We start from the raw sequence: 70,918 nt of genomic DNA on the forward strand, positions 1-70,918 counted from the left end.
GCATACTCCAATTTCATCTGGACTAGCAATAGGAAACTTTTGCTGTAGTCCTCTTTTGAACCTCCAACAAGTCCTTTCAGAACACACCGCTGGCAGAACACACACAGCTTGCATTAATCTGTGAAAGGACACGCATGCACACTGGTGTACAGCTCTGAGCCAAAGTTTCTTGAAAGCAGTTTACATTCCCTGGATTAGGCCCACTCTTAGTAATGCAGCCAAGATTATATCTGGCTGTTTACTTCCGATCATTTCAGTTTATTGAGTGAGTCCTAAGAGTAATGAAAACTTAGTGCTTCTGGATGCTACCCAAACTCTTGTACAAGACCTCTGTTGCTTAAATACGTAGGATAGAGCCAAGACAGCTTTAAGATGAAATGAAAAAGGTTGGGGCTTGATCTAAATTTATATGGGTGCAAGTTCTCATCTATTTTCATCTTTCCTGACATACCTGAAACCTGATGAACCTTAAGGAAATTAACCTACTTCTGAACAAAAGCATAAGAAAGACTTAACATATTAAGTATGAATACAAGAAGCTGGAAGTGGAAGTATAAAAATAAGTCCTCTATTTACTCTAAAGACCTCAACTTAGGCACCCTGCCTCTTTTACCTGAATAAGAAAGCACGTGCATTTCTGCAGAGCTTTCTTTCCCCTGCCAAGCACAGCTCAGCATGGATTATAACAGGATAAGGTAACAGCCACACAACACTCATAACAGCTGCACTCCAGGTTACAGTCCGTAGCACAGCAGCCTGCAGGAGCACACTGTGTAAGGAACAAGACATACAAGCAAAGCCAGCTAGGTTTCTTGGAGTGTTTTCCTTAACCAGTCATGGAGGGAAGAAGAGACCTGCTGAATGTGAGGGGAAAAGCATACGTAGAACAAACCCAGGCTCAGCTGTGCTCAAAACTAGTTGCAAATAATGAACCTGGTTCAGGAAACCTTGGAGGCTGAGGCAGATGTTCTATCCTAACCATGGCAAGGCAGATGGTATCAAAAGTGCCTGTGTGCAAGGTCTGCTTGTGCTGTTTGTCTCTCCCCTCTTGGCTATCGCTGCCTGAGGGGTTCTGGTAGGCCCAACAGGGCAAGGGTTGTTCAAGCTAGTTCTCCTCCTGCAGACTCTGCAAAGCGATAGCAGTAAAGAGCAGAGACACCAGACAATGGCCTCTTCCTCAGCAATGCAGCTGGTACAGTGTCTGAGGCAACTGTTCTACAGACAAGGAAGACCACTCGCAAAGTTAAGGATCTATTATTTCCATCTGACCAGAGAAGAGTAATTCAGGATAAAGAGGGAGGTGGAACAACAAACATTGGTCTTCCTTGTCGCTGGTCATTCACATTTCTGGGAGAATAAAGAACTGAGGAGTGCTGCTGGTTCTTAGCAGTTTGCTTATACATTCTCAAAGACAATTTCACCTGGATATTGTGAGAGACACGTACAGGACTCCATCTAAGAAAATGCACTACCATCTGCAGGCAAGTTTGAAAACAAAAATTCTTAGCATGGCAGACTACCTAATGCCAAGGAGTTTCTGCTGAACTGTTTGTTTGTCCAGGGAATGTTTAGAAGACAAATATACTAATGCAGGGATCCAGTAAACCTCCTATTTGGACCAGATTTTAGACCCCCAAAAAATCCAATTTTTGTACGGTGTTTGCAATAGCAGTCTGTTCATAAAGCTAGTGACTGCTACCATGTTACATTGGTGCTCGTCTTGATCGTCTCGAGTACAAATTCTGATAACTCCGAACATCACAACAGAATTCAAAAGCAGCAGGTGCCATCTCGAACCACTTAACTAAATGGTGCCTTTAAACTCTCCTTAGGACAGTTAAGAATCAGTTATTAAGATGTCACTACTGAAAAATAACTATTGCATTTCTTAAAATTTAACAGTAAACAACATTGCCAATATATTATTGCACACAATAAAGGTTTTTGGAACTACAAAGATAAGGAACGGGTAATCTAGAAAACCCAGAATAATGATCCCAGAGCCATTCCAGTCGCTGCTCCAGCAAGCATGCCCAGTGCAAGATCTCCATCGCTGTCACGGTAACGCTCTCGAATGATGACGTGGTTTGCAGGAGGTTGGCCGTAAGGTCCTAGGTAATAACAGATTGTTAGGAGGAGTGCAAAAGAAATGTCTATCTTAATGCTATGCATTGCGATTTCAAAACATGACCATTCTTTCATCCTCTTCCTTCCTTTGACCACTTACATGATGTCAGCTACAAAGGTAGAACACATCACAAATGTAAAACTGAACATTGCTCTGCGTTTATACTGGCAAAGAACCAATGAATTACATGTAGCATTCTGTCAAACACTTACTGGATTTAATGCAAGAAATGGGCCTAAAAATTCATTCAAAAATTGACAAAACAAGTGGTCCTAAGCAGCATTCACTCTCCACCCTTCCTGGGTGGTGAATGGCAGAGGCAGGGCCCTGGAGTTAAGGCAAATAGTGTAGCTCCCCCCAGAAAATCTTTGGCTCTTAAGCCAGTGTCAGAAACTGTGTATCAGTTATTTACTCTACAATTACTGCCTACTACTCAGTTCAGTCTTCACATCCTGGATGACCTGTTGCATGGTGACAGGTGCTACGTTTCTTTTCAGATGAAGATTGGCCCAGCAGTAAGGAATTAATCATAGAATCATAGAATGGTTAGGGTTGGAAGGGACCTTAAAGATCATCTAGTTCCAACCCCCCTGCCATGGGCAGAGAAATCCTCCACTACACCAGGTTGTCCAAAGCCTCAAGACTATTAACGTAAGACTCAAGAAACCATCAATTGACCTTGCTCTGCAACAGATCTGTACAAGCTCCACCTGTCATGTTTTGTGGCTGAGCACCTACCTGCAAAGCAAACATAATAGTATTGCTTTCCCTTCCAGACATTTCAGGAAGAGTAAGCATTCTTGAAGATATTGCAACGTTTTTTGTAATGGGTACTGAAGTAATCCAGCTAATACAACTGGAAAAGGCTCTCACTGACTCTGAATGATGCACGACTGGCAACCTCACGAGAGGGATTACGTCAATTCAGAGAATGAGCAATGAAGCCAAATGTACCAGGGGCTAAGTTAGTTGCTAGGGGTGAACTTGACCCCTAGGATTTAGTTGCAGTAGCCCTAGTGAAGGAAAACATCAAGGCTTGGTTACTATGCTCAACCTATAACTAGAATCTTAACACATGGGATTTGCAAACTGTTCAGGAGAGTTACTGTTTGATGCTGCGTTTTTATCATGCGGGTTTCTGAGGCTTGATTTCCAAGGCCTGCTGGTAGTTTTAAGAATAGCTCTTGGGCCTTTCAACAAGCTGCTGCTTTTCAGCTGCTCTGAACCAACCAAACCCACCTTCCTCTATGTTTGTATATGTGTGATCCGTATCTTAGGACTTCAACAAGCTGCTGCTTTTCAGCTGCTCTGAACCAACCAAACCCACCTTCCTCTATGTTTGTATATGTGTGATCCGTATCTTAGGACTTCACTAGCTTAGACAAGGAAAGCTTTAAAAGCTTTAGGCTGATGCACCTCCCTTGTAACAAAAAATGGAAAAGGCAAATGAAATAACTTGACAAATGTCAAATGAAAAAAAAAAATCTCCCTCAAAACTGAAAAAAAGTTCTGAATAGAGATTCTTGTTTGCAGGGCCAGATCATTAACAATTAGTAAGTTAAACCTTCTGTTTTATATTAGCCATACTACTCTAAATCCCCAATTCTGTAGGATTGGGGCTCTCTATGCAAAGCTAATCCTAAAGGTGACTAAGCTTAAAAGCACACCCTAAAAATTTTAGTCTCTTTTCTCTTTTATTGGGATTGAAAGCTATACAAACCTGAACAGAGCACTAGAAGACTTCACAAGGCTGAATGTACTGCCTTACAGCAATTCCAGCATACAGGGGAGGAACCAGTTACTACCATGCTTTGGGAGTGAATTTACCTTTGAAACTTGCATTTAATTCTGAGGTCATAGATGAAAATCAGTGTTGAAATAATTAAGCCAGATGTAAGAGCAACAGATAAACCAAAAGCTCCATCGATGCCCAATGCGGAGTACTGAATCAATGTTGTTCTGGCTCTTCTATCTTCCCTTAGAAAACATGCTGCCTACTGTAGTTAGTTCTGTGTGCTTCAGAAAGAGTTTATGAAGTAATTCAAATATGTTGGGATCACACTGGGAAGGTTAAATCGCTTAACACAAATTTCACTGCACTCGCTTTGTTGTGAAAGGGTAAGGAGACTTGTTTCCAGTTACAAGCCAGGTTTTTTCTGTCACTCTGTTGTGCAGGAGTGGTGGGTGGTAAAGGATGGTGATTAATAGAATTAAAGCCAGAAAGACTGACTCAAATAGCTTCTGTAGGTAGGTGAAGGATATGGCTGATACTGATTACCTTGGTATGGATATTGATAGGGAACAGCATAAGCTTGTCCGTTGGAGGCGTAGAAGACTTGAGGACGGGGAGGGGGATACGCACCGTTGTACTGATCGTAGCCATAGCCATAAACCTGGTGAAATTAAAAACGTCTGTGACAAGAGGATTCTTGCTACGTATCCGATGATGCGCTTTGTTCAACTCTCCCTCATTTCAAATGCAGTTAACGTTTCACTAAAATATCCAGTTTGTACTGATATGGTCTATCTACTCCCCGGAAAGGATTTAGAACAGCTGCTTGACAAAACAAGTGGTCCTAAGCAGCATTCACTCTCCACCCTTCCTGGATGGTGAATGGCAGAGGCAGGGCTTAGATCATCAGGCAGAGCCAGAGCAGCCTTACCAGCTTCTCCTCTCTGCCCTCATGCCAACAACAGCTCTCTGGAGAGCTCAGAAGTGCCAGGTAGGCAGCAGCTGATCCCAAGAAACTCCAACCAACTTTCCTCTAGCACGCAGCAAGTAAATGTCAGATTGAGGACAAATACTCTGTAGCCATGTGTTTTGAAAGCAATTTTGTTCTCCAAAAGAGGCGGCCCACTGCTAGCCCCAATATAGCTCCCAGTACCACCTCTAGTTCTTATCAGCTATTTCCAACAGCAAGGGGCTGACGCAGAGCACCTATAGTGCAACAAGTAATGCTACTCCAAACAATCCCTTTGTGTATCACTGCACAGGAGTCAGAACATCCAGAAATCCCCAGTGTATACTGGTTCAGCCCCAATGCTGATCCTTCACTGCAAAAGAACTGTGCATCCAGGAGCTAGAGTTATTGTGTTGCTATGACATCCTGGATACAATAAAATCCTTATGTGTGAAATGTGACAGCTCCAGTCATTAAATCCTATTTTTAAAACTCCAGATTTTATATCCTTCCAGTGCTTACACAATGTGAAAGCATAGTCACACCTCCTTATGTTAAAAGCTGCATGGCCAATATTTTTCAAGATCAGACAAATTAACTTCTGCCCTGTCTTTAAGAAGCTTTATTTTCCAAGTTAGCTGAGCAGCCATCCCTTTATAAACTTCCTAACCAAATCTGCCTCATCCCTTTCAAAGGAAATCCATCTCAAACAGGAGTTAAAATAGATTGACAGAATCACAGAATCACACAGAATCACAGAATGTTAGGGATTGGAAGGGACCTCAAAGGATTGCTAGTGCCTTAACTCTCACTCTCCTTTTGTACAAACCTTAAAGTTGCATCTGACTGTGAAGCACAGTGCTTTGGGAGTACAGTCTGGGTGCTTGGGTGGGAAGGATGGCTGCTGCTGCATCCTTTAATGCTTCCCGACTGCAACTCTTACCTCAGGCGATGGTGTGGCATAAGCTGTGTAGGGAGGAGGGGCTGAGGAAATGGCTGTCTCATCATACATCACGTCAGATCCCACGTAGCCCTAAACACCACGGAAGGTAGCAGTTATCACCTTTTCCTACAGACAGCCAGTTAGAGTAGCGCAGGGATTAAAACTTAATGACCTCAAAGAAAGAGTAACCTTTAGATGTGCTGCATGTTAAGAAAGCACTGAGTACCTTATAAAGTGCTGCAAAAAGAAATTACTTGGAAGGCAGACCTGGGAGAACACAAATGCCTGATCAACCTCTGGAAGGAGCCACAGAACTTCTTACCTGCATGTGTGTGCACACACACGCGCATACGTGTGCACGCAAGCACACTGACTCCTTCCCTCATTTCATAGCCTCAGTTTTAGAAACTACCCTTTTGTTCATCCTCCATTTTCAGATAAAAAAGTCTTCACGACTAAGCTAGCTGCTTCCTGGCAACCTAGAGTGGTATCACCAAGTTGTGCTAGAGCAGAAAGAGGAAACACAATAGCCAAAAGTGGCACCTGAGTATTTTAGCAGAACTGTCACAGTTCTTAGCTAACTCTCACTTTCTGGCTGTGAGGAGACTTAAAAAAAAAAAAAAAAATCCAGAAAGAGAGGTTTAAATGTAGAGATTTGAGGGGCTTGGCTGGTTTTAGGGAATTACTTTGCAAATGCCACCTAAAATTCTAGTCCTTTTTGAAGGCAGCCAGGAGGCAAAGGTGATAACTTACTTGAATCCATCTACAAGGAGCTCTGAAAGATAATTAGGATTTGTTACAGTAGCCTTGTATTCCTGCTCCGAATATCAGAAATCTACAGTGATGCTCTTAGGCAGTGCCCTATGCCCAGAAAAAACAAACAAACAAACAAAAAAAAACGCTCCCCTTTTTTAATTTACAAGTGAATGCTTTAATAGTTCAAAACAGAATGTTCCTATTGTCTCTTGTACCTGGACTGCAGAAAGACTTTTGAGGGCATACTATGGCCATATCCCAGGTCAAACTTGTGGTGGAGATTCTAAGGATTGCTTGAAACACACTGTTGAAAGTATTATATGAAGAGGCAGGTATTTCCACCACCTGAGAAAAAGTCAGGCAAATGCTCACATCTTAGCAGTAAAAGTACTCTGTCCTGCTCCAGGGAACTCTGTACAGGCACGTGACACAAGCCTGCAAATGTCTGTAAATGACATAGTCCTCAAAGCCAGGGTGATCATCCTGCTATTCCAGTAAAGTTATGAGGCACTGCTGGATGCTCAGTATTTTTGAAAGCTGTGTCAGACACCTACAGATGGACTCAAACCTAGTTACCCAGTTAGTTCAAGTCCTTGCTGGAGACCTTTAATAGCTTTGGGAAGCACTAATTTATGATACTACTTGTGCAGAGAGCTGCCTGTCCTGTTTTCAGTAGCAGGGTCTGCCTTGGCTGACAAAGGCGATGCACTGGCAAGTTCTGAAAGCCCTCTAGCAGGGCTGGCAGCTGAGTGTCAGACATGGAAAGCAGCAGCTCCTGACTCCTGAAACCAGGAGTCACCGTCTCACACATAAGCAAGATAAAGCCCCTAAAACTAGAGCAGACAAACCACAAGTGTTGTGTCCTCTGTGTGAGGACAATTCCTTCACTTCTCATTTAACACCATGAAGCAGCATAGCACGGCTGCGGTCAGACACGATCGTGTCCAGGGTAGTTTTGCTATGACAAGTGTTTGCTTTGGGTATGTACAGATCTGAGTTATACCATATGACAGATGCCTCAGTACAGTGGCAATGTTAATGTGACCTATCAAAGCTTCTACAAAACCCAGCTTTTCCCCATGAAACAGAAACATCTCAGGTTGGTTCAGTCTAGCCATCTAAGGAGAGCTAGCGCAGAAGAGTACTCTGGAAGGCGGTCTGGAGGAAAAAACAAATTAACTACAAGTGGATGAATGTGGTTCCCCAAAGATACAGTTCTCCAAGGCTCACAGGGAGGCTTTTTTGATTCCTGACCTCTTCTCTCTCCTCAGCTAGCATGACGATGCAGAGGTAATATACTCCTCGGCATGCCTGCACTCCACTCCAAGCACCTCTTGCTCCTCCCCTAGTCTCCACCAAGAAGCATCCCACAATGTAATGGATGTACATAAACCACTTCTTTGCAGTAAGCTTCCTTTAGCACTCCACCTGGTAGGCAACACACACTAGGAGTGCAAAGTGCACTTGTACTGGTTGCAGATTTACTTTTTGCCCACAGCCTCAATGCCCACTTCCCTTACAGACCAGCTTCCCATTCACTTCCACTCAGAGAAATCATTCCCTGAAATCATTCACTTCCACCCAGCATGTATTTGCTTGGACTTGGCTGCAAGAATGATACGTGCTTCTGATCCAGAGGATCATTCTTCTCCTCACCCACAAGCCCTCCTGTCATGTTCATGACCCTGTTGTTCTCTAGCAGAGAATGATGGAACATGACTTCAGAAGTAAACTGCTGGACCACACATAATGCTGATGTGCTGCTTCTCTATCAGTACAAAGTCTAGGCAGTACACTTACCGTGTTTGTTCTGGCATCTTGGAGAGCAATTTTCCATGCCCTGCAAAAAAAAAACCCCATTGTTTAGTGGAATATTGATAAAAATTAAGGCCACTTTTTCTCTTTAGGACTATGAAAAACCAAGGTTAGCAACCAGAGGTACTGCAGGAGCAGAGTTTAAGATACTGCATATGTCAAAGCCTAATGATACACTAAAATGAATGCACAAAGGTGTTACATTAAGATTGAGAAATAATTACTTTCTTTGCAGAGCTGAGAAAGAACGAGGAGGAACCACGATAAGGAACAGATGTGGTTTTGAAGGTCCTCGCTGCAAGCACAACAGCCAGGTAATATGCAGCCATGCTCGGGATAAGGAAATAGGAAAAGACGCACCAGGGAAGTTGTATCTCCTGTCTGAACAGTTGCATCTATGCTGACTAGAAGGTGTAGATCTTGAGCTATTATAGTTTGAACTGAAGGTACATATACTTCACACAGATACTCCCATGCCATATGGCTGGGAGCATGCTCGCTGCACCACGTGTATTTGGCAAACACCAATGATAGAAGTTATCTGACTATACATAGCCAAGGTCTGTTGAGAGTTCACAGTAATGGAGTATTATTCCTTTCACTCCTGATTAGGATGTCCTTGGGCTATGCAGGGTCATGTACTACTTGAAGAACGGGAAAGAGAAAAAAATTCTGTTCAGCAAGTCTTGCATTAATCATATTATGGTGTTTTCAGTGACTTCACTTGCAGTTAGTTTGCATGAGCTAGACAACTTCTTATAAGAGATCTGTATTTTTTGTCACTGAAAGCCTGCTTGAAAACTTTCTTGAAACGTGTCTCTGAAAGTCCGAAGAAAGGAAAATATTTAGGGAGAGAGAGAAAAAGAAAGATAAAAAAAGAAGAGGCAGCAAAAATAACATTCTCTGACAGACTTACAGGCAGTCATCTGCACTCTCTGCACAGAGGTTGACTGTCTTCCCATCACGGCAAACAATCTGCAGTAAACAGTCTCTCTGCTTCCCCTCTGGAGGCTGGAAATCTGAGTAAGAAAAAAGACGAGTTATGAAATATCTGTAACCAGAGTTTCATGATCACATTTACAAAATGTGATCAGGGAGAGAGTTTATGCAAAAGTCTGGACAGAATAAACTAGGGCCAGTTGCAGCTGCTTTCCATGGTATCAGAACAAATTCCAGAAGGAAATAACCTATCCTTGCTCTTTAGAGTGTCTTGAAAGTAAGTAGCTCTGAACATAGTTCCTCAGAAATGCAAGTGTCTTACAGAACCAATCCATACTTAGCAATAAGTACTCTCCAACACTTGTGTCCTTCACTTGTGTCAGCATCAAGTGAGTACGAACAAATGCTAGAAGTGAATTTAGTAATACTTGACAAAAATCTGCTGAGGTTTCCCATTTCTATTTCTGCCTCTCACTCCAGCCAGCACTATAATTACACCAGTAACACTCTGTAATCAGACACACCAGTCTGCTGTGAACATCCTATTCACACCTGCCACCTGCACGTATGGTACAGTGTCCTCACTGAGTTGCAAAAGGAAGCATCAAACCCCAACCTAACCTGTTAGATGGTGGTACCATGCCCTGGGTATCTATATGGGAATTTAGTGGTTGATAGGTTGGGGTTTCTAGAGGAGAGCGGGATGGGGGTGGTGGGTTTCTTTAACAACAATGAAGTTGCACACTTCTTGGACATGTTTACTTCTGCAGTAGTGTTGTAAGTGGTATGCTGGGCAGGCACTGAGGTTGTAAAGAATCTCTGATTACACAAACCATGAAGGTTTCATTATCACCTCGACATTCGTTCCCCACTCTGAGGTTGATGCAATGGATTCGCATGTGGATTTTATCTTCTATATCATGGCGATTTTGATCATCGTAGAATATTAAGCGGCCATCAGACCACAGGTCAAACCAGTTCTTCTTCCAACGCCGTAAAATAGTACCTTTAAAAATCAGACAGACACTTTTGAGGGCACATATTGAGAAGTATGTGTGTCCTAGAGCTAATACAAAATAAACCAAGAAAGCCTTCATAGTTGCCCCAGACATTCTGAGGAGCAAAGCAAATCCTGTACTACAACATGCCCACTTCAGAACATTACAGAATTGGGTTCCATATTTTATCTAGTTCTCAGTCACAACCGAGTTTATTTTAAGTGCACAACTGGCGCTTTAGTTCTAACTTGCTGCAAGAACAAGCAGAGGGCATGACTAATTGAAGACATTAAGTTAAGGTGTCAGGTGAAGTTTCCAAGTCTCCACTTATACAGCACTAATTACAGAGCAGCATCTGAAGCTGAATGCCAGTCAGACACCTCAGATACGGAATATCCTGTTTCTCACAGGTATACCCAAAAGGTCACATAGAAATTCTGTCATGACAGGTCATTTTGTGAAGAGTCCTAAGGGTATAAAAAAACCACAAACAACAAAAAAACAACTCGCAGAGCTAGAGACTCGTTTTAAGACAGACCTGGGAATTACTAAGTTGCTCTGATGTTTTCTGAAGAAGTTAGACACAGTGGGGAGAAAAGGAGGTAAAAGGCCCATGACTTACTTTGCCGGAGCAGCCATCCGCTCTTCACAAATGCCATTGTTGCTTGATCTAGTGGATGGAAGAGGAAGGTGAGGGGGACAAAAGCAGTCTTCAGTACTTCACAATAATACGTTGGAAAGAGGCATCTCAAGGTGCCTCTTTTATCATACATTATAGCTCCATGTACCCAGCTAGTATTGCAGAGAGACACCGAAGATCTCAGCTGAAGATACTCAGTAAGGCACAACTAGTATTCTAGGACTTAACAAATGGCACAAATGTGCAACTGTAGCAATCCAACATGACTATGAGACCACTTTTAACTGGAAAGCGCACAAGCTTACAGCTACCACTCATGCAACACAGGGAAAAGACAGACTGGAGTGACTGCTTCCTGACTCACCACAAGTTCCTTTCAAAGTTGTTCTCCGCAGTCTCAAGTCACTAAGCAGCCTCACTTCTTCCCTACCTCCCTTTTTCTGTACTTCCTCTTCTGTGTTTTTCATTTACTGGCTCAAAGTTCAGCCAAAACAAAAGCTGAAACAGTTTAATCTTAAACAGGAAGGAGAAGGCTGTTTTTATGACTTGTATTTCTTCCAAATCGTCACTAGCTCCCTCCAAGATGAACTGAAATAAGGAAAAGTTAAGCCCATAAAGCGAGATTCTTGTTTCTCCTCAACTTTTAAATGAAGCTTGAAATGGCATGGGAAGGACCCTGCATTAAATTCAAGTTATCACACATGACATTAAGCACTCGGCCACTGCACTCTGGTTTATGAGCATGCTAAAGAAAAGACATCAAGCACAGGATATATTGGAGGATGAGTTTTTATTTTATAGCATAATTGTGTTCTGCCTGTTGTTCTAAAATGGATTAATAAACACAAAACTATCTGGATGCAATTGAACTAGAAAAGCAAGAACAGAAGCATTTTAAGACTCCCTTGAGAAGGCTGCCTTTTTTAGAAATTATTCGTGGGGCTCTTAAGCCAATGTGAGAGACAGATACTTAAACCTACCAGATAACATTCTACTTGAAGCAGCATAAGAAGAAGAGGGAAAAGATGGCAAAGTAGATTTGATAGACAGAGGAACTCCTCCCAGACAAGGAATGTGTTTAAAGCTGAGCAGAGAGGGATGAAGAGAGTTTTGTTATCTTCTAGTAAAATATAAAGCTAGTAAGCATCCACTGATTTTCTGATAGATGTATACAGGCCATCTATTGGATATTACTTATAGCTGTGTCCTCTTGACAGTACTGGGCAAATACTGTAACACACAAGTAAAGACTATAGCCAGTAAGATTTCATATTGAAGGAATGCCACATCCAGTACAGGCTCGGGTGTGATGGTGAGAAGCACCTGCAGGTAAAGTTTAAATTCAAAGATAAACCTCTTACTCTTGGCCTTTGTACCAGCTCACTGGAAGACAAACATTTAGCTGACAGCCCATTGAAGGGAGTGTCAAACTCCTATCCTGCTTGAATCCTGGTCACCTGATCCTGCTCCAAGGTCTAAGCATGCTGTTGTTACCTGTCTACAGAGAGTGAGCTTCAGAAATAGAGGCTAAATTATTCTTCCAAAGTAACAAAGTGCTAGAAAAGACCTGAGCCTCTTTCTCCCACCACCCCAGCATATGCTCCTCTCCCCCTAGACTCTGTTTACAAGGAAGTAAGTCTTCTTGCTCTTCCTTTTCACAGGAATGGGTCTCTCCAATGGTGCTTCCATGTCTTCTAGTTTTCCCGCTAAGGTGATATCACTGTATGTTTCCAGAGGCCTTTTAATAAGAGCCAATAAAAAACTTGCCTGAACTTCAGTTCTGTTGCAATTGCTAGATTAGGCCGGTGAACGTTGGTTGCTGCCTTTAAACCTACTCTGTTACACAACAGCATAATTAGATTTAACTTAGACATATAAAGGGGAAGAAATGAAGAAGAAAACATTTCTCCTGACAAATTAAGTTTTGTCTGTGATTACAGAATGGCTCACAAACAGTGTCTCACATTACAGAGCATCTCACAGCTATCTAGGGCTACAACAGCAGAATAGGCTTCAGCAGCTGTGCAGCACCTTGCATGTGATCTCAGATGCAACAACTATATTTCTCCAACATAGAATTTAAGTGCCCAAAATTTCATCTCTGGATAGAGAGCAAGGAATCACACAGAACAATCTGTCAGCACTGAAGTAGGAGGTGCAAAAACAATCAGATATTCTTCTCTGGTCCTTTTTAAGCAGCACAAGTGCTCACTTGAAGTCAGTACTTAGAGTCAACCCACATTATGTTTAAAAGAGGATCTGCAGAGCTAGAAGATAGCCTGGCAAGATCAGCTGCAACTGAGTATTATTTGCTTGTTAAACTAGCTCAGTGCAAACCAACATGGAAAATGGCATCTAAACAAAGATAAATCAATTTATCACCAACCTCAATAGAAGTTCCTTGGTAACTGAAATCTAAAAAATAGTAGCGCCCTAAACTTAAATACAAGTTAAGAGTAAATACAGGCAAGGGAGTGGGGCTATTCCTTCCTGCTCCCTAGAATAGCAGTTTTCCTTTTTGGCACAGAATATAATGTGGAATATCCAACAGTCTATTCCAGTTCACTTCTTGTTCTCAAACCCAGCTGGCTGGTAGGAAGAGAAAACTTCAAAACAAATCAAGTGTTTCTACCTGCAGCTTGTAATTACTAGAGCAATTTTGATTAATGCAGTCAACCTAGTGATGGACCCAATTCTGCAATCCATGTGGATGGAAGGGGCTTGGCCACACAGACCTGAGTCCCAGGTGACGGGCTGTGCCCACTGCCGCCTCACTGCTACTGTATTCCCAGGACTTCAGCTAGAGAACTATACAAAGCTCAGAGGAGTGTTCAGTGTAACCCTACTTGTCCCCCTCTCCCTTAAAACAAAGCAAGTTTTCTATTTTTGGAACTTTCTGACTCTGCCACGAGCTGCACGCAGGCCTTTTTTCCACGCAGTCGTGCTTACGCAATGCCTGGTTCTGCTGGGAGACGCGGCTCGGTTCGAACCCGTCCCCGGTGAGCGAGTCGGTGCTCAGGAACGGGCGCTGGAGAGGCACCGGCCCGCCCCCTCCTCTCCCACCGGGGACAGCTGCCCCCGACAGGCCTCCCGGGGACACGCTGGCCCCGGGCCCGGGCTCGCTCCCTCCTCTCCCGCCCCGCCGCGACGGCCGGCAGCGTGTCCCGGGCTGCGCCGGGCCGAGGCAGAGCGGCCGCTCGCGGGCTCCCTCCCGTCAGCGGGCAGGCGCGGCGCAGAGGCCGCCGAGCGCTACCCTGAAAGCGCCATCTCGCCCTCCGCGTTCCCGGCAGCCGGGCGGCAGAAGGGCCGGGAGAGAGCGCCTTCCGGCCCGGCGCCGCGGGCCCCGGCCTGCCCCGCGGCCCTTCGCGCAGCTGGCGGCCGTCGGGCCGGGCCGGGCAGCCGCGCAAAGCCGTGCTCCTGCCCCCCAGCCCCGCCCGCCGCCCCCCGCCGCCGTGCCCAGGCCGTGGCGCGGCGCCACCGCACCTACCTGCCGCTGCCCCTGCCGGCCCCGCTGCCGCTGCCCGCCCCGCTCCGCCACCGGGCAGCGCCAGCCCCGCGCTGACGTCAGCCCGCCGCGCTGCGCCGCCCCGGCCCCGGCCGTGTGACCGCACGGCCCCGGCTCCCCCCGCCGCCCCGGCCGTGTCACCGCACGGCCCCGGCTCCCCCCGCCGCCCCGGCCGTGTCACCGCACGGCCCCGGCTCCCCCCGCCGCCCCGGCCGTGTCACCGCACGGCCCCGGCTCCCCGCGCCGCCCCCGCCGTGTCACCGCACGGCCCCGGCTCCCCGCGCCGCCCCCGCCGTGTCACTGCACGGCCCCGGCTCCCCGCGCCGCCCCGGCCGCGGCCTTGCGGTACGCGCCGTGCTTTCTGTGAGACCCCGCCGCGTTCGGTGGGAATGTGTCGGTCCCGTTGGCCTCCCTGCGTGAGTTCTCTCACGCGGTGCTGCGGGACAGTGACCTCGTGACGGCCAGTGTCTTCCTTCCGCGGGACACAGGAACTTTAAATGCATCCGCTTCTGCACAGGTTAGCAGTTGGCACAGGGTCAGCCCCGTCACCCTAAGACACTTGGACTTTTTTCTTCCTTTCTTATTTACAGTTACGAAAGGGGCGTTTTCTCATCTCATGACATGGGACAGTCACTTTGTTCAAGCAGCCACACAAGTATCCAAGGCTAGAAAAGGCCAGCTAGTCCGTGACCTTGCACAAAACGGACAGAAACTGCGTCTTGGGGATTCCTGCATGACAGCTCTAAACTCTGGGTCAGTGCTGCCTGCACACTGCAAAACCTGAACCAATGGAGAACGTGCTGTGTCGCTAGTTAATTATCTTCACAATTCGAATTGCGTTTTTCTATTTCTAACCCAAAATATATGAGATAGTTACAGTTTAAAATGAGGAAAACCTCTTACGGAGATGTAAAATTTCCCCTTGGTGATGGAACATACTATTAGAACTTTTCCCAGGCTCATCCTGGTAGGAGGGAATGCGACTCCTATCATCACAGAAGTAAAAAGAAAAGAAAAATCATTAATTGGTTTGCTTCAGCCAATCTGTTGGCTGGACAATATAGAAATAGTATTCATCATAGTTGCAATGTCACTTAACCTGTCAATAAGCTCCCAGACTTCCTCCTACCCATCTATTCTCTCTTCTCAAACACAACAGCAATTCTAATCAGAAATTGTGTAGAATGCCTGTGATATTGTAGTTCATGGCTGTAGTGTAGTCCGTGCTTTGATATGTCTTTGTAGTACCATAAAATTGGAGAAGGCAGAACAGGAGGGATAAAGGGAGATCATCTATCTGTGAATAGAGCTGCAGGTTTCAGAAACAACCAGTAAATGAGATTCGTGTAGATCAAATTCTGTTTATGTAGGAGTCCTCCCTCTGAGGCTAAAACTGTTCATCTTTCATTGCTGAAAAAGTATTTTCAGAAACCTGGAAATACTGGGTTAGAGGTGGAAGGTAAGACAGTCTTTAGACTGGGGGAGGGAGCAGTTTTCTTCTGGAACGAAAAATACTCTTCTTGAGGATTTGGGAGCCTCAGCAGATCCCATCCTTGGGGAGCAGTCACTAGGGGACAGTGGCTTTTTTGGCATGTGTTCAAAGCGTTGGCCGTCTGGGTTCTTATAAATCTTCTGTTTTCGGATGAGGTTTGAAACCATTTTAAAATTCATTCAGAAACTGTCATGGTGTTTCCTGAATGAATTCCCTCCATGGGCACAGAACAGCAAGATTTTGTTTAGTAGCTATTTGGAGCCGTATCCTACACTATGTTGACCTTGGAAACGCAGCTGGGGCAGTGAACCCAGAGTCAGGGCTGTTGTCATGGATGTTCTGTGTCACGCAGGTGCTACCTGAGGGTGCACAACAGAGGCAGAGATTGAGGAAACACCAGATCTTCAGTCTGTCAGAAACTCAAGGGTATGCTGGAAACCTGTGCAAACACATATTAGGCTTATCATCTCATTACATTCTGAAATGTTTTGAATTAATACATTGGGCTCTGCATGTGCTGATGAAACTTTCATTAGGAATTTTCTGACTAGCTGTGCTGTGGAGCTGAAGGCCTGAGTCTTAGTACCCTGAGCAAAAGAACTTGAATATTTAGACGAATACTATTTCTCATGTGGATTGTTTTCAAATTGTTTGGCAGTGAAGCATGGATGTCAAGGCTTTTGTTGAAGTTTTCAGCCTATTTATAATTTTTTACTCCCATTCTTGCCCTGAATCAAAGAAACCGAGACTGAAGTTCAACTTGCCAGTTGTAGTTACAACATACCAGGTAAAATTCAATTTCTAAATGCCTAAGAAATTGCCATTTGGAAAAATTGAGCCAAATGGTGACTTCTAATTCTTTGTCATAATGTAGCTGACATAATGCGTCTCTTCAATACATGCTAAATTTTGGCTGCCACTAACGTAAGCATTTGAATTTTCTTAGTCATTTGAGGGTCTTCATGGACTCTTTATAAGCTGCTGAAATTTAAATTTCAAATTTTCTACTTTGGTTTGTAAAATATAATTTGACTCTAAACCAAACAGAATGCACATTTTCATTAAGGATAAACAAATTATTTTAAACAAAATACATGCCAGCTTTATTTAGTACTATAATTAATGCTGTTAATACTACTACAACTAATATAGTGCTCAACCAGGATAAAAGAAAATCAGATTAAGAATCAGCATTTCTTGCAAGTTAATGAAATGAAAAATACTAAAATCAAGAAAAATATTAATAAATTGACCAAACAACCAAGGTTGCAACAGAAAGATCAGGAGAGCTGCTGCTGGAGAACACCTGAATAAGGAATTAAAATAACTAGGACTCCAAATTTCTTATATGGTTATTATTGTATTTATTCATTTTTCAGAGCTTAAAATACGAAAGTTATGGAACACTTGAGAGTAGTTAGGCATTAGGTGAGAAGAGCAGAGCAGATGTGCCCAAAAGAAAAGCAAGTCTGTTTGTGAAACTAACCAACTCTGCCATAGTTTGTACATAGCCTGTAAAGTTTCCCTGATGAGAGGAAGATGGAAAAGAACATATTTGTAGTTTTCCAGAAGGTTGCATTGTCTTAGCCATGTATATAATAGTCCCAAACAGAAAGGTAGATCCTAGACTTGGACAAAAATTGTTATCTAGACTGCCAGTGGAAAAGACTCTTAGGTCCTGCCATTCCTGTGGGTAATTGACCTGCACCCAGGATTAAAATTTCTTGGCAAATTTTATCTGAAAAATGAATCTGTATGATCAGATGATCAGTTTTTGTCACATTGTCATGTGAGATGGGTATCTACTTATCAACTTTTTGTGGTGTCGTAAGGAGGTCCTGAACAGGACTGCCGTATGCGGGCAGTGCAGGGCAGCCTTCCCTCTGGAGAACTACAATCCAGACAGGTCTCCTAACAGGAGTATTGTCTTACATGCGAGGAGCTGAAGTAAAGGGCCTGGATTTTTAAATCGTTTTGAGTTTTGTTCCACTCAGATTTGCAAAACGTAACATACCCATATAGCAAAACATAACATGTAATTGCAAAACATAGCATATCTGTGTAACATGTCTGGAAGATGAAGTTTGCTTGCAGGCTGCACAGACGTTCTGCTCCAGCTGAATGTAGCCAGGGATAAGACGACTATAGCATGTGCCAGCGGCTGAGCTTCCAGGGATCGTGGAGGCACGTTGTGATTGCAGACATGCAGGAAGGGCTGTGCCACTTGTCTTCCCAGCTCTCGTTAGCCTTGAGAGCTGGATTTTGCTAACGGTGATGTGAACAACCACCTACTGTGTCAACAAAACAGATAAGCATTTTCAGAGCAATTCAAAACTTAGACACCTATGTCTTAGGAAAATCTGTGGGCTAAGGCTTCAAAATTGGGAAAAGCCTAAATTGCTTTTGAAAGTGGGACTTGTCTTTGAGCAGAACAATGCCTGATTAACTCTAGCATACTGACAGCAAGACTGAGAGGCCTGCCCAAGTGCATGAGAAGGCAAGTGTGGCAGAGGTGGAGGATACTCCTTCTTGACCTATAACTGAAGCCATGCTTCCTCTCGTTTGCCTCCTTCTGGCCTGTGGTTTGTGGAGCACTCCAGACACCTCAGTATGCTTCTGCAGTGACGTGATCTCTTCAGAGACTTACTCCAGAGGAAACAGTATAGAGAGTTACATGTAAATAAGATGCTGTCTGCAGCTTCCTGGTGCAAGGCCAGTGTAGCTCTGCAGGCAGCAGATTGCAGAGTACGCCAAGAGCAACAGACAAACAAAAAGTCCAGCCAAAAGCTGAGGAACTTTCTGGGTGAGACTCTGGGATTTCATTGTCAGCTTCTATTGTTTGGATCTGTTTAAAACCAAACTGACAGGAGAAAAATCACGTGCTTACCAGACATCCCTGCAGGTCACACCACTAGAATGCCATTTCACTGTTAGCGATGTGGCCTGTTTGGCAGGACAGAGTTGTGGATTTCACTTTTATTTGTAGGCAGTTTTGAAAAGCACAGGACTATCAGGGATGGGCTAGGTCCTTTGCCACTTGCAGAAAAGTTCTTGTCTCATCACAGGCATTCTGGAGAGGAAGAGGAAAAAAGAAACTTGTACAATACATCTCTGTTTTCCTCTAATGACTGTGTTTGGGCCTGACAGCCAGCCAGCATCAGTGGGAGTGTTTCCTCTGAATTATCTGGGCTCTGACTCTCACCTTTATTTTACGTTGGCTGTACTATTCTGTTACCATTTAAAGACAGCGCTACATGCACAAAGGAGAGGATTTAAACTCATGGCCAAAAGAAGGACATGGCAAGGGAAGAGGGAGAGATCAAAAGAGTAGTTACACTCCATTTTCCCTGAGGGGATTAAACTGCAGGGACAGTAGGGCTGAGACACGGTCACTTAGAAAATCTGTGCCAATGTAGTGAAGCAGACCTACAGCTCCCATTGCCATAGCCCAATGGCCACCACCATAGAAGCTTCTAATCTATATTCTAGTCTGTCCTTGTATTTGAACCTAGGTAAGAAAGCTTCAGCTACGTGCTGCTTGTTAGTGAAGATTTGGACTTAAGGCAGGAGTTGACTTTGGAAGAACTGTTGATGAGGGGGCATCTGTTTTGCCTGAATTCATTCTTGAAGCTCACTGGAACTGGGAAGTTAAAAGTCAGTTCCCTCTTCATGCTCTGAAGACTACTCCGTGTTGTCTTTAAATGCATATTGAGCCTGCCCTCTTAAACCCAGCCTGCTAAACACTGGAATCAGTGGAAATCATCATGTCCTCGGAAGGTTTTGCATTAGGCCCCGTATTTTTTCCCTCTCTCTCAGCAGTCAGACATTAAAACGTCACAAAGTGGAGGATGACTATCCATTGTTTCTTGGGAGTTACTGTGCTGCATACTAGCTACACTGAAATGTGTAGGACATGTTTGTGTTTTACCTCTGCTTTTCATAGGGCCAGACTCCTCTCCCAGAAGCCTCTGCATGCCTTTTGATTAAGCAGCAGGAGCTCTGGCTAAGAGTAGAGCTTCTTGACTGACAGTGGTTTATTTCTACAGCTGAGCTCTGCTATACAATCCTGAGGTGTTCTGGTTTTCTCCCAGGGAAAACAGAAAATCTGACAGCTGCTTTTCAGAAACAGTCCTGAAAAAGGGTCAGCACATTCTACACACCTAAACCCAGCTACTCTGAATTCTTTGCCAAGAGTAATTTCTACCAAGCTATATAATCCCACTGAGATCCTCCAACTGCATAGCGGTGCTAGGGCCGCCACACAGCGTAGTGCCATGTCTTGTTGCCAAGACAAGCCAGAAGCAAATTATCTCATGCCAGAACAAGGAAAAGGCCAGCATGGAAGTGTGCCTCAGAAGTGTCTCTCTTCATCTACCCCTTTGTATTTAGGTACCCTGAATGATTATTCTCACTTAATTCTCATTCTTTTCAAACCTCCACTCTGTCACTTCTGGGACTGGATATTTGCCTTGTGCATATGCAGGCATTGAAGCAGAAATGTTTTAGGCCTGTAGGCTGTGAGATGAAGAACAGAGAATTCAGCACCTAGTATCAGCATTCAACTTGCAGAGTTGGTAGAAAGAGGTGGGGATCCAAGCAAATATGCAGGGAAATCTACTCTGTCTAAGCAAGACTATAGATTGCATACCAAGCTGCAATGTTCTGTATATGAATCTGACTGGCATGCAGAGCAGTGCCCTTCCAGCCTGCACGTAGGTTTCTCTCTTCTGGAAAGGCTGCAAAGGATGGAAATATATGTCTAAGTTGAGCTAAGAAACATCCCTGCTCTCCCTCACTGCTAACATGATAGCACAACAGTGCTACAGGGTCTGGCCGCCTAAACTTGGCTAAGATAACTACACTGGATTTGAGTCAGAGCAGAAATGTTGTCTCGTTTTGTTTCCTTACTGTGTCAGGTCTGGAAGTGTTTGCAGGTTGCTATAATACGCCATCAAAATGAAAATTGTAAAGGTTTTTTGTTTGAAGCACTGAAGGTATTTCCTCTATGTTGATGTGTTGGGCCAGCACTGGAAGAGCCAGCTCTTACTTAGAATGTAGTGAAAGATACTACAGACAATGCCTATTTGCGCAGTAGTTGGCAAATCTAGAGAGGATAATGCTCTCCATGTAGTATGTTCTCTGCATATACAAAAGCTTAAGAGACAATTACTTGACAATTTCTATGTACCTTGCAGAAAGCATTCACCAGAAACTGGTGATGGGAACAATCGAGCTCCAGGCATGGAGCCAATATGCAACTGATTTTATAGTGTGGATCAATTGCTAAAAACCTCATCATATAAAAAGGGCTTCTGAGCCCACACTAAAAGCTCTTTACATGACTTGACCCATGATCTAACAACTACCAGAAATGGAAAGTTCTGTTGTTGTTTGTATCACAGTAATTACAGAGGCCTGGGCATCTCTGTGCTCTGTATGTATGCAGACAAAAGAGGCAGCACTTCCTCCAATCGCTTACCATTTAACAGATGTGGTACGAAAAGGGTTAACACACCCCATCTTTGAGACCAGCTCACCAGATAAAGTGCTGTTTGCGTATGTTGAACAGGTTGATAAGTAGGCTCCAAAGCAGAAAGCTGTTTTCCAAAACCACTCAAGCAAGAAAAGCAGATAGAGCGATTTCAGGGATTGTGGTTTCACTGCAGTTTCATTGCCAGCTGTGCCTGTATTTCAGGGTGCACAGTCTGGTTTCCAACACTGCAATAACATTCAGCCAACACCCATGTCTTCAAAAAATTATTTCAGCCACAGACATAAGAGTTATGGCAGTATTTCAAACATTCTTTGTTCAAGTGTCACTAGACTCTCAAAAAGCTACAAACCTTCAGATAAATGTAAGATCTGTGGATAAATGTAAGATCTGTGGGGCATGAATCCTTCCTGCTGTGTTTCGTGTGGTACCCTACACAATGGGGTTTGGTCTCAACCAGGCCTGGCTGTAATATAATTAAGAGAAAAAATTATTTCAGAACAGGCACTTACAAGGTTTAAGGCATGTCAAGAGAGTTCACATTCCCTCAGAATTAGCACAGTTTGAGATCTAGTAGTCCTAATCCAGTGTATAAAAGGTGTCTGCTTCAGGCATTGACTTCGCTGGGACTGCTCATGTTGATAGGCATCTGTGCTGATTCAAAGCATTAGGCCAGTGTATTAAAAAAAATATCCCCAGCCCTCATGTTGAGCAAAGATTGGCTCCTGTCAACCAGCATTTAACAACACCTCAGAGACTTGGAGCCACCAAGGGATCTCTATATAGAAAATCCAAGTATCCATGATCCTTCCACAGCATTTACAACAAACACATCAGCATATCATCTATACACCTGCCCTAACTTTTCTGGAGCTCCAAGTATCGAACCAGATCAAGCTTTAAAATTATAATATTCTACCTCTAAATAAAATTCCTGGCATGACAAATCCTGAAAGCCTTTAAGTTGGTGTTGAGATTCTTGCATTGCAGAGAAAGTATTTTAACTGGTGGTTTTGATGCAGTGGCCTAGTAATTCCTGAAATTAACTGCTTATGCTCATTGGTCATTCTTTAAAGTTTTAAATTCAAAGTGGGACAGCTTTCTGGAAGATGCACTGTAAAGGTGAAGGAAAACGTGCAGCATACATGGGTGAACATGGAGTAGACTCTGTGTGGAAGTTCAGATTAACTAGGTGTGCTTTTGGCTTCAAACCCAACAAGTCAATGAAGATAATCACTACTCAGGAGACATTTCATTTCTGAGTCCCTCCATGGTGCCCTTTTGTTTGCCAGCCACTGAGCCACTGTAATGTGATAATTCCACTGCTGACAGAGCCTAAATGAAGCCAGCCAAGTTATAATGTGTAATAGGATTTCCTGGAAGCTTCCTCAGGCTGTCCCTGTTTGTACAGCTAGAAGTCCAGATTTGCCAGTTCATTAGGTGCCTAAAGAAGCAGTTAGGAATCAATTTTATAAATAATCTAAGGAGGTGCATCATCTTGCTGCTTAGCTTTCTGAGGCACTTTTCAAATACTTCTATGGTACCAATTCATCCCATTACTCTTCAGACACTTCATTTAGGTACTGGGACAGGGATGTAGTTGCTTTAGATTCCCTCTATAATCTCCAGAAGACAGAAAGTCCTCTCCAGGGAGTGTTTCCACCCATCTCAATTTCAGTCATTCTTTAAGGGTGCCATTATCTCTCCATTGAATAAACAGAAACCCTAGAGTGATCCTTCACCTAATTCAGGTGTAAGAGGGGTCTACAGCTAAGTAGAAGAAAAATGGATCTAGGGTTTCTTGCTGTATCTTAAAGTGTTTTGAAAATGTGGTCCAAGATGACTTCTTCCTTGAGCAGCACACAGCACAGGGGTTCATGCAGTCACTGTGACTCAAAGAGAGCATTGCCTTCAACTTAAATAGTGGCTCCAACACTCACTATTGCTTACCTAAGGCATAGGTTGCACTGCACAGGAGTATTCATTTCTCCAAAGCTTGCATAAAGATCTGTTGGCTCTTCCCTCAGGGAAGAGGGAAGGGCTTGCAATGATGTATAGTACTCTCAATAACATTGCATTGCCTTGCAATAGCACTGAGCTCTGCCCCATACCTAAATAATGCTTGTCCCATTAAAAAGCATAGGTACATTAAAAAAAATGCTGGAAGGCATTTATATTTGTATTTATATTACCCTTAAAATGCACATAAGCAGGTGATGACAGCAAGTTCTCTTTCTTTGGGTTTAGTATGCTTTCCTTTTGCTGAGCTGAATTCCCTAGCACTTGTGCACTGTAATAATCATCCTTGGAAACTTCTGTCTTTGAGGGCTGAGTGCCGTCATTACTAAGCTGTGCTGCTAATCGACCTGCGTGCTTCCCTTTTGTTTTTATCCACCTAACCTCTGTGTGTCATTAGTGCTCGAAGCTCTGTGTGTCAGTAATGCTCTCACCCCTGGCCTCTGTGCTTTGAATTCAAGAGCAGATGATGACAGGAAGAGCTGTAAATTAGATGACCTACAGCAATGCCTTTTCCTTATGAGACAGTAAAAAGCATCCCCAACAATTTACTGAGGAACTTGTCAGTTTTCTTTTATGCCTCATTCATGGAGCATATGTGGCAATAAAACACATAATCTCCACATCTGATACAATCATAATAGAAATAAAAAACATACATCAGGTTTTGCAAATGGATTTTTTTCCCATTTACCTCCATGCACTTGTCCTCATTAAAACTTTTTTTGACCTCCTGGGAGCCCTTTCCTTTCACACAAAATGGAGGCAAAAATGATGCCAAGTTGAAATAGGACTCCCATTTTGTACTTGTGTCAAAAGACTGCCAGCTAGGGAAGAAGAGGGTGTCTGGTGCCTGGTGTCTCTCTTTATACTGTGAAGCTGAAGGAAAATCATCACTGCTTGAATCATCTCTGCCAGCCTCAGCTGAAAGGACTGGCAAGGAGTGAGGCACACACTGAAGGGATGGAGACAGTAGCCTAATTATTTTCCTGCCAGTGATACACTGAGTGCACTCAGTTTACCAGGGAATAAACAGAGCTTTCAAGGGGATGGAGACAGCTGAGCAGAATGCTCTTTTGATTTACATCTTCCAGCACTCTCGTCACATGCGTAAGTGCTATGAAAGCAGTATATATATGGAAGATGCTTATTGCAGCTGAGAAGACATTACTGATTTCTTTAAAAGCTCAATTTCACAGGAAGAATAGATCCAGTGTAACAAAGCCCGTCATGACTCCCTTGCACAGAGAAAGGTTCTCACTCTAGGAGCTGTTATTATGGTGAGATACAGTTGTTATGAGCCAGCAATACTTCAAAATTGACTGCCTGTCTAAATAGAAAACTTGTGGAAATACAATCCTCAGAGGATATGCAGTCTACTAATATGTGCTTGTCAGTAGCTTGTCTGTATTTGCTTTGGACTTGTTTGAAAGTAATTGTTTAGGGGGATAATTGACTATTTTGTTTCTGTATTTTGGTTCACTTTAAAACCTGTACCTGCTCTTGTTCCTCAAAGCCCAGCAAGGTGCCCTGTGTCTGTAACATCAGGGTAGTTTGCATTCTCTCTTCATCCTACACCCCTCGGTGTCTACATCAGTTTGGATCCTGGCTGTAGTCTGGAGAGAGCCAGCTGGCTCTTGGCATGCAGATGCGGGCACGGGCAGTGGGAGAGCAGCTGGCTGCCGCCATGTGGCTGCTGGAACAGTAGCTGAATTAAAACGTGAACCAAGAACAGTGTGGCTGCAGCCACTACATCTGTCAGGAGGATCTCACTTTTGAGGGTTTTGTTTTGTTCTTAATCTTTGCTGCTGAAAGCTTCTGCATGGGCATAGAAAAAATCTGTGATGCTGAAGTCAGCCAGCTGAATTGGGAGGAAGGTGCAGGGGAAATTCCATGGAACTGATCAGACTTGTACCACAAGGTCATATACCGAGAGGCTGTTTAGATAGGGTGTGTCTGGCATTTTCTGGAACTTGCAGAAATACAGTGAACTCATGATACTCAGAATTATTAATATTTTTTTCCTTTTTGAACCAAATTGAAATTTATTCAGAGATGTTTCATAGCTTTGTCCTATGTTTTGTCTAAGGTATGAGTTACATGAGGGAAGAAGGGTGTTGGAAAGCATACCAGACACAATTCAGTTTAGAAGAGCTCTATATAGTCATTAAGAAACATAAAATAGCACAGATACCACAACAAGCATTGTCCCTATGCCCAAATGCAGGACTCTGAAGGGCAAGGCAATACAGAAAGCTGTGGATACTATATTGTACGCCTTCCTATCTGTTACTTATTTTCATTGGATTTATTACCTTCAATTTCTTAGTAAACCTTTTACAGAAGTTTAGTGATGATTGTGAGCCACACTTCCATCAATATGTGGTGCTACAGAATTGTCTTTATTTGCATTATGCTTCTGCCTATCAAAAGAAATTTAAGTCTTACTGTTGTATGACGAAGTTGGTATTTGTAACATTTTTTATGACTAAATGATACCATCTTAAACCGATAGTAGGAAAAGAAAGTGAAATAGGTTCATCTAAAGTTCAGCATCCAACCTCAAATTTTTAGAAAGTTGACTTTGTACTAAAAGATTGGCTGTTAAATTCTGTAAACTACCTATGCTGAAAAGTGAAATTTTATTAGAGACAGTCAGGGTAGAACACCTACCATTAACCTACCAGCAAAGCAATTACGGTACGGTAAACAAAGAGTCACCTACTCCAGAATTCCATTTATGGAAGTCAGGTGCTACTTTCATACAAAGACCCGTTCACAAAATCCAGATACTTCCAGAAAAAGAAACTAGCCTCAGAAAGCCATGAAGAATCCAAAGTCAAGGTCCCCACAGAAAGCAGCACTTGCTAATAAGCACACTCTGTATTAAGCTGTGCAAGATATGAGAGCACCCAACATCTGCAAACAAGTGTGAAGGATTACACCTTTTTGCAGAAGTTTGCTAAAAAGAGCAGCATGTACCTGGGAAGGGAACGGGAAAGGGAAAAAAGGGAAAAGAGGGGGGAAAAAGGGAAAAGGAGAAAAAAAAGGGAAAAGGAGAAAAAAAAGGAAAAGGGAAAAGAATGGTAACAGTATTACATACTCTAGAAGTTTAAAAAAGCATAAAAAATTTTGGTTGATATACAAAGCTTCTTGTTGCTAGTTGCAAGCTTGATGCATTAGTTATTCACATGAAGCCTCTGGAAAAGCAGCAGTGTTCTGTTCTTGGAAATGTGACATGTTTTTCTTGGTAGAATGAATTGTATTCTAGGCACTTCTTAGCTCCCTAGCTGTAGGAAGAGATTCTGCTTGAGATTTTTAACATATCTGTAGCGAGTTCAGAAACTGAAATGCAAAATCCAAGGCACCATGAAGATGTGAAAGTCTTAATTTTATGTGATAGTTTAACATGTGTCAGAGAACGCAGTTGAAAACACTACTTTTATCCAAATAAGCAATGCAGTATTTTTATTTAATTAATGTCTTATGGATCAGTCTAAGCAAAGTGTCACTTTTTGCTTATTCACTAAACAGAGCCACAATGCAAATTAGCAGATTGTAAATGAAGACATCAACTGACAACTGTATTTTCCTGTGGTAGAGGGCTATGAAACATGAGCTATGGCATCAAATGTAGCCTAACTTCATCACAAAAATGTGACCTGAACAAATATTTGTTTAATGAGAGAGTTAGCCACAACAGGATTTCAGAATTTGCAGCATCAGAATAATGACAAATAGCCCTACTGAACAGAGTTTCAATACGTAGTTCTTCCCTGCATGTTACTCAACAGTAAGAAAAAACAGAACGTGGTCTGGGAGGAATATACTCACCTGATAAAGGTTGAGTCCAGATCAGATAACATGAGATTTGTAATTAAAAATCAGAGGAGGGAGGCCACCAATCTGGTGGGTCAGGCTTTCCACTGAAAAGTGAAATGTATTCAATATTGTCCAAACTAGACATAGCTAAACTCCATTTCCCTGTGCTTCCCTTCGCAGCCGTGGTCACTCTTGTGGCTAATGACTAATTAATAATTCAATAATTGACTCTTGCTATTGGGATTGGTGTTACAAGAACAGAGGCTTGTCCGTGCATGCCACGAGGTCTGGCAGTGTAGGGGACTAAAGAAAGTTTTAGGTACAGGCTCGATAGAGGGTGAATGCGAGGAAGAACTATTGAACCATTTTTAGTGAGTATCAAGTTCTCTCTAATAAAGTTCTGACAGTACTTGAAGAAACCAGTTCTCTGTAGGGCCGTATTATTGCCACATAAGTGTCAGCGTTTGGCTGGATTACCTGAACGTTCCAAGCAGAATATATTTATAGGCAAATGGAAATCACTGGTGAGCATTATCACGGAGGAGGTGCAAAGAGCCCTGAATGTTCACTTTTTCTTTAAAATGTCATGGAAATGTCTGGCAGATAATTGTCATTTGCTTTTCTACAATAACTACTCAAGACTTTCGTCTCTGCCATTATAAGCACTTGGACTAGGAACTGTCAAGCTGCCTTTATTAATCTTAGTGGATGATTCTGCTTTAAAGTGCTTCAGATGTGTATTTGAGTACGACAGGTATCTATCAGAGCAGAAGTGGAGAATCATTACCATCTGAAAGTGTTTCAGTGCAGTGTCTCACTGTTGTTAATGTTAATAATTTGGAATAACTTCTAAAAAAGTGTGAAAAGTGACAAAGCCGCAGGGCATTCAGCTGTCAAGTAGCACATCTTTTGGAAAGGAGTTTGTCTCTCAGAAGAAGAAAACCAACAAGTTCAGTTTTGCAAATGGTATTTCTTTCCATATAACAGCACTCCTTCCCAATGAAACAGGTAACAATTGCAGCTGATGTAAATTGGACTGTGTGTCCATATAAAATGAGCTACTGGCTTGTAAGCTGGTGTGTATAACAAAAGTAACAAACTTATTGCTTAAAAGAAGAAAAAATAATATCAAAGAAATGTAAAGACTCATCTTAAAGTTTCAGTGCATCCACATTCCTGCAGCTCTTGGCCTGCTGCCCTTCTTTGAATGAAAGACTTGGTGGGACAAGCAGAGCTGGTCAGCAACCTTCACCCCCAAGATGGGGACAGGGATAGAGGTCAAATAGGTGCAATTTTTACTGCATTTGATCTCAGGCTGGAATCAGGATTTCACTCACGTCTGTAATGGAACTTCCAGCCCATAGTAACAAGACCTTTCACTCACTGTTTAGCTTTGGCGCACTGAACATGCCAGCTCTAGTTGTGTACAGATACCTGGTGAACAGGTGGGATCTAACACAACATTGTCAGGTGTAGCACGTGTGTCGGTTAGCAAACACTTCTGTGGCTCTGAGCATCTGTCTCAGAAGGATTTTTTCAGCACCAGAATGATTCCCAGAAGACAGACAGATGGTACCATCTGTGTAGTCTTCCCATTTCCAGCCTTAGTGCTTGCTGCAGTCTAACTGGGTACATCTTTTATTTAGGAATAACTTGTTCAATTTATGCCACTAACTGATTCACATTTAGAATTGTCCTAAAAATTTCCAGGGCCAGTGGTCATCTTCCTAGCTCTTTTGTGGTTCTCAGGAAGCTTGTTTTGATGGAAATGAGTCACATCCTTAGAGCATGTTTCACTCATTATGTTGTCAAAGCAGAAACGCAGATAAGGAAAAAATGTACTTGGGGAGAATTACCAGGCCATATACTTAGATGTGACACAAAATCACTTGAAACAGACTTAGAAGATGTGTCATAGTTACCATTTCAGTAAATAGCATAGGAAAAACAATAAATCATACCGTGCTGTGATTCTTAACAACATACGTATCTATTATCCTAGTCTTATCTTCCCTTGGTTGCTCTTTAAAACTTTGCATAGGAACTAAAAATATGGAGAAACGTACTGTACATTCTTTAAGAGAGGCAATTAGTCTCCTACTGGAGGAATGTCAGATATTGTTTTCTTCCCAATCAGGGCAGTTTCAAGATGAAGCTAAACTGGCTTTTTATTTTTCATCTTGGGTTTCCATGGTAACAGCATGTAATCATCATATTTGTAAATAGCAACTACCCATTTAACTTCACAGCCACTTTGAACAATTTTGCCACAATTTTAACATCCTCAAAATGTCCAACTCTGTCTTCTTAACAATTTTACTGCCAGCATGTGTAATTGTTTGGGGATATTTCTGTTTGTGAACTCCTCAGTGATGCAGTAGCACCGTAATATGTATGTGTGTAAGTGTGTGGTGGGTAGGCGTGTACAAGCATTCATGCACGGGCACGTTTATGATGAACATTGTCTGGCAATGGCACATCCCACTATAAATCTTTATTTTTTAACTTCTGGTAACTTTGCCAAGTTGAGGCCACTCAGGTTGAATTCCATTCAGCCCAATTTACATTCCAGAGATGTCTTTTGTGCTGAGAATTTGAAGTTTCAGCTAACTTTTTTCAATTATAGCCAAGAATGTGGCTATGGAAGAAAACATTTTGCCTTCATGGAGAAGATTCTTACAGCTTTTTTGGCAAGGAACAGGCCTGTAGAGCACATGGATGATGCTCTGCTGCCATAGAGACAGCTTTTTGCTGTCCAACTGAGAATTAACCCAAATTTGGCCAAGTTTTAATCCTCTGAAAAATTTCACCTCTCATATACACAATCTTGCGTTCCTGAAATTCATAGCTTGACTTTTATAAGATTTCTATCTGCATAAAGCACAATTTAGTCCCTGAGCACTCCTCTGTGCTGCCTGTCCATCCCCAATGGACTGAGCGTGCACCAGTCTACTGCTCCAGGACTGAATGACACTTGGTGTCTAACTGCCTCTGCTTGGCTTCAGTGTAGACTGGGGACAAAGAGTGAAAGTAGAAACAAAGAGAAAGGAAAAAGGGAGAAGGACTCTTCTGTGACACCTGCACATATGGTTAACGTTAAACAGGTATTTAAGGGCTTTGCAGAGTAAGGATGCAGTGCATGTTTTCAACAAAGCCATCTCCCCAAATCTCTCAAACCGCATCCCTTGCAAACATAGTCTCTTTCCCATTTCCACCCCATCCACCTGATATCCACAGAATACCACTCATGTGGAATTATAAATCCGGACTACAGCTTTTGGTTTTGACCGAAGTGGTCCGTGTTGGAATCTTGTCAGTTGTCAGAGAAACTGAGAACGAAGTAGGGTATTACTTTGATGTAGCCCTTTTCTTTTCCAAAGAATATATAAAGGTTCATTTCCTTGGGCACAGGAGGAATTAAGCAAAGACAGTTTCTTCACTCATAGTATCTAGTCTCTTCCAGTTAGCAGCTGGCCAGACAAGTTCATTCTGGCCATGATCCTAAAGCTAGTCCTTACAGCCACAGTAGCATTCTCTGGCTCCCCTGCCGAATCCTCTGGGGGTGTAGCTGTCCTGGCCAGACACACACAGTGCTGTCAGACGGTTTCAGCCTGCCCGCTGCTGTGCTCGGATGTAGCTGTCCGTGAAATCCCTTCACCCACACAGCCTGGATCGCTGAGCACTCTTGTGTGCAGTCGGTGTGTTGGGTAGTGGCACTTAATGTTTCCATGGGCTATTCCATAAAGAAATGTGTGTTTCCTGCATTTATCCTGAAAAAAAAGACAACTGTTTATACCCACGAATTCCAGAACATGGCCCCCACTCACAACAGGACATAATTTTTAAGAAAAAGGAAAAATAGCGACAGAAAAATCCTTGCAGGTACACCAAAGTTAAACAATTACATTGTGCAAAAACAATGTACTCTTAACAAGAACTACTAGCACCAGATATATTTGAAACATGTTTAAAACTTAGCAATAGCAGAAAAATACTCAACGTTTTCTCTTTTCTTCCTTCCAGATTCTAGGAAATAATCCTAATTTTTGCAGACAGACTTTTGAACGGAAGGAAATACTTTTTGGTGATTTCCGCACTAGCACTGTTACGTAGTTTGCAGTAGGCTGGGACATGGGCAACACAAGCTAGTACGTGTCTGCAAAGACTCTGTAAAGCTCCTAATTTCTTGCTGCTTGATGTAAGTCAGTCTTTGTTGTAGTGTCTGGAGAAATAAATAGAATCAGGAATTGATGACCTGAATAATAAATAGGATCAAATATACTCTTTCACCCTAGTAATTAACACATGAGAAAGGGTGCATAAATTAATAGATATTTTTTGTGTAATATATCAAAATGATAACATTCTTTTTCTTTCTGTCTTCACAACACTGAATTAACCCTACTTCTCTGTCCTCTGCAAAACATTGGCATCAAATAAAAAGCACCAGGTCAGCCACAGGGAATACAAATTGGCTTCTTTTCCTGAGTGCTATTATTCTTATTCTTGATTCTGGCAAACATAGGACAAAACTGAATGCAGTATTCCATAACACTCTTTGGGAATGGTAAAATTATTTAGATATATATATAAATATATTCTACTGATACTAGTTTGAATGATGTCAAACATTTATCTGTAGCCGTTTACTTGAAGTTGGGTGGGGGAGGGAATTCTAACTAGTTCTAAGCAGAATTTTTATTGTTAAATTCTAACAGAAGAATTTGTCAGTTTTATTTGTCGAGGCTCACGGCCACTTATAGCACTATAAAAACAGAGCAGGTGTGCACTCTGCCATAACAACTGCTAATGGCCTATAGGTCTGGGAAGTCTCTCTCCTCTGCTTTTGAAACTAAAGCAGATCATCACAGTGCTTTCAACAGTATTCAGCAGAACAGTAGCTGGCGATTTGCATCATTAAAATAAATCACAACAGTAACAAACATCTGTAAGGCCTCACTAAATGCCACCACGCAGTGGTCCATGCTCTAAGCTCTTACTAACAGAAACATAGGAAATACATGTTTCCTTATTATTTGCTCCACCTTTGAGCAGCTATACACCTAGTCTACAAAAGCTGTCCACGTGCTTATTAATAGGCCACAGTGGCTTAACAGCTGCCTCCATTTAGTGGAAAAGAAATCTAACCAGTAGATTATGGATTTTACCTCGTAGGTTTATATTTATCTGTGTAATGACAGGGTAGAGTTGAGCTGATTCATAAGACCTTGATAGTTACATACATTCCAAATTCTGTTTAATTTCATGTCTGTCTTTAATTTTTTAATTCCTGGCTTTCAGGTGTTTGTTTGGGATCATTATGAAGTTCTTCTCATGTTTTCTGTCACACATTTCCAATCCCCACTGTGATGGAAATAGTGTTTTGTCTGGTTATTTAACTACATATATTAATTACTTTTATCATATTGTGCTTTGGAATTAAGAGCCAAGTTGATAGCCTGTAAAAAAACCCATGTATATCATGGAGAAGGAAATGCTGCTTCATAGCATTCTTTCCTTATGTTAGCTATGCATAAAGTAGGTACATACTGAGGGAAAATACTTCTGATGTCCATAAAACAGAATCAAAAGCAATAGATCTGCTGAATAATAAATCCTTCTTGTCTGAATTTAAGTTAGAAACATGCTCCAGCTGCTGTCCAGATGGACTATTTTTCTCAGAGGCTTTTGTGTACCTGATGAAGATACCTGTCATTATAGAAAAGCATGTGTCCCATACAGAAATCCTCAAGGAATTAAATCCTCATATAAAAAGGCACTATTGAGAAAGGGAAAGAATCAGGGATAATAGCATTCTGAGGTATTTTTGTATGGTTAATGTGTTGGCAGGGTTCTGGCAGATGCCCTCAGAAAATCAGAACACATTTACACATTTCTTCATCTGCATACCACCTTTGGAATTGTGTTTGTCACCCAAAGCATTTGATATAAGGCCTACAGAGAAGGCATTTTGATTTTGTGAAAAAAAACTAAGAAGGAGAAGCATGAGAACAGCTCTTGACTGGTGCAGAAAGGGGTAGGAATGGAATAAGCCAAAAATGAGAAATGCTCGTGTATATTTTTATGGTATTTACCGGTCTTATTGAAGGCAATCAAAACTGCCTAAAATCTACTTTTCAAACAAGATACCAACTCTTAGGGGTATTTTTACTTACAGGCTCATTCGAGACTGCTGAACAATGTAGACAAGCTATTAAAATGTATCTTCAGCTAACGTGTCCCTCGACCCATCTCCATTGCATGCTCTTACTTGCATGCCAGTAAATTTTGCTTCCTTTAGAATTCATATTATAGGTTTAAAATACACAGACCACACGATTGAAAACCACCAAAAACCACCACACGAAGCATTCAGAAGACAGTAAAGAACTATCCATCTGTTCATATACAACACTGGAGAACAGTTATCCAGATAGAAATGATTGTCTCGCTCTTGCAATAGCTTCCAGTTGCCACGGGGCGGTGGCTAGCCGAGCCCGTTATCCACCTCTCCAGGGCGAGCCCGCAGGTATTGGAGATGCACAGATTTCCAGAACAGTTCCAGCAATTCCAGGTGAGACAGATAATAGCAGAGGAAATTCTTACCAGTGCAGAATAGTGGGGAGTGGGGTGTTGAGTGTTTCAAATATTATGGAATACTCCACAAAACATAGGAATTCATTTTGGAGCAAGGATCATCTCACTGTAGATGGTACCTTTCCCTGTAGTGCCTTTATCGTCACCTCCTCATTATTAAAAATTGAGTCCCCTGCAACATATATGTTGAAGTGGTTAAGACTACATCTTCTCAAGCATTTTTTTTCTATCATTACTGGGGTTACAGCAGTTTTGACCTCTCATCCCCAGACAGGTCTCTCTCCTCTTACTCAAACAAACCACACTCGGAGGAAACGCGTTGCATTGTAGCGCTGGAGACAGTATTTCTGAGTCACCATTATACCCATTCCTGTCTAGATATTCATGGTACCATTCTTTTTGTAGCGTAGCTCGAGTCAACGCAGCAACTCTCCGTTTATCGTAGTATTCCTCCGTGACTGACCAGCGTGATTGATGAATGTCAGTTCACATTTCTGGAAAGTGTATTACAATAAGAGGGCGACATCTGAGGATAATTAGAAAAGAGCAAGCTGTCCTAGCTGTCATAAATGTCAGCGAGCTGTGAATCACTTTGCAATTCTGCTAGAGAACATTATCACTTCCACGTTTTACTACTGAAACTATGACATTGTACAAGAGAAATATCAAAAGGTCTTCAGTTTTATTAGTTTTTTAAAATAATTTCCATCTTTTTCTAACGTTTTCCAGCCGCATTTATATGTTTGTGTTTTACTGGTTGACAAGGGTTGTGCACTGTACAACCGATACACAGTTAATGTATGAGACTAATAATTGCACAAACCAGACAGCAGTTGGCTTATCTATGTGCCGCCAATGTGTGAAAGATCTGATTGTTGCTTTGGCATCTCTTGGCATCAGATTTTTCTTTCGGTTGGAGTATTTTCCACCATGGTGTATGGTATTATAACACCATGACACAAGTTTAAACTTACAATTTAGGCATAGTTTGCAGAATGCCATCGAGCATAAAGAGGAATACCCCTGTGGTTTTTAATAATAATGCATGGTGAGATAACAGAAAAGGGTGTTTATTGTATCGCATGTTCCTAAGCATTGGAAATTGTAGTGAAACTAGTTACCTGAGTTCAGCAGGTTTCTGAGGTGTCCTGTAACATCAGGTAACCCTAGGGATGCCAGGCCCATTTGTGCGGGCCGTGTATGGGCCAGGGCTCAACCTGTTGTACTGGAGACCTTCTTTAAGAAAAAGCTGATCTGGTATCTTTTATTGTCATCCCTTTGGGATTTAAGGAGTTGTTGGTTTATCCATAGCATTGTCTGTCCAGACTGGCAGTTTGCCACAGGAGCAGGACTGCTGCACAGCACACCCCTGCAGTGTGCCATCACCAGTTCTCACCAGAGACCTTGGCTTGGCCATTTTTCTCCTCCCTGTTGCAGTTTGTTCGGTTTTGGTGCCCGTATCATCTCTCCAGCGGCACACTGCCTTGGCATTTGTGTGCAACCCGGGATCAGTTACTCATGTCAGTCCGCCCGGGCAGTGTCGGTCACAGCGCCTGTCAAGAACACCGCTGAGCTAACGGCACTGTTCGTGCAGCCTTTTCCGAACGAATCCTCTCTGTTCGGGCTGCCTCCAGATGCTTGTGCAGTTGTGTTTCCTTAACAGTTGTTGAACAGTGCTGAGCATTGGCTTGGCTTGGGCTTTGCCTCGAGTGCACGCAGCTTCATGGGACATTTTTCTAAGGACAGGCAGTACGAATTCCGCATGGCCGCCACCTTCATCTCGTTTGCTGCGTTCAACAACATGCATGGTCTCTGGGCAAAATTCATCCACCATACATTGCTGTCTTGTCCTCTTCTCAGCAGACACTTAGTGCCTTATCAAAAGGTTAATTCCGGATATTTTAAGCTGAGAAGTCTGTGTGTTTTGTCTGAGGATCAAACCATGACCTTGCCAGGTCTGGTTAGGTCTAAGAGCTGCTGCCAGGTTGGCTTCCACCCGTCAGCTGGAGGATGGAGAGCTAGTTAAAAGCCTCCCTGACCTAAAATCATACCATCGGTTTAAGCTTGCCTTGCTCATCTGTTTCAGTTTTGTACTGGATTCAGATTTCTACGAGAGTTTCATGGGTTTGCCTGCTCTGAGCAAACCAAAACTACCGAAAAAGCAGGCACTTTCACGAGGAGTTCGGGCCCCCAGGACGCCATCCTCGCCGCGGGCGCCCAGGCAGCCCCGGCAGGGGCGGCGGCCGTTCGGGCGGGCAGCAGCGCTGCGCCGGTGCCCGGCCGGGCCCTTCGTCGGGCTCTTCGCCGGGCTCGTACGGTCCTGTCCCCGTGCGGCCGGCAGCGCTCGCCCCGGCAAAGCCCCTTCTGAAGGAGACTCGCTCAAAGCTGCGGGGCGGAACAGCCCTGCCGGGTCCAGCGGGCGGCACCGCAGCGCCGCGGGGCATCCCGGGCCGGCCCTTCCTCGCTGGGAGGCAGGCGAGACCCGCCTTCACTCCCCGCGCCCTCCCGCCAGCCCCGCCGCGGCTTCACCTGGCGCCGCGCACGATCGCGCGGCGCCATCTCTAATGGCGGCGGCGGCGGGCGAGCGGGGGGGGCGGGGCCATTGCCGCGGGGGGGGGGGGGGGGGGGTGGGGTGCCCGGGGGCTTCCGTGCACGTGACGGCAGCTTCCGCCCCCTCGGCGGGGTGCGCGCGCCCCCTCCCCCGCGGAAGTGACGCAGCCGCTGGGTCGGTGCGCAGTTCGGTGCGGCCGGGCGCGGACGAGCCGCAGTCCCTCGGCGGCCGCTGCCCCCCCCGCTCCCCTCGCAGGCAGCGCTCTCCCGGCTCCGCCCGCCGCCCCGCCTCCGCGTACGCACGGACGGACGCACGCACGCAGCGAGACAGCCAGCGACGGCCGGGCCGCCACCACGAAGCGCCGCAGCCCGGTGAGTGCGAGGCGCCGAGGCCCCCCCGCGGGTAGTGCCGGTTCCCGGAGCTGCTCCTTTCTCTCCGCTGCACCGGGCGCGCTGTGTAAGGGAGCCCAGGCCCGGCGCCTTCTCCGCGGCCTCCGCCGCCGGCCTGTCGGGCGGGCCGCGCTGCTCCGCGGCTCCCCTCGGGCATCCGGGCCACCCTTTCGCCCGCGGCGGCGGCGTCATCCCGGGTCCCGGCGCAGGGGCGGGCCCCGGCACCGCTGCGGATGATGCCGGGGAGAGCGCTGCGGCCCGGCGGGCCGCTGCGCGCCGCTCTCCGCCAGGCGGGGCAGCGAGTAACCTTCAGCGTCGCTCGGGGCCTGGAGGGTTCTCGGTAACAGGTGCCCAGAGTGGCCTTTAAACGGTGGCAGGTGACGCGCTAATTGAGGAGGGAGCCAATTACCAGCCCCTCGCCGCACCGGTGTGGCCGGGCCCGCGGCCTCCCTGGTCTCGTTCCCTTTTGCTTTCTGTCGCTGCCCGGGGCTCAGGTTACCTGTATGGTGTCTGTTGTTTCTGAGCGTGCGGGATGTCGTTAATGCTGGCTTATCGATGTGGGCTGAGGATTGTCCAGTTGATAACTTCATAAAAATTCAGTATAGTGGCATGAGGGGATCAGTCAACTGGATTTGCAAAGCAGTAGTATCAGTAAGTGGGGCTTGTGTGTTGTATCTGCTCTGTCACCCTTATATCTGTGAGCTGGAGGAAGAAATAAAATTTTAGTCATCTGTAGCTTCTAGAAAGAGTTGTGAGGCAAAAAGAAAAAAGGCCTGGTGCAGCCATGCTTTCAGCACTTTTCTAGAACAGTTGATGCCAAACCATAAACACCAGCCAAATGGTGAAATCTGTGCTCTGAGGAACATAGAAGTTAGGTTTTAAGTAAGGGAAGGTACACAGCTCTCAGCAGAAGATGAGCTGGACTTACTTTGTTTTTAAGTGTTTAGTAGTAGTATGCATGTTGCCTAATTTGACTAGACTTTCTGTCTGCTCTGATGTGATTTTACTGTAAGATGTGTAATTGTTAATGTCATAAAACTTCCATGCTTGTATAACACACGCTTCCCAACCAGTACGTTTGGGATAGTAATTATATGCTTTAACTTTCAGGTTAAAAAGTAGAAGGAGATTAGAGAGAGTAGAAGGAGCTTTTGGAGATTCTGTCTCAATTTGGAATTTGCGATGGTTTTACCTTATTTCAGAAAGGAGTGTGGGATGAACTGAAATTGAACTTAATGAAAAAAATGCTTTGTAGGATAAAAATTTGCCAAGAAGCGGAACTTCAGGATTTTACTAAAAAGTTGTGACTATGATTCCTTCACGTAGTGAAGTTTTATTCCGATTTGTTGGGGTTTTCCCTGTTTCTTATAGTCGATTAACTTCATCTAAATTTGGCAATAGACAGGCTTCTAAAATTCTTACCATGAGGAATTGTCGATTTTGCTGTGCTTCTTCACTTCTTTGAAATAAGAATAGATAGGATCTCAAAGTTACGCGGGAGATGCAAGGATTGGAGCTGACTGCTTTTATCCTCTTGTGCAGTAGCAACAACAGAAACTGAAGGCTTTGAGAAACACTAGGCTGTTTGTTTAATCTTTCCATAGGTAGTGGGTTTTCTGAAGAAAAACAGGTTTGGTGATGTTCTGGTATTTTGGGAGAATGGAGTAGTGCCACTAATGTTCATACAAAGTTGGTTCACGAGCAGGATCTGAGTATGACGTTTTTGGTATAGGTTTTCTTTTTGCAAATGACATGTAGAACTAATTCTGTTGAGTCTTCAATATATAATTGTATTGTTTCTGTCTTTACTGATACTGGGTACAGGTAGTATTGGTGTTACCAAATTTTCAACCAAAAAAACGGTAACAACAAACCACTTGTAGAGTAGGCTTATAGATGAGAATTGTGTTCAGTAGAAAGGATTAAAAAGTCTAAACTGTTCTATTCCTTTGTAGCATTTAAAAAAAAATACTGCATACATACAAATTATAGAAGGGTGATTGCAGGTGTCTCGTTCTTTGTCTTTTGTGAGAAGAACAGCTTGTAACTTAAGCAGGGGAGGAAGGCTTGCGTGTGAATGATGCTTCCAGCTTTGTATTTTACTTTATGTGTGAACTTTGGGCAAAGTTGGTAATTATCCTTTTGCTGGCTGTGATTCTGCAGCCTCAGTCTGAGCTGCCACTGTCCGGTCCTGCTCTCTTCCTTGCATTGGAACTGATGCTGTCTTAGCCATTTGGTAATGTGTCTCGGCGCTCTCAAGCTGGTAGGAAGAAAATGCAGCACCCCTGGTGCCCAAAAAACTCCAGCAAACCTCAGAATTCTGCCAACAGACTTAGCTGATTCAACTGAGGGGTTAGAGTGCCGTTACTGTCCCAGTGCAGGGAGCGGGATCACTTGCCAGAAGCATGGCTGTTCTGTGTAAGCATTGATTCCAGCTGGCTTCAGTCATGAACTACCATAAACCCATGTCCTGTTTTGAACTCGCTTCCTGGTAAAATTCAGTGACCTTTTTGGAGGTCTTGGATGAATGGAAACAATGAATTACATGCTACCTGCAAATACCAATGCGGCGTGAGATGTGTTGGTTTAGACTTTATGGTAAAGTCTTAAATGCCTGTTGATATGAGCCCCCTTTTTTTAAAAGTAATTTTGACAGAAGTCCCTGTTATTTGGTCTAGGATTTGCATCAAAGGGCCTATTTTGATGACTGAAGTTCTAACACAACGTAATGCGACTAGTCCTTTAGTCATTGTCAGTTGTTAGAAGAGCTGAAGTGTCCTGAGCTATTTTCTTTGTTACTTAGCAGTGGAAAAGACTTTTTTTACGTTACAAACTACCAGACATTTAGGAATTGTATTTTACTTTTATTAAACTTTGACTGGAAATCGAATGAGTAAAATGTAGAACATTACTAAGGTGGTAACTTTGTTAAGGAATTGTATAGAAGTGGAAACTGGGTTGTTTATGCAGTTTCATAGCAAACAGCATTCGAAAAGTATTGCAGGATGGATAGATGTTATATACTATATGGACAGTGTGAGTCTGCTTAAGTTCCAAGAACAGAAGCAATAGTGGACTGCAGTGGTGTGCTTTAGGCAAGGTACTTGGAGATTCTTCCCCAACTCTTGTGATGGAATTGTCATAAAATGAGCACAAGGTGGTATTCAGTAGATCTTGTTCTGATAGCATTTCTGCACATCGAAAATGTGTTACAACAGAATGTGCACTTTCTTTTACAGTATTTGCATTGATCTGTGGTTTTTTGCATGTATCGTTGTAAAATGATTTTTAAAAGCAGAATTTCCTAGAAGCGTGCTTGTTCTGAGTGTAGCAGGAAGAGTTATGTGCAGAAGCGTGTCTAATTCGGAGTGCTAGATCTTCAGCATTAGCAGCAGTTGACCTTTGTGCTCAGCTTCCTGAAACGTGGATTTAAGAGGAGGATGATCGTCCTGGTATCTGTCCCAAGATGAGGCTTGATCAAAACTGAGTTTGATTGTTTGGCTTTGGCAAGAACGAAGGTGAAGCATTTGCGCGTCCCGAGCATGCTTGCGTAGTCTTTAATCAGAGCATCTTTAATAAGTATGATTGCCTTCATTTCGGCTGAAAGAATTAGTCGGCTGTGATTTATGTGCAGTTGACTGTGCAATTTATGTACGGGTGATGCACAGTAGACACTTCTTTGCATACACATTAACATGAGAATGCTTTGGAGGGGGAGCCAACAAAAGGGTTGAAAGCCATGATTCTTTGCGGTCGCTTTATGCTGGTTTCCGTAACGTTTGATGTGGACTTCAAGCGTTACAGGGAAGTGGACTGCAAGGTTCCATGTTTCTATATAACAGATGCCCTTCCAGGTAGGATTACAGGAGGAGTGGGATGATTGCAGCCACTGGGTAATACTTTATAATTATACTTACACATGTTGGGTCCTTGAGAGAAGACCTGAAAATAATTATTTTTAATTAGAGGTGATCTGAAGTTTTGTCTGCATTACAGAAACTGTAAGCGCTTCTTGTAGGCTGATGGATCTTCCACTTGTATTTCAGTGGTGAAAGTATATACCTGTTCAACCAAAGTTGAGTTAATGTGCGTTCACACACAGGAATTTCAAAGTATGGATGTATTCGAAGTGGAAGTTGACATTGTTTCCAGTAAGAGACCTCTTGCAGGCTCCCAGTGCCATAGGTTTTTTTTTCCCCCCTTACTTAAGTGGAATTCCTTTCTCTTCATCTGTACTTTGAGATCAAGTCTGATGAGTTGTCTGACCTTTTCTGTTCATTTTTGGTACCTTTTCAGCTTTTTATGGCTTCTGATTAAGTCGTTTCCCAGAATGTATGTCCTTGTGTTCCTCTGCAGTCATTGGCTACTAGCACTTCTAATAGTTGGGGCTGTGTTTTACATTTTACCCAAATATTCACAGAATGCTGCCTCTCGCTGCCATTCAGAAGGGTTTGAGGGTTACAGGGTTTTCTTTCCTCCTGATTGCTTTAGAGGCTGCAAGGAGGAGGAGCGTATTTGTAGGGATATGGCGGTGTGGGAGAAGGCTGTTTTTATTTGAGTGGAAAGGTATATCCAGCTCCCTTCAGACTTCTGCCCCACAACCTGGAAATGCTGAGACCAGGGAAGCTTTGAACCTCTTACAGGTTTTGTAAGTTTAGAGACAAAATGTGACAAAATCAACATTGAAAGAGGAGCAGAGATGCAAACGAGAAGGAAATGTAGGGAGATATTAAGGGAACAGACTGAATATTTTCAAGTAAATGAGAGCTTTTATTTGGGAAGAAGGATACAAAGGAGAAAGTATGGGAGAAAAGACAGTCTTGCTACAATTAAATGGTAGTCTAGCAAAATATGTCTGGTGGTTATGGTGCAGCAGAGTTAATGCTATTAAAGCTCCACGGGGCTTCAGTGGAAAATAGTGCTGTGTACTTGAAGTCCACTAGTTTGCTGTAGAACATTTCCAGAGAGAATCTGTGTCAAAATGATTTTTTTTTTTTTTTATGTTTGGTGATTTAAACATGCTGCTCTGGGGAACTTTCACTGTACTAAGCAATGTATATGGCAGGTTGTTTGCTTTTTAATTCTTAATGGATTCTGTTGTCTTGATAAGTAATAAAGTATGAAGCTGGAAAAAATAAAAGCAATTCTATTTCAGTTAGTATTATTGCTAAGTGTGTATGGGGAGGAAGTAGAAGAAATTGGTGAATATTTTAATTCTCTTATGTCAAGTTTGAGTGTTTTGTGAAACCTGATGGTGAACATTCTGACAGCACTTACTTTCTGGTTTCCTAATTTTGCATAAATTGTTCTTTTACTAATGTTGTGTACTAGGTGCTGCTTAAACTCTTGGAACAGAAGTGTTTTTCAAAAGTTATTTTAAAAAGCAAACTATTAGGCTTTATACAGTCACTTAATGTAGGTTTATCAGTGCAGCTATAGTGATAAACTTACTTCAGATTCCTGCCATAACATTTTCTTTAACTGAAGCAGTGCACGTGTAATTACGACTCTCTTGCTTCGTAAACTTTATTAAAAAATTCCGTTTAACCGTGTTAAACTGCTTAACTCACTGTTGGTTCAAGTAAAGACAGCATCTCCAGATGCAGAAGAGGAAGTGACTCAAGTATCAGATATTAACAGTTAATAAAGTCTGGCTTCATAGTGTGCCCTCCTGTCTTGCCATCAGAGGCTGTTTGTAGTGAAAAATGGGTGCTTGCAGGAAGAGAAGTGGTAAATCTGTAAATATATGCTGAAAATCAGATGATTGAAAATATTTGGATTAAGATATGTTTTTTTTTTTCTAAAATATTAGGAAAGTAGTTCCAAACAGTACTCTTGTAAGAGGCATACGGTGGTTTTGCTTGTGAGCTGTGACGCAGTGATTTATATTCCTAGAAGTACATAGGTGTACTAGAAGAACTTGAGAAGCGTCTTCAGTGGCGTTTTATTTTGCTTGGTGTTTATGTATAAGATGGTTTTTAAAACTGGGAGTCGGTTTTATTCCTGCCGGCGATGCTAACCGTAGGTGCCTTTTTGGTGTGTGATACGTAATTCAGAAATGACTGGACCCAACTGTCAGCTTGTCGTAGGCTCCGAAGAACTTAGCAGCAAGTAAACAAACAAATAACTGTGAGCTAGCTGTCTAATACAGAAAGTCTTTTACCACTTACCTCTGTAGTACTTGGGCCGTTGACAGTTGGTTAATTCCATGCTGGTAAAGGAGTGGAATCCCAGGCTTGATGTGCTGTTAGTAATGGACCATAAGTATTTGCATCCTTCAGATGGATGCTTCAAGAAAGAAATGGGAAGAAACAAATATTGGTAGAGGACAGATAGATGAGAAGTGACTGGTAGGTGACGTGGATGGAGGGAGAAGTTGAACATGTGAAATCCTGCAGTGGGTTATGGATTTGCACGCCATTGGGGAGCTCGTAGGGATGGAAATACTTTGGAAGCGTGCTCCGCAGTGGGGAGTGTTTCCTTCCTGAGACAATCTCTAGCCGATTGAGAGTTGTGATGCTTTGAAACTTACTTCTGCAGTGACTCTATATTGCTTGTAGCTACAGTTCCAATGACGAGTAGTGGAATTGATGCTTTTTCCTCTATTACTTTTTTCAATATGCTTTCCCCCGTTTCCTGTTCCATTTTACTTGCTGAGATATCAATTTTTCCCTATACTTGAGTAAATAATTTTTCTTTTTTTTTTTTTTGCTTCCTTATTCAGTTACTGAAATCATGAATCCTGTGTATAGCCCTGGGTCTTCTGGGGTTCCCTATGCAAATGCCAAAGGAATTGGTTATCCGGGTAAGTAAACTAGTTTTTTTTTTAAGGAGTTTCAATTACACGGATCTTTCTTTGTATTCAAGAAGAAATAGTTACTTATGAATGGCTTCATGTACGGTAATCTGTATCGGGTGTTGGTTTTTTTTTTTAATTTAAAAAAGTGACATCAAGAGATATGTTAGTTGTTCTGTTATATTTCTAGCTTCAGTATCTCTTCCAAAGCAGCTTATTTTAGGAGCTCTAATAATTACGCCCTGTAAGAAGAGGAGTCAGTCTATTTCTGCTGCTAGTTGGCTAGCGCTGTTAACCTCTCTGTCCTTTAATTCTTCTTCATCCTATCTGCTTTATGACTGCCTGAAGCATTGCATCAAAGGTGAGACCAAGAAAATGGCCAAAAAAATGTTTTTAAAACAGAAATTAAATGTATTTCTTGCTTTCTTTGCTTCTCATTTGGCTTCAGGTTTCTCACCAGGGTTTTTTCCCCCGTCATCTCCTAATGCGTGTTTGAGCAGGCTTCGTTTCTGATGTCCTAGTAGTTCAGAAGCTGAATAAGGCAATAATTAGATTTGGACAGAACTTCCCAGGAAGGCTGAAGAGAAGGGCTGTGTACCTCTGTGAGGCATTTCAAGCAGTATGTCTTGATGCAGTCTTTTTTTCTGATATCTGTGGGTAAGGGAACTGCTGCATCCTGAGAGAGGCTGTGGAAGGTCTTTCAGCTCCGATTTTATGTATCATAACCAATTAAACTTCTATAGCTTTACAGGAAGGATGTTTTGTTATTTAAGTGGTGTCAGGAGCTAGAAATCACTCTGCACTGTTACTGTTTATCATCTTTGTAGCTGTGCTATATTTTCCTACTAAGATTTACAGTTTTAAGTTTTTTTTCTTCAGATTAGGTAGTGTGCTGTAGTTCCTATTTCTCTGTTCCACTTTTTTTCTCTGTTCCTTCTTCTAAATGCTGGTGCATCAGTGTATTTACTGTTGACGAGGTCGTCTCAAAAACCTTTTAATTTTCAGGTACTTCAAAATTTTTCCTCAAACTAGTGTACCTCTCGATTTCTACAGTATTTATACGGGGAAAACACAAACTGTATTGCATTGGTTTTAAGTCTATTGAGTACTGAAGTGGTGCAGTAATAAATTGCAAAGCTGATGCTGTGTAACCATTAAGTCCCACAGGATGGTTTTATTCTCTGTAACTGTCTTAGTTATATGAACTACAGTAATTTTATAACAAGGCAAGTAGCAGTGGTTCACTAATATCGGTTACAGTAAAAATATTTGTATATTTGCAATAGATTGCTTTTTCAAGGCTTTCTTTTGCTTTAAAGATTATTATGAATGGTTTGAATATGACTTTGTGGTTTTTTCTCTTTCTTTTCTAAACACAGATTTATATTAACCAAGGTTTCATTTGTACTTGCAACCATTTACACATTGCATTGAAGCTCTTGTTTATACTAATTTAAGTGGCACTTCACTTTACTTAGGAAGATACACTATTGTAGATTTGTAAATAGCAGTTTAAACATCATTACAACTTCTAATCTTTTATTCTACTCTTCACACATATTAGACTACATACTGAATTACATAAGTACTGTATGTTTGCCAGTCTTCACTTAGTTGCAAAGTAGCATAACTAAAATACATGGAATTGAAGTAGAACTGTTACGGGAGTGCCTTAAATGTCACGCTACAAGTTGATGGCTCAAAATTCTTCCTTTAGCAGTTAGTTTACACAACTAGGATGCTTAAATTCAGCTTAGTTGATAAGGTCTATGGTGTTACACTGTTACAGGTGGTTTGCTGAGCTGCCTGGTTCAGGCTTAAAGATGGTGGGAGAGACACAAAACGTCTTTGCTAAAATGGAAAGTAGGCTTGCATTTTAGGGTTTCTTAAACTGTTGCGTGACCAAGTCTCCCTTCTTTGCCTCTCCTAATCGAAAAGCTATAGATTCTTTATTCAGATCATTGAATTTACATGGGTTGCAGGGTAATAGTAATGAACATCTCTCTAGGTGGAATGAATTATTTAAAGGCACTATGCTTCTAAGGCTTTTGCATGTTTAATAGCTGTTTATATTATACTACCCCTATTTGAGGTTGTTGGATGGGTTTACAGTAGCAAGGAATCAATATCCAAATGTTCTCACATGGATGGAAGTGTTATGTAAAAGTTAAAACTGCTGCTTGTCGTAGTTACCTTTTTCACAAACGACTTGTTTCTTGAGCAGCTCAGAGTGGTCTACTGTGGAGCTAAACCTGTGAAGAAAGAATAGGGGACTGAAAACGTGTACAACTGTAAATAATGTTGCAGATGTCTAGTCAGTTTGAGTAAGGTGTAAAGCTGTGCTAAAGCTAGCTTGTGAATTGGAAAACTTAAGGGTTATTTACACTCTGAAAAATTGTTATGAGTTGGATATCTTATTTTTACCTTTGATCATTGAGCCTAATGCTTTTCTTATTCTTATCCATGCTGACCACCTGATAGTAGTGCCAAGTGTATGTCACTTGATATGTTTACAGAGTGCTTTACAAAACTAGGTTAGCATATATATAGTCCCGAGGTAAGGAATTTTATGGTTAGGAGTAATTGCTAAGTACTCTGGGATTTATAGCAAAATAGAAACCCTTCAGATTTGAATAGCAGTTTAAAACTAGCGGCTAGAATAGTGAACAGTGAATATGCAAACAGTAATTGTCTTTTGTTTGGAGAAGTTGAAATCTTTGTATGTTGATAACATAATGTGGTAGTAACTGTATTTCTAAATACAGGTATTACTCAGGTTTACAGTTTGTAATAATGTAAATAAATTCCTGGAAAAATTAATAGCTATGATTAATTCAGAAGTTTCACTTATTGCAATCTAAAACTTCATGTCTTTCAAGCAACTGCAGCTTTTGCTAATGCTGTTTTTTGCCTTATATTGGAGGCCGGTGTGTTGCAATGTTCATTCAGCCATAGTGGTTCTTGTATTTTGGTGTTTACTTACCATTTTACTTACCATTTTACCGATACCTCAGTGAATCACTTGTTACTGGTAACTGCCAGCTGTTGTAGTACATGCCTGAGGCTGGTGAGCTTGTTTGCTGCCTGAGTCTAGCAACAAATCTGCGTCAAACGCAACAAGCATTTTGGCCTACCTAAGGCTGCTTTGTACTCCTGTTTGGGAGGGCTGGAGCACCTCTCCTGTGAAGACAGGCTGAGAGAGTTGGGGCTGTTTAGCCTGGAGAAGAGAAGGCTCTGGGGTCATCTTCTAGCAGCCTTCCAGTACCTGAAGGGGGCCTACAAGAAAGCTGGAGAGGGACTTTTTACAAGGGTGTGTAATGACAGGACAAGGGATAACGGATTTAAACTGAAAGAGGGGAGATTTTAGGAAGAAATTTTTTACATTGAGGGTGCTGAGGCACTGGATCACATTGCACAGAGAAGCTGTGCATGCCCCATCCCTGGAGGTGTTCAGGGCCAGGTTGGAGGAGGCTTTGAGCAGCCTTATCTAGGGGAGGGTGTCCGTGCCCATGGCAGGGGGGTTGGAACTAGATGATCTTTAAGGTCCTTTGCAACCCAAACCATTCTATGATTCTGTGATATCTCTGATCTAGAGAATCAGAGTCACTGACTTTTAGGGATTTATTTCTGTGAAAGAAAATCCCTTTTCTTCAGATAAAGATTTTGTGTCCATCGCGCCTTAAAACTCAGGGGGCAGGAGGGTTGGATAGTTGCACAGAACTTTGTTGTCCAACTGACTTAAGAGTTACTTGGCCAATGTTGAAATTTGCTGGAACAGGGGTATAAAGGAGAGTGGTACTTGTGACTCCTTTGCTGTTCCCTTCATCTAGCGTTCAGCTCAAGTGGCTTGGGAGAAGAGGAGCCCAGTGTTTTAGTTGAGGAAGAGTGACTGAAGGCCATCTGTTAGCTTATCTCAGTTAAAAGATGTACGGCAAGAATCTTTGAGAGTAAAGTCTGGTTAGACTGTGCAGTCAGTCTAGATAATAACTGTGTCATATTCTTTCTTCCAGCTGGCTTCCCAATGGGCTATGCAGCGGCTGCTCCTGCCTATTCCCCTAATATGTATCCTGGAGCAAATCCTACCTTCCAAACAGGTATGTGAAATAGGTATGTCAAAGTAGTAACCTGAAGTTTGGAAGTTGTTGTAGCCAAGAATGAGGAAAAGCTGTAGGGGCTTACAATCACACTTGCACTGTGGGATAAGTTTTACCTCACTTTGACTCTTAAGGAATCATCTGATAAATTAAACTGAGTGTAATCATATCTTGTCATACTGTTTTCACCTTCAGAGAAGAGAAAAGCTGAGTTTTCAGCTGTTGTTTCTATATTTCAGGCTGGTACTTGAGGATTGCATCGCCTTTCCCTTCACTGCTTCCTTCATGATTCCGCTTGCTGTGCATCCTACTGATTGTTTCTGGATTCCTGTTTTTTTTTCTTCTGTCTGTTGTCTTCAGAATTCTTTTTCATCCTTTTTTTAAATCCCATCTTTCCAAGTTCAGCTTGCTGCCTTCTTTCTGCCCTTAAGATTGTCTTGCACAAACGAGTTGTCTGGAAAGCGTGGTTGGTGGGTAAAACTGTTTTGTCCCTAGTGGATACTGGGGGAGGATATAGGTAACTGCACTTGCATACTTGCATACACTTAAGAGAAAGGAAATGTGCTGTGCCTGTTTTCCCATCTCCCTTCTCCTCAGGAGAAACCAAAGCACTCACCTAAGCTGTTTTCATGTAGTTCTACTTTTGCTATGATTTTGATGTGCTAATGCTTGAAACCAAACACAAACTGGTAACGTTGAATTTCCACTTAAACCAGGAACTGATAGAATGGTGTTCTCCCTGTGGTTAGTTTGCATGCTAAGGAGTTCCATGCATTGCTTTGTTAATGTAGATCTGGGCCATCTTCAGGAGCTCTTTCCTGCACGTATTATGCTAGTTTTTCAGATACACAAGGCATATAACCCAGTTTGTCCTTGAATGCCCTTGTGTAACTTCGGGGATAGGAAAGGATACTGCTTGAAATTGGGAAGCTTACATTGTGGAAGCCTCCCTGCAGTATTGAAGTTCCGTGTTTGTGATGTATGGCTTTTCACGTAAAGTGTGTGGCAGCGATTACTGAGCCAAGAGAGAGTCAGTCATCTGAAATGTTTGCCTGCAGAACCTGACAAAAGTGTGTAGCTGGGTAGCTTTCCTTGGAACTGTGGAGTATTCTAGTTGGTGCAACTTCTGTCTCTGAGTTTGCTGCCTGGAGGCATAGCGAGTGCAGAACTGATTTCGGCTTGTCTTCGGTCTTGAATTCAACCTAGGGAGATGGATGGATATTATAAGTTCCAGTAATTAAAAAAAAAAAAAATCTATCCTTTGGATAGAGTATTGCCTCCCTGCAAGTATGGTACCTGGGGGTGCCAGCTTGCGTGTACACTGGATTTCTTAAGAACTTCTGTGAGTGCTGTTCAAGGGAGAGCAGTTCCCATCAGGGGTATGACTCTTAACATGGCAATCAAAACCCTAGGTGGGCTTTTATTACCAGCTTGCATCACTAACGGGCTGTTCAGTTTCGCAGTTGGGATTACCTTGGTGATGTGTCTCTGCCTTCTGTGCTCTGTTGTATGTGTCGTCGGGATTCCTGCAGCTGCACTGAGGAGTAGCTGTAGCTTTTGATCCTTGGATCAGATAACTGAAAGGAAGTTCCAGTCTTGTTACTGGTTGTAGTTTACAAATCCTACTGCAGGAAGATGAAGATAAGCTGCATGTAATCAATTTACCAAATCACAAGACTGATGTTTTTGACCAGTTGATTGTTTTTTTTCTTCATGTCAGTTATGTTGTAATAAAAGGTTATGGTTTCTGGGGAAGATTCTTGACTTAAGCATGTAGTAAGATTAGTTTGCATTGCTTAATCCTGGAATATATATCTCATGCTATATCACAAAGTTAGAGTAAGGAATTTTTCACTTTTGTGTGAAAAAGGAATAAAGACATATAGAAGTAGTATACCATCTTCAAATGTCCTTGATTGTTGTTTTTTTTTTAAAGCTACTACTATTAAAGTCTTTATTGCTGTTGAATTGAAAATAAGCTTTTATTTCAGAACTAAGAATAGCTTTAATTTAGCTATTCTTTAAGCTATGAACTAAAGTTAAAAACGTTCAGATCTTCTAATTCAGGCAGATAACAACTGCAATTACTTTGTCCCAACAGCTGTGATTTTTCCTTTTTTTTTTTATCTGACGTAACTGCTTGTTTGTAGAATCAAAGCTTTTGTAAATTCACATCACGCAGCAGTGTTTGAATGTGTCATGCTATTGCTGTTCAGAAAGGATACCTTTTTACAGATATCCTTCTTAAATGTGTTGTTGAATAACCATGTGGTTTACTTTTAAGGTCTTTGCTTCCTGCAGGGGAGAAAAAAATTAAATGGGAAGACAGAGTACCTCTTATACAGATGTACCACTTTGCAAGAATGAAAGTTAAATTACCTGTGCAGCTGCATCAGTGGGTTTTTAGAATGAGAGTGGGCTTGACTAAGGACATGGTTGTAGTTCAGTAGTGATGCTTTGTGTTCAGCATTTAGTAGCTAGTTTTCCAACACAAATAGCTCCCCATACTAGAAATAGAAGTTACTTCTTCAGCATGGTCTATTTATGAAATACTTAGGATCTCTAAAAACAAGAGTTCAGAGTAAGTGCTGTGGTAGCTTTCTGTAGTGTCTCTAAAGGTGTTAAATTCTATTAAAAAACCCCAACAACACAACAAAAAACAACAACCCAAAACCATAGTAAACCTATTTCTTTGTTAACATAACAATTTTCAGTTTAAAAGGTGGGATGTAACTGGAAGAAGCTCAGACCTCTGCAAAAGGAATGAAGGTCATCTGTCATCATGCTGTCTGCACAGACTGATTTTTCACAACACAAATGCCAGTGTTCTCTCTGCTGTATGGCTTGAGATCTGTTCTCTGTATTGAAGTCAGCACATTCTAGGTGGTTTTTGAAGTCAACTTAATCCCTATTCAGATAGTCTCTTTTTTTCTAGATTTACTAGGTGATTCTTCTTTCTCATGTTGCCCTAGTACTAATTTGTACAATTCCAACTAATTAGAAATCATATCTGTTGATGTTGCGTCTCCTAGTGTGGTGGACCTGCCTGAGACCCCAGATCTTTTCAGCATAGCACAGGCAAGGGCCTTGGTGATTTCTCCAGAATAGATCATGCCTGTTGTTTACTGCCCTAAATGTCATTACTGGAGGATGCTGCTGCTGAGGTATTTGTATTCCCACTCTGGCCGTTAAGCCATAGTGCCATAGTATAATCTTGGGAGTGTAGCATGCAGCAGCAATGGTGCTTTTCGTAGATCTCCTCCATGCCTCATCAAGCCCTTGTCCTGTTATTCTGAGGCCTTGTCTGATAAGAGCTGGAAAAATTACAAAGGACCTGTCCTTAGGCAGTTGCTACTTGCCCCTGTAAAAATTGAACAGTTCCCAACATTTGCAAGGCAAACTGATTTTGAGGGCCTTGTAATAGGAATGCAGAATTCTTTCTGATGGCGTCGGAAGTCTTACTATAATGTATAAAAGTAATTCTTAAATGATGATTAAGAGTATGTCTGTGTATATAATACACAAAAGATTTAAAGATACTAAAGTTCCTTCGAAGTCTAATGTGCAGTTGCAATGAACTCTACAGTGCTGGGGTTTTAAAGGTATGGCCTTTCAGATTTATTGTAGGCAATTCAGAAAACAAACATGAATAAACTTAAGCTGAAGTAGAGGTTGCAGATTTCATCTCTCTGTTCTCTGAAAATACATCTCGAGCTCTTTATGTGGTTCTGACTTTTGAAATTGTTGTTCTTATGCTGTATCATATCATCTTCTACGGAAGGTGACTGCAGATTAGTTAACCATTACTGTGTTTCAGCAGTGCAGTTTGGGATTTGTTGAGAACTTGGATGATATTAACATGTGCCACATCCTCCTATGTAAGAATGCTGCCTGATATGCCAAATCCAAGTATTTAATGATGTTACTATGAAAATCCAAATCCACTTTTTTGATCCCATATCCATAGATTTGAAAAGCAAATTGTGCGAAAATCCAGTTAACTTTTCATGCTTAGTTGGCAGTCAAGTGTGGTTTTCAGACTGTTATCAGTATTATGTAGATGACAGAACTTGTGCTTAGGTGTTGAGACTAGCTTACTAAGTACTCACATGAAGATTAAGGAAGTTGGAAGTGAAGAAAATTGTTACCCCTGACTCTAGAAAGCAGTGCACTGACACTTGTTTTTCATGCTTTTAATGCAGACTTACCTTTGTTTCAGGTTATACACCAGGCACCCCATATAAAGTATCTTGTTCACCCACTAGTGGAGCAGTGCCACCGTATTCTTCGTCACCGAATCCCTATCAGACTGCTGTGTACCCAGTTCGAAGTGCCTATCCACAGCAGAATCCATATGCACAGGTAAACGAACAAATCCGAGCGGCTCTCTGTTCAGGTAGTATTTTGTTTACCTTGTAATATATGCGGGAACTCTTAACTTTGTATTGCATTTATTTCTTCATGGATGGAGAGAATTTTTAGCCTGCCTGCAGTAAGAATTCTTAATACAGTGATTTACAGAGCGTGTGCGTGCACTTTTACATTCTCTCTTGCGTGACAGTTACTCTGCACTTAATGTGTTCAGTCTTCGGAGACACTAGATTCAGTAGTTTTAAAAACGTGCGTTGGGTGCTCTAACTACTGCATCCTGATTTCATTGTGTCAAAAATCGTCATAAACTTGCATTATTTTTTTTTAGGAAGCTTCTGGTGTGATTTGGAGAGTTACGAAGTCTCACACCACTAGGCAAACCGTTGAAAACTATTACAAGAAATTCTATATTTTGTAATAGTAGCACTTCAGTAAACATGATATTTTGGGGAAAAATTCGCCCTCTTTTGCATAGAAGAATCTTGTCTGGCATGTACACAGTAGTTGAAGGGAATTAATAAGCACGTAACAAGGTTTATCCAATCTGCTTCGTGTATTTGGATTTGTCAGAAACGTTTGGTTCCTTAGCTAAAAGCAATCCAATAAAAAGTTGTGAAAGAATGAGAAAAGTTCTGTCATGGATTAATGTATGAAAAGATACAAAACGAAGGGAACGAATGACAAATGAGCCCTTATTGTTGCAGCTACAGTCAGTGTTGGAGTTCTACAAAGGTTCCTGCTTTGATTATTATCCTAAATGCTCTAAAAAGGGACTCAGTGTTAAAAAGCTTGCCAGTGAAATGCAATTGAAATAGTTGAAATGAATGTTTTGGCTTCTGCTCTGTAAATACATTGCATCTTCAGAATAATGCTTTTATTTTGTGATACATTCATGAAAGGACACATCATGTGTCTTCCCCACCAGATATACTGTAATTACTTAATTTACTTATTTTCTCTTGACAGCAAGGCACTTATTACACACAGCCTTTATATGCAGCACCACCCCACGTAATTCACCACACCACAGTTGTGCAGCCTAACGGCATGCCAGCAACAATGTATCCTGCTCCGATTCCGCCACCACGAGGAAACGGTGTGACTATGGGGATGGTGGCTGGGACTACTATGGCAATGTCAGCAGGTATGTGAACTTACAACCCTTAATGTTTTCTTGGTGAAGATCTCCTTACAGTTTTAGACAGAACACATTACAAAAACGTGATGCCAGAGGTGTGGTTGGCAGAATCGTAAAATTGTTTAGATCAGAAGGAACTTCTGTAGGCCTGGTCCAGCATCTTCAAAGTGGGTCCAGCTAGATCAGGTTGCACACTTGTTCAGTGATATTTTGATCATCTCTAAGGTTGGAGGTGTCACATCCTCTTTTCAGATATTAGTATTATGGTAAAATAGTTTTTCTTTATATTTCTATGGAATTTCACTTACTCTTGCACCCTTTGCTTCTCATCTTACCAGTGCTAAGAGTCTGACTTCCTCTTCTCAATATGTTTCTCTAAGCTTAGTAGAAAACAGCAGCCTCTTAAGGCTGAGGAAAATGCAGTGTTCTCAGTCCACCCCTCATAGCACTGACCTTCTTTGTACGTTGAGATACAGCGTTTTATGTGTTTGCGCTGCCTGCAGATCTTCTGTGTCGTAGGCAGTGGTTCGGGCTGTCTGCTTCCTAATGCCACGCTTTTTTAGTGGTAGCGTTTTGGAGGAAATGTCTAACCAATAATCTAGGCTCATCTGTGAGTGTTTACTGAGGGATTGTCAAGTCTTGTCAAATTTATCATTTAATTTGAGGAATCTCAAAACTAGAGAAGTTATGTGTCACAGACTGAGCGAACATTGGAGTTTCGTACGTGGGCAAGCTTATCCCAGGTGTCTGTTACTGTTTCTACAAAGTGCTGTAGAGTAAGGCTGTTAAGATCTTGCTGTCTCAGCCTGTTTGTTTCTGAAGCCCCTTAGTCTCTAAAAACCTGTGGGTAATAATGCAAACAAGAACTAATAATCTGGTTTATCAGTCAAGTTATGTCTACCGTCGAATATTCCTATGACATACAAAGCCTGCTGTGGGAAAAAGTTTTGCAGTGAATGATCTTATGTTGCAGGGTTTCTGCTAGAGCTATTTTTGAGTAATGAGTATCTTTGTGTGCATTGGACTAAACATCAAAATGATCCACTTGCTTAAATATTTGAAGGAAAATTGGAGCTGGAGTGCAAAATGATACTGGTAATTTTAAATCAGAAGATGGGCAAGCTGTAATTGTTTTTAAAATTAACTCTTCTCCCTCCACCTTTTTTTTTTCCTCTGTACTAGAATTTGTGCTCACTGAAATATGTTCTCTTCATCCTAGGTACTTTGTTGACAACTCATTCCCCGACTCCAGTAGCCCCTCATCCAGTTACTATGCCCACATATCGGGCTCCAGGAACACCAACCTATAGTTATGTGCCCCCACAGTGGTGATCATCCTGGCAGTCAGTGTAAGTTACCAATTTAGATGGGAAGTGGTTGATCTTGCTTATAAATGACAGCATTGCAGGCTCTTTCAGGGACACTTTTCAGAAGGTAAGCAGTCTAGGGTGCTTTTATGCTACAGTATTCTAATTGAATAAGAATACACTAAGATTGTTGCATATGTAATAGTTGTTCCTTGCAAAGGAGAGAAGTCTAGTGGGACTTCCTCAGTGTATCTTCAGAAATCATGGATCGTTTTCATGGTTCATGATTGTTGAATATGAAAGAAAGAGCCTCAGGTTTGCCTTGTTGAAATGCGTTGAAATACATGGGACCAAATATATTCAGTATTTTTGATATATTGGTGATTGCTGAATTCAGCAGTACTGTGATTCCTGAATGAAGCAACGTGTGTAACTTTGTAGTCCTACTTTTGATTGGCTAAATAAATAGGCAAGGAAAGTGTTTTGCCTCGCTCTGAGGGTGAAACGTTCTCACGAGCTGCTGAAACAAATACACAACCTTGAGTTCATTTCATATTTGCACTCTGTTTCAGGTAGGTCTCAGTTCATACTTCTTGAAGTCAGCATGGAAAAATTGTTTCCAGTGTGGACCATAAATTAGATCTTGGGTTTCAGGAAAAGAAGTTTTAATTTTTAAATCCGCTATAAGGTGGGATGGATTTTGGGGGTATAACGTGTATCAGACTGACACAAAGCATAATGTTTTTGGGATCCTCACTTCTCTGGGTTTTTTTAACATAAATTGAGAACAGCTTCATTTGAGATGAGGACTTGTCAGACCCAACTGAACTAGAAATTTTCACTTTCAGTCCATTTAGTTTATGACAAAGTTAACTTTGTTTTAGCTTTCTCTGGATTTGCTTCAGCAGTTAAGAGTTCAGAGTTCTTTGATTGCAGATGACCGTATTCCCTTGGAGGTAGTAGTGCAACAGCCATTTCTTATTTTGCTGTGATGCTACATATCAGTCTGCAGATCTGAAATGTTTCGTATAGAATATTTCGTCCAAGAGTGTCGTATTACATGAGCATGAAAAGTGAGGGTTTTGCTGTGACTATAAATTCATGACTGCTGATAATTCAATTTAGCATAAAATACCTTTTTAATATTATACCTTCTACTTCAGACAAAACTACTAGTGATGACAGAAAGCTGGAATGGACATAACAGGGGAAAATCAGTGTAGTGAATTCTTGACCTAGAAGCCTGTTGTTTTCAGTGGACTGGATACGTGCTAGGGTAGCATCATACTTAACACCTGCTGTGTGTGCGTGTCAGCGTGGTGCATGCAGTGTTAGAATGTTCTACTGCACTCCGATAGTATGTCATGGAATTAAGACTATTTCCTGTTTTTTTTTTCCCCCTCTTAATGTAGGTTTGAAGATGGGAGATATGCAATCAAGAAATTGAGGTTTAAAAGTTGGTGCTGAAGCCCTCATGCCTCCAACCAGGACTTTTCTTCTGAATGCTTTCAACACTTGGCTAAACACTACTAATTCCTGATCACTGAAGATTTTCCAGTGCTGCATATCTTACATCTTGGAACTCCAGCAGTTAGTCTTAAAGCAAATCCTGTTTTGTGGACTGTCTTGCAATTTTTTAGCTAATTATAACGATAAAAAGGGAGTATAAATTTATTCTGATCCATATCTAGTTGAATGCATGTTAAAACACAAAAACAAAGCTTGCTCAATCTACCTGCAGTGACTGATGCAAAAACCATCATATGCAAATCCAAAGGAACCGAAAAGTATTTTACAACTTGTATCACCAATGCACTGTTGTAATGTGTGCAGGGTCTGAAAAGGTAGAATCATGAAAGTGAGTTTCTTTGTAGAATACCATAATACACATTAGATAAGTGCTTCAGCCTTTTTCGGGTTGATGGAGTTGCCAGTTTAAAAGGGGCATATTTTTAAGTGATGTATTCTTTTCAAATTCAGCTACTAAATTGGAGTGACTGGAAAATGAGTCAGACGAACTGTAGAAATCCCGCGCACAATTAGTTTACTTCCTACCTTTTCATTTTCATTACATGGATTCAGTGTTATACAGCTGTTCTTAAGGATCAGAATGAAATGACAAAGGTAATGCTGTGTGTGCTAGTAAATGAAACAACTTCCTTGAGGCAAAACTGGCTCTTAGGAATAGTAGGAGGTGACGTCACCTGCATAATGAATTGCAAGTCCTGGGGAGATATATATCCAGTACTATCTTTCCTATGATGCAAGATGTGTCAAAGTGAGACTGCCACACATACTGATAGAAAAACACTTTCCTTTTAGTTCTCAGTTCAGGAAATCCATGCTGTTTTTCCCAAAGACAGTTGTAGTCAGTTCAGAATGTATGTGCAGTTGATCCAGCTTGCTTTCCTGAAAATTAACAAACGCTAGGGCTTTCTACAACAAATGGGAGGAGTTCAGCTGCATGTTGTTCTGAGGAAAGCTTGTGTGCCTGATGAGTATGTTAAAGGGAACAAATCATTTTAACACAATTTCCTTATTAGCTACTTGCAGTATGGACTATGGATATGCTGTAGTAGGGCTGCCAGAATATAGAGGTTTCAAATAGTTGTTTGTTTTTTTTTCTGAAAGTGTTTGTAATTGAAGTAGGAGCCATTTGTTGGTTTCAGAATTTTGATGTGTTTTCTTAGTATTTTCTTTTTTTACTTCGTAAATTGCACTTGGAAGCACGTAAAATAAGACCGACTGCAGATTAGCATTTCATTGCAATGAGTCATTTCTGATATTCTTTATTGCAACTTCATTTTTTTTAAAAGTACCTCAAAGCAAATGCTGTGGGAATAAAGGGCTAGCCTTAGAACCCATTTGTATACCAAAATTGTTAACAGGGGAGATTTTAAATTTTTAAATTTGAATATTGCACATAAAATTAAGGTTTTTCTTAAACCTGCTTGACTTATGATTCCAGAAAGATGCGATTTTCTTTTTTTGGATGCATTCTGCCTGCAATAAATTACGCAGTAAATGGTTATAAAATGTTGTTCCCTTTTAAGCGTTTACATGGAGGTATATCAGGCTGTATTGTTCTTGTACGTTAACTTCCATTCAGAAGCAAATCTTTAAGTTGAATATCTAGTTACGCTTTGTTTTGGGGTGTTCTGCTCCTATACAGATTTGCCAGCTACCTCAGGGTAGCATCAGTGCTGATTTAATGCTGCCATTCCAGTACTCTGCCCTGGTGGGAGGCTTACGTATCTTCAGAACCCGTTGGTAGTTAGAGCCTTCAGTAACTTTATTTTTTTACAGTAAGCACTCTCTCAGTATTTTGTACTTCCCTTTTTTTTTGTTTTGTTTTGTTTAATAAAGTTTAGGTCTGTTTTGCATGAATCGCTGTTGTTGGACAGCCCCCTTATTTCTAATGGCTTGAACCTAACTATGATGTCGGAAAAAGTACTTTAAACCTTACTCATGAGCACTTACTGCAGCTTAGGGATTTCCATATCTTTTTATATGGAGCAGAAAATGACCCCAGACAAACTCGTTTGAATCTGTACTGCTTCATTCAGGTCAGTTTAACGATTCCATTTGTGTAGTAGATTTGCAGCTTTGATTAGTCAGGTGTGCCAGAGAGTACAGTGAACATTAATACAGGCTGTTTGTCTGGTTTAGTTGGTAGAGAGTGACGTTTTGTTGTCTTAGCATGATTTTAACAAAAAGCTGAGGTATGAAACAGTGCTGTGTTGGGGAGAAGCTATAAACAACAAGCTCAAAGCTTTGGTGTCTCCTGTCTCATCACCCAGTAAACTAAAGCTTTGAAAAATCATAGGAGAGAACTTTCATGAATGCTGCAATAGATAAATAGTTACGGAATGAATATAACTTCCTATATATTTGCTCTAACTCTAGATTCCTAAATGTCATCTTGGAATTGGTCTCTGTATAATGTTTCATAACGTTTAGGCAGTCTCGCTTACTTGAGCACTTTTTTTTTTGAGATGCATTATGGGATTCATCCACGAGGGGGAAACTGTACCTTTTTTAAAGGGTACTGCACCTTCCAGTGTTGATCGATTATAATCTACTGGAAGGGTGGAGCATGTCTCCAGTCATCGATATGGAAAGTAACCAAAAGCACAGTGCAGGGGGACGGGGGAATATGTGTATATATAACTATCTTAATGGTATTTTGTTGCAAATAGTAGAAAGCATGGATATAAAACTGCGGCGGGGGAAACTGTACATCGTTAAATAGGCGTTTACACAGTGAGGGTCTTATGAAACATTCTCTCCTGCTTTTTATATAACATTCCCTATTTAGAATTCCTTTATAAATAAATACGCAGTATGTGTTTGCACTAAAGCTCCTCAGCAAATGAAAAGAGCTAGTGCAGTAGAGACATTTCACATCAAGCTTCTCTTTAAAAAAAAAAAAAATAAAAAAAAAAAACTTTTATGGCAGCTTTATATGATTAAATAAAAAAGTACTACTTTAAACCTGGAACTGAAAATAACTGTTGCAGCAATAACAAAGAGAGAAGTCCAAGAAAGATTTTTTTTTTTTAATTATTTCTTTTTAATTCAAATTTCAGGTTTTGAGTTTAGATAAAGTATTTTTTAAAAACTGAGGTATTCCCTATGTCAGTAACAACAGAGGAAAATGTCTTTTAAATGTAGCAGCAGCAAAAGAAAATGGCTAATAATTGGCACCAAAAACATGTAGCCCTAGTCAGTGGCATGGTGGTTGTTAATGAAACACTAGGAAGGAAAACGGAGAAGCTACTACTAGATCTTGCTTATGCTTGTTGTAACCATCTCCTGTTGGATGTTTCTAGGAGACATGCTGGAATGCAGTTCAAGAAAGCTGCTTTTGGAGTGTGCTATGCAAGTTAAATGCTTAGATGTAGTGGTAGATGAAAAAAATCCTTTATTTTAGTTGAAGTCCTTCCTTCTATTGCTTCATCCACTGCAAAAAACTCCAAACAAAACACCACCACCATCCATAAGTACCACCGTGTCGTAGTGTTTTCTGAGAATAGTTCATGGTACAGAGCTGTATACCAGGGTACTCGACATTGACTACTCTTCATGGAGCATTCTGGCTTCACTGCTACTTGGGTAGTAAGGCCACTTCAGGTGTCTGAGCGAGAGATGGTCAGAACTGACTTGGAATCACTCCCCAGTGCTTAAGCACAGAATTACACACCAGTCATTTGGGTTTGGAACATACTTTTGCTCGAATAGGCGAGCAGGGCGATCCGATACCGCCACCTAACTCCAGGGTTAAACTCCTGCCAGAGAGTAGTGAATACCATGTACGTGAAACCTCCCACCTTAGGAACACGAGCAGTAGCAATGCTTCCGCTGGAACTTGGGGGAAAGAGGACAGATGCTGTGGTTGTCGAATGGTCATTTGCAGTTGCCCAGGATGTGGTTTGTGCAGTAGTTGGCAGGAAATGGGCATGATCCATATCCGCCCTTCTCCGGCAGGTGTCAACTGGCTGACCTGAGCACGGGCATAGAGAGGGTCATAGCAATCCGTTAATCCTCGTGTCGAAGTGTTTGTGAACACCTGTTCAAAAGACATAAAATTTGAGCTCGTTCAGATTGTTCTCATGAATAAGTGTCAGCTTTCGAATCCTGTGTTTTATCAAGTCTTAAGCCTCCTGCAGAGACCCTCAGGTTTGGTGAGGTAGAATGCCAATTAACAGGAACAACTGCAGCAAAGTCAGGATAGTTCTGTGCACCAAGCCTCGCCAAGAGCCGAGTTCTTTGAGATCTCCTCCGAAGTACGGGGACTCAGCAGGCTGTGTGCACCGGTTGGGGTGTGTGGAGAGGAAATAAGGCGCGTTTTGTGAACAGGAGAGGGAAGAGAAACAGTGCTTGTCTGGGGACAAGGAAACCTTTTCTTGTGTGGGTTGACTATAACACTGAAACATCAGAATTCCACAGGTCGTAAGGGTCCATTTGTGATTTTGAAAGCATTCTAAACACTTTGTGGGCTCTGAAGTTTTGACATCAAGAAAGTGAACATGACTTAAACTGTTGTGACTTTTGGGCACTTAGCAGGCAAACTGGGAAAGCTTTTTTTAGCTGGCTGCTGTACAGACTTGTTTTAAGTAGAATGGAATTGTTAGTGGGTTGTTGTGTTTTTGTTTTTGTTTTGTTTTGGTTTTTTATTGTAATGCTATTATTGGCTGCCCTCCTGTCTAAGATTTGAAAAGTGAGTGCATGCAATGGAAGTACAAGAGGCCCCAGTAATAGTTCTCCATGTTTGTTATGAAATAGACACAGGTTTCCTTTTTATGACTTATTTTAAAACTGTCTTACGAACAGTTGTATTGGTACTTTTTTTAAGTTTAGGTCAATGTTGTCTTCCAGAATAAGTTTTAAGGCATCACTCACTCCTGCATTGAACTATTGCATCAACACAAAAGAGTGGAAATTCCATTCTGAGCCAATTCAATTGTGAAAATTCATACTTTTTTATTTTTTATGCAATTCAATGAGTAGATGAGCTCAGATTTAAATTCTTAAAAGCACGTTTATTGTAACAAGAATTGTTATGTATTAATACTTCAGTTTTCAATAAAGATTGACTTGTGTTGCTTATTGTGGTTTTTTCCTACTGTCTTTGGTGACATCCTTGTAGAAGAGATTCTGTTGCTGGATAGCAGTACGGTATGTTTAAACTCTTTAAGCTAATGAAATCTCGTGATTGATTGAAGCTAAGCAAAACATTTAAATTGGTTAAGTGACTTTTCTCAGTAAGGTTTCTTAATGGCTAACAATGCAGTAGTAAAGGCTTCCCAGTGGGGAATAAGCTACCCTGTGTTGCTCTCTCTGAGAGTGTGGTAAGGGCAGTGCAACCCTGCCTCCTTCCCTTTGCAGGCACTTCCTGGGGTTTGAGTTTTGTATTACTTTATTGCCTAAAAGAAAGAAAATGGAACAGATGTAAAATTTCACAATGTTTTAGGGTTTACTTGATACCAAATCAATGCTGTTTCAGAGGTGACAGGCTTTGAGCAGAAAGCTGTTACAAATCAGTGTCTCGAGCGTTCCCCAGAAGGAGGAGAACGGAGCAGGTGTGAGATGTGGGTTGTGATCCTGTTTCTTTAAAGCAAATGACGCTGCTGTTAAAACGGAAGTATGTCTGTTTGTGGGGGACAGGGCTGTACTGCTCGAACTAACCGGCTGTTTTCATTTGTTGTAGGTCTCCAAAAATAACAGTAATTTACCCGGTAACGTTCCTGTGAAAAGCAACGCATGTGGAAGAGGAAGGTGTAACGTCAGGAACTACATCGATCCGCAGAAATAGCGTTTGGTTTTTGAGGTTATTGCTACGGGTGTTTTTTGTTGTTCAGTCAAGTAGCTGAGCTTCTAAAATAATAGCCAAGCACTAGAAATCTCATCGATTTTTTTTTCCTTTTTTTTTTTTTTTTTTAAATTTCAGTGTCTTTTGCCTCAGGCTAATTGCTGGTCAGTTGTCCTGGAATCAACTTCTATCTTACAGGGAGTTAGGTTTGGGAGGTGTGTTTGCTGATCACTGGAGCTGATGAAAATTCATAAGGCTAGACCAGTGGGTTGCTGGAATCTGGGCGGATAGGAAGGGGAAATACTGTTCTTCAAAATGATGCTGATCGTTGTTGGGTTAGTGGAATTCTGGTGTAACTGTACTTGTGGTGGTCTATTGTTGTGAAGAATTATTCTGTACTGCATCTGACACTTGTAAGAATGTGGTACTGCACTTTTAAGTCTGTATAGGAGATTTTTCTTGTTTGTTTGAAATGTATTTGTGGAACTACCAGAATGGTGGGTCAGTAATGGTTTGATTTTTCCCCCTCGCCGATGAGTGGCTATTGGTTATTTGATGTGAAGGTTAAACACTGATAAGAACTCCCCACGTTTTAGAGGCAGCTTTGAACACTTGGTAACAGGCAGAGCCTCTTCTGGGAAAGTAACTGTCCAGTTAGCAACTGTCAGAAATACAGCAAGTTTTGAGTTTGAAGTTTTCCAGTAACTAATTACGGCCAAAAACAAAGTTTGGGTTTTCTAACATCTTGCTTTAGATCCTAAACTCCATGGCTTACTATAGACAGTCAGGTAACAGAAGTAGTTTTGTTGGTGAGCTCCCCTGGAATCAGGAATGCTGTACCGATTATTGTTTAGCTGAGAATTTTCCTTTGTAGGAAATGTCAGTCATAGTGCCTGGGGAAGAAGATGTTGCTGCATTACGTAGATAAAATGTCAGAGTTGTGTGTGGGAGGCTAAATGCTCCCCTGGATTTTGTTTCGAAATCCATCAGGCTGTTAGCTATCCTGTCGTAAATTGCCCAGAATAGAGTGGGGTCCTTGTGACTACTTTTTAAAACAAAAAAAAAGGGAAGAAAAAAAAAAAAAACACAAAAAAAAACCCCAAACAAACAATTGTACAGCAGTCAGAGGTCTTTGGTAGCTACAGGAGGCTGTATTGTCTGTGTTATGAAGAGAATGGCGGGCCTACTGGGAATGCTGCTGGGCCTCATGGGTACAAGTAACCCGTAGTGGTAGACCTTGGTGGACTATAAGATACTTCAAACGCAAACTTGACAGGTAAAACTTGGCACCAGGCAGCCCAGCTGTCAGCTTAAATTAGTACAGCTGGACCTTCATTTTTGGGCTATATTTTGCAGTGGTTTACAATAGCTGCTGCTTTTCTGGGCAAGAAAGGTGAAATACTTGAACAAAGTGATGTTTACGGAAGAGGGAGGGGAACACACCTTTCCACAGCTCTGCGTTTACCGGCCTTATTGTAAGAATTGTGACCACGTGAACTTCACAGCTGAGATCGAAGCTGTACCCTCTTTCGGTGCGTGAATGCTAACATGGCTGAAGTGAGGGGCAAGGTTTTTCTTGATGGTGTGATTTAGATGGCAAGGCTATTATTTCACGTTGCTGGAGGTTAAAAAAAATTGTTATCAAGCCCAGGTAACGGATGGGCAGGCCGGCTGCTAGTTCCAAGAAACAGGGGAAGCAGGAGGCATGGAAAGATAGAAGGAACCCTTAAGCAGAATATCGTTGCATAGCTCCATTTGATTATCGCAGATGCAAAGGCTTGTTTTGTATACTAAGTAGTTAATGTTTTAAGGGAGGATTACAGAATTAAACCAGAGTAAAGTTGATAGCTTGTTTATTTCCCATCTCACAAATGTATATGTAAACAGTCACACACAAAGGTACACAAGTCTGGGTTAAGTATCACAGGAATTTCATTTGCACAGGCGGTAAAACAGAGCTGCTTTGGTAGCAAGGTTGTGCAAAAGGAAAGCTCGCTATGTGCAGACTAGAGTGGTGTAGTTGCAGGGAGGAAAATGACAGAAGTGTTATGCAAAAAGAACAAGCAGCTTGTATTTTTCCTAAAACCACCAGCACCACCAAAGCCATGGAATTTTAGTAATGTAGCTTGCTAAGGAAACGTGTGGGAGACACGGTGAGAAACCAAGTGTGGTGTGAGGTGTTAATTCTGAGGCAGGGCAAGCTGCGATTGCTGCGTGGCCGTGCCCGGGAAGGAGAGCCCTTCGGCCTCTCGTGAGCCTGAAGCTATGTGGCTGGGAATATAAAGGCAAGTGAAATCCAGGTTGCTGATGTTCCTGAGCTGTCCTCGGATACCCCACCCTGATGTGTGCAGGAGTACATGCTGGCTTCTGCCATGTGGGATTTCTGACTGCCTCCTTGCACTAGTGTAGCTCTGAAATGAGCTGAAAAACTTCAATTTGTTTCTATCCATTACCAAAGCTCTTATTCTTTAACCCATTACTTACCTGAAGACCTGATCCTACAGCTTTGCTTAGCCTGGGAGCTCTGGGAACAAGGACTTTCTACTGGTAGGCTGCTACAGGACATCGTAGTTGAGACCTTACGGTCGTACCGATGTGATACTGCTGCTTGCCAATAGCAGTGTCAAGTCCTGCTAGCTTTAGTGGGAGGTCTGAGTAGCAGCAGGTACAGGCTGAGGCTCCAGCAGTTGAATGAAGTGTGAACAGCTTCGTCCTTAAAGCTTCAGGAATTACTGTAGAACCATATTCGCTGTCCAAACAGCTATTGCAATGTCATAACCCTCGTTAGCAGGTACATGGAGAACCTCGACAATTGAAAACAGGTGAAGTAATAACAGTAAAATAAGAAATTAGCACTTGCTGGAAGCTGCACCATCTCGCAGATGTTGGCAGAGTTCTTAGGCAGTCTGTATAGCAAGTGGTGAAATACTTGTTCAAAAGCCCGATGTTTAAAAATCAGTGGCAAGATGATAGATATATCTAATTCTGCTGTTACGTGAAGATATGCTTCCACTACAGTAAACGTGGAGAAGCACACGGCCTGATATTTTGACATATACTGCAAAAGATAAAAGGCTTTTTTATTAAGAAGAGCTATTTTCTGTCAATGTGACATCCCAGGAAATGCAGCATTTTCCGTCTGAAGCTGAGAGTCTGTTGGAATGTCTGTTACTCGTAGATGCTTCAGTTGTCCTGATTAATGACGGGGGCCTGGCGCTGATGTTCTCGGGAAGCTGTCTGGACACCCAGATGCAGGTGGTCTGCGTGTTGTTGCCTTCTGGATGACAGACTGACGTGCTGTTTTTGCGGAGCAGTGTCCTGGACAGCTGGAATTACCTGCAGCGTATAGCAGCGAGGCACTGGACTAGGCCAGACAGAAACAGGACTCCTCCCCACCCTGCACCCCACTGTTCTTCAGGTAAAGGACAAACCAGATAAGATCTTAAAGGCTGCATCATGGGAACTTTTAGCTCCATGGGAATTGATCTGTTTGTTATTTCGATTTAGCACAAAGACAGTTTGTACTGCTTTTGATGCCATCAAAACTTGAAGCATAGGCATTTTTTGAGTGTATACACCCACCTTTTCTGACTCAGTTATTCCATACTAATAGTTCAAAATAGATTGGTTGGTTTTTGGTTTTGTTTTTTTGTCAGAGCAGAAACTACATTATTTAGCAGCCACTGGTTGTCTTCACTTTACTGGTAGCTTCAGCAACTCATTCTTCTGATTGGTTCACAGGCTTTACATAAGTCCGTGTCTTACATGTCCAAGTGAAATCAGGGCAGATCTTACTCATTAAGAAACGTGACTGTTTTTCACAAGAAGCTTCCTAAATGAATGGCTACAGAAGATGGGGAACTGGTGCAGTCAAAACCCCTAAAAAAAACCCAAACACCCCTGGATCAAATCTTCTTGTCCTCTTTGTGTAACTCAACAGAAAAGTTTTTTTTTTTTTAGTGATTAGGTAAGTTCTACCCTGAAATCCAGAATGATTGGTGCTGTTCAGACTCGGGTCAGGTGCTTCAGTTTATTTTGCATGAAAATCTGCATTTCTGGCCAAGTAGAAGGTTCATTTCCAGAGGAGGAGGAGTGGGTGCCGAAGTCTCACATCTCTGCTTGTGAGATGTGTTTGTGCTTCAGATGGACTCTTCTTGTGAATCTAGTAAGATTGTGTTGTCCAGTAAGCTCAGACAGCTTGATAGAAGCTGGACTTGACCTGTTGTTCATATGCCAGAAAACCCCTTTATTATGAGTTTAGATGATGGCTTTGTGAATCTACGTAATGTGTACGCAAACGCTCTCTGTCCTACACATGCATTCTCCCTGATTGTTGTCATTGACAGTACAGTGTGAGTAACTCCATTCAAAATCCAGATGCCAGGGTGAAGAGAATGGAAATTCAGTGTTGACTAGTCTGTTACCACTGTCTAACACATGTACATTTTACCATTTAATCAGTAACTTAGGAGATGAGATGACTTTTGATTGTCTAATAATTTAAAACCATCGGAGGTTACACATGATCCGATACACAGTTTGTTCAGGAAGTAATAGCTTTTGGGGTTAGAGGATCAGGAAGTAGTGCTGGGTAGAAAATAAAGGATAGCATTTCCTGATGAAATCCTCTTCAGAATTACAAAGTGGTCCTGGACACACTGGTGCGTGGGTAGGTGTGTTGAGCAAAGTGAGTTTGGTTCTTACCTGTGTATCAATGTCACTGCTGTAACTCCACCTACTGTGTTAAAGGTTTCCGCCTCTGTCAGTGTGATCAGCTCTTATCCCTGATTTCAGTCTTGCATAGGAGATCAGATCCTAGCTTCAAATGTTTCTTGCAAGACTAGAATCCCAACTGAAGACACTTTTTTGGAAGAGTACTGATAGGCAGTCAAGTAGAGCCTGTATTTCTCTCTACCAGAAATGAATGGCCTTTCATCGACTGGTGCACTGTTTGGCTGGAGAAGTCTGTTTTGGCACTTGGATTTTTATAAAAAAAATTCTCTCTATAAATCATTTGTGTGCACTGGTCAGATCTGAAGTCAATTCTGGAAGTGGTGGTAAATTTAGTCTGATAATTTAAGCAACTTGAAGCCTATCTTACTGTTCAGAGTATTGCTACACAGACAATAGTAGGCAATTCGTACGTTTGTGTTAGCGGGGGGGGGAGTGCCATTTATTGCCCTTCAGAGCCGCTGCACTTGAGGGGACTCTGCCACTGTCACTCCATTTGGTAGACTAGGTCAGGGTTTGCATGGGAGTGACTTCAGTGTAGACGTAAAGCAAAGTACAAATTAAAAACAGAGCAGAAGTTGCAGCAAAGGAAACTGAATGTATGAGGATTTTTTTCATAATAGGGACAGTGAGGTATTGAACCAAGAGCCAGAGAGGTTTTAGGTGAAATCTCCATCCTTGAGCACACTCAGCAACTGGACAAGACCATGAGCAACCTGATGCAGCATCACAGTTGGTTTGGTCTTGCTTTGAGAGGGTGTGTTGGGGGGGGGGATGTGTGTGGAATTGTCCCTAGGTCCCTTCCAGCCTAGGGTCACTGCCGGCTCCAGCATTCCTCCCCCAGTTACTACAAAGCTGATAAGTGCAGAAAACTAATTATTTCCATGCCAAAAGACTTTCTTCCTGGCCAATCAAAACAAACAAGCCATGGATAAGAAGGAAAGGAGGGTGCAGACACGTAGGGTAGACACAAAACTACTGCGTGCTGTGCCGGAGGGGTGCTGGCTGCGTCTGACTGTCTTCTGCTTGTGGCTCTGCAGTGAGGGGAGCTCAGCCCTGGGTGCTGTGATGGCCCCGGGAGTGCTGCTCGGCTCAGGGGGTGCGACAGCTTGGAGTCAGGCAGCAGGGGCGGGGGTGTGCCCCTGAAAGGCGTGTGAGCCTGCGTGTGTGTGTGAGCGCACGTGCATGTGCACATGGACTTTTGGGGCTTTTTTTCCTGGTTGGTGTTTCCCCCCAGGTTTAGTGACCCATATGTTTCTGTGCAGTGTGTGAAGGCCGTTCCTGCACTGTCCCACTGGCTTGCTTTCCCAGCTGCTGCCAGCTGTTAGAGGTGCCTTTTTTTTTTTTCTTACAGCTCAGATCTGTCATTTGTCAATGTTTGTGCTGGTTCAGGTCACTGTGAGGGAGTCAGCATGTCAGGGCTCTGCTTCCGGTTGGGTAAGCCCCACTTTCCTCTGTTGCATGGGGTGAAGGGAGCAGGGGGTGACAGTAACAGGGTAGGGAGGGCAGGGAGAAGTGCTAAACCTTCCATGGGCAGACATCTCTTGTGCTTCTACATGAGAGGGAAGTTTTGGGTTGTGATTTGGTGGTGTTTTTTTTTTAAAGTCACCACTCTCTGTATGACCATATTGAATGGTGATGTCACATCTGGTTCTGCTTAGGTAGGAGAAGAGCAAGGAGTTGTGTGTCTTCTGAGGAAGAAGGGCAGGGGAGAGCACGGTGGGCAGGTCCTAGGAGGAGCAGCTGGGTTCTCTTTCAAATACATTTCTTACTACTAGGTGTTTGCAGTTCCTCTTTAATTCCATATTGCTCAAAGTGGGCTTGAGCATCCCTTGCAGCTTTTTTTATGTTTCCTAGACATGTTTTCCATTTGAGTAACTAGCAGGAATTGGGAGCTGGTGACTTGCTAACCTTGATCAGTGTTCTGAGTAACCTGCTCATCTCTGGTATGGTCTCTCCTTCACCAGTCTTCAGTCCAAAGGATGGCTGTTTTAAAGGGTGACCTTCTTAGCATGGCTTCTCTTGATAAGTGGGTTTGTTTTTTTTTTTTAAGCTGGAAGAGCAGAATCTCTACAGTGACTTTGAAGAGAAACAAGTTCACACAGATAGACATGTTGGAGACAAACACAGGCCAAGAGTCACTTTGACAAGTTTCTTTATGAAATTAAATGTTGCCCCTCGTCTAGGGGAGAAAGGTATAGTGCAAGAATGACTTTGTACATGCTACTGAATTCAGATATCCCTGGATGACCAGACTTTGGTCAGCTACAGCATCAACAAACACTGGCCTTCTGAGCTCTGCAGACAGTTAGGGCTTGCTCACGCGTCGCATCATGTTGGAACAAGCGTCTTTCTTCCAATGTCACAGTACATCTCCTAAGCTAGGGAATTCAGTTAGTATGGCTTCTAACTCTTGCTACGGTAAGGCAACTCACTCTTTCCTTTTGCTAACGAAGGTTTAAATTAATTCTTTTTGGCCACATTTTGAAACTTGGGTACTTTAAAGTGAGGCTCTTACTGCCAAATTTAGGCCTTTCTAAAGTGGCCTTACATTTTTTTAAAGGTGTTAAAAACCTGTAGTAATACCCCTTGAGAATTGAGGGTCTGTGGGAGTTTGCATAATAACCATGGTTTTAGTCTGTCAGAGTTGAACAGTCCACTCTGACTCTGGGAGCTAAGTTTGCAAATATTGACCTTTCTTTAAAAAAAAAAAACAACAAACCACAAACAGACAAAACAGGCATCAAAGTTAACATCTGACAAGAACAATTACAGACTTACAAAATAAACAGTTCTGATTTTTACCATAAATAAACACATTACAAACAAAGAGCATTTTCATTGGCCAGGAGATATGGCAGAGTGATGGAGAGACGAGAATCTAAGGAATTGAGTACGGTATTAATTAGGCACATTTTTCTCTAACTTACGTAACTCAAACCCACTAGAGAGATTCTTGAACTTTACTCATGCTGCAGGTTGATTGGCACAGTTCAGTGTACTATGGAGTTCATCAGTGGTGCTGAACTAAAGGAAAGAAAAGGTCACAGTGCAATACTCACTGTTGTCTCGTCTGGGTGCCTGCAAAGGCTAACTGCGTTAGTTAGACATGTGGAGGAGGATCATGTCTTTGAGAAACGTGGGGAGTAGGGGTGGGCAGAGAGCAGAAGGGTTTTATCCCTCCGTGGAAAATGTATCATGTCAGTGACTCTGAACTGTTGTTCTGAGCCTGTCAGTGGACAGGGAGCCTGCAGGCGCATCAGCTGCCATCCCCTCTCTGGCAGCTGCCAGACAGCAGTAGTGTTCACAGCAGGAGGAGTGAGTCAAAGGACAGCTGACAAGCAAAATCTTTTTAGATGCATCACGTCAGGCTCCCTCCTGTGAGCTCTTCCTGGAAGTTTGCCTCTTGGGCTCTGTGCAAGGCTGGCTCGATGGGACTGGCACAAATGCACACGTGTGTGCAAGCACACGCACAGTGTCTCACCTCAGCCAGTGTGGTCAGTCGCTCTGCAAAATAAATAGGGAAGGCAGGAGCACACGTGCCATCCTCTGTAAACAAAGGATTGGAAGAACCTGGGCTCCACCTCCCAGGACTGACGGATAAAGTGCTTTCTCAGAAGGGGTTCAGGCACAAACACGGGGCTGCCCTTATTTCCGGAAGGGCGTCAGCCTGCTGATGTTCTGCCAGAAGTTCGAGGGCTTGCGCTTGGGCTCTGCCAGCATGAAGACTTGCTGCTGAGGGAGCGTAGTAGGCAGGGTGGGATGCTTCTGACGCATCAGGAAGTCGTAGTATGGCCTGGTGACAGCTGTGATGAGGAGGAGATCGGGAAGCAGGTTAGTTGAGCACGCAGCTCCCTTCCCCACCCGCTGCCCCGTGCCTGTTAAAGCTGCAGGGGAGTGAATTGGGTTTGGTTTAGTATTACCCTTAGTTTCAGCATGGCATTTTAGGATTAGACTTGATGCTGGGGAAGTCCTAAAAGTACAAAGCGTACACAGACAGGTGTTCTCTCAACACGACAGCAAGGCCAAAGAGCTGTAGCTTGTCATTAGTGACAAACTTAACCGGTGCCTTTGGTTGTTTCAGGAGAAGCAGCTGATGTGCCTGTGCCTCTGTTGCCTGTTACAACTTCCTACACTGGGTTTCTGAGTTGTAATGGCCAGTGCCTACCTGCAGACAGGGCTGGCTTGTGGGGCTCCTGTACAGCTCTGCCTCTAGGGCTTTGCTCTGTTGGAGAGGTCTGGCCTCCTTCCAGACTTCCCTCTGCAGCCAAATCTTACTTCTGACTTATCTGGAAATTTAGCCAAGCTTTCTCACTGGAGGGTTGGCTAGGATTTAACTGCTGGCTGGTACCACCAAGCAGAACTGGTTCCCTCTCTGTGGGTCCAAAGGAAAGCAAGTGACATCC

At 42.3% G+C, this 70,918-nt stretch overlaps 3 protein-coding genes across 7 annotated transcripts in view; 1 reads left to right on the forward strand and 2 right to left on the reverse strand.

The window, feature by feature from the left end:
• Positions 1-1,033: 1,033 nt before the first annotated feature.
• Positions 1,034-10,927, reverse strand: PLEKHB2 (pleckstrin homology domain containing B2). 2 transcript variants are annotated; one of them, XM_009990687.2, is made up of 8 exons: positions 10,883-10,927; positions 10,116-10,268; positions 9,240-9,342; positions 8,309-8,348; positions 5,747-5,842; positions 4,643-4,651; positions 4,407-4,521; positions 1,034-2,111 (listed from the first exon to the last, which is right to left on the reverse strand). In XM_009990687.2, exons 1-8 carry the CDS (start codon positions 10,917-10,919, stop codon positions 1,975-1,977), a joined length of 690 nt encoding a protein of 229 aa, XP_009988989.1. In that variant the 5' UTR covers positions 10,920-10,927; the 3' UTR covers positions 1,034-1,974. The 2 variants fall into 2 exon arrangements, with proteins under 2 accessions (XP_009988989.1, XP_009988997.1); XM_009990695.2 differs by lacking the exon at positions 4,643-4,651 and having other exon boundaries at positions 5,753-5,842.
• A 25,744-nt stretch (positions 10,928-36,671) lies between these two features.
• On the forward strand, positions 36,672-57,971 carry FAM168B (family with sequence similarity 168 member B). The gene is made up of 7 exons (XM_086618068.1): positions 36,672-36,745; positions 43,488-43,568; positions 47,570-47,653; positions 51,873-52,015; positions 52,991-53,168; positions 54,382-54,511; positions 55,882-57,971. The coding sequence occupies exons 2-6, from the start codon at positions 43,499-43,501 to the stop codon at positions 54,492-54,494; spliced, it is 588 nt and encodes a 195-aa protein (XP_086474194.1). The 5' UTR covers positions 36,672-36,745; positions 43,488-43,498; the 3' UTR covers positions 54,495-54,511; positions 55,882-57,971.
• A 12,070-nt stretch (positions 57,972-70,041) lies between these two features.
• ARHGEF4 (Rho guanine nucleotide exchange factor 4) overlaps positions 70,042-70,918 on the reverse strand; it is an 11,066-nt gene continuing 10,189 nt past the window's right edge. For 3 of the 4 annotated variants that reach the window (XM_086618243.1, XM_009988294.2, XM_009988295.2), the window contains one exon: positions 70,042-70,318. In XM_086618243.1, the coding sequence (XP_086474369.1) occupies positions 70,161-70,318 (158 nt within the window). In that variant the 3' untranslated portion in view covers positions 70,042-70,160. The remainder of the gene's footprint in view (positions 70,319-70,918) is intronic. The other variant, XM_086618242.1, reaches the window with a different exon arrangement.

This window comes from Tauraco erythrolophus, chromosome 11, assembly GCF_009769465.1.
Source record: "Tauraco erythrolophus isolate bTauEry1 chromosome 11, bTauEry1.pri, whole genome shotgun sequence".
NCBI lineage: Eukaryota > Metazoa > Chordata > Aves > Musophagiformes > Musophagidae > Tauraco > Tauraco erythrolophus.

Excerpts from the sequence above, each read along its gene's own strand:
- PLEKHB2 (XM_009990687.2), bottom strand. The coding sequence starts at position 10,919 with ATGGCATTTGTGAAGAGCGGATGGCTGCTCCGGCAAA. Across the intron at positions 10,269-10,882 it reads CGGATGGCTGCTCCGGCAAA|GTACTATTTTACGGCGTTGG; the intron begins GTAAGTCATGGG and ends TGATTTTTAAAG. Across the intron at positions 9,343-10,115 it reads AGTGGGGAACGAATGTCGAG|ATTTCCAGCCTCCAGAGGGG; the intron begins GTGATAATGAAA and ends TTTCTTACTCAG.
- FAM168B (XM_086618068.1), top strand. The coding sequence starts at position 43,499 with ATGAATCCTGTGTATAGCCCTGGGTCTTCTGGGGTTCCCTATGCAAAT. Across the intron at positions 47,654-51,872 it reads AAATCCTACCTTCCAAACAG|GTTATACACCAGGCACCCCA; the intron begins GTATGTGAAATA and ends CCTTTGTTTCAG. Across the intron at positions 52,016-52,990 it reads AGCAGAATCCATATGCACAG|CAAGGCACTTATTACACACA; the intron begins GTAAACGAACAA and ends TTCTCTTGACAG.